General features: G+C 43.1%; 1 gene segment (V, D, J or C); it reads left to right on the top strand.

Annotated features, from left to right (window-relative positions):
• The first annotated feature begins 29,731 nt into the window (after positions 1–29,731).
• LOC138250135 (Ig kappa chain V region Mem5-like) lies at positions 29,732–37,828 on the top strand. The segment is given in 3 exon segments: positions 29,732–29,834; positions 30,000–30,332; positions 37,288–37,828. Coding segments are annotated over 3 exon segments (711 nt in total).
• Positions 37,829–72,089: the final 34,261 nt, after the last annotated feature.

Below are 72,089 nucleotides of genomic sequence, written 5' to 3'. Positions count from 1 at the left end.
CAGGATAATTTGGATTGGGTTGTGACTTAACCTGACTAGGATTGTGGGACCTAATTGGACAATGGTGTATACCTCTGCCAACTAGAGACCCCATTTCTAACAGTATGCAAAAGTTACCTTAGCACAACAAACTGGACAGCACAATATAAAGAAGAATAAGCGGAAAACTGATTGAACTTTATTTTCAAAGAACCCAAATTTTACATGCTATCATTGTGGCAGCGCTACACATTCTGCTAAATTTGACAAATGGCCAGCTAAATCAGCCAAATGTTTAGAGTGCAGTTTGGTAAGTCACTTTGCAAGGATATGCAAACATGTAGAGAAAAAGAAACATAATAGCAAAGTGGACAGTGTGGAGGAGAGTGATAGAGAGGAATCCTCAACTGATGAGAGTGTAAATGATATTAGTGACAAATGTGATTACAAAACTAAATTAGTTCTGAACATTTCTGGTGAAGGGGAAAAATACACTTTTTTGCCTTTCATTTGGTGGTATATCATTATAGGTATCATCTGATTCTGGATCACCATACACAATTATTGCAGAAAGTGTTTGGCAGAAACATTTTGTTGCAGTAATTGGAGACCAATTGGAACCACCAGATGTTAACCCCAAAACCTATATGGGAGAAAAAAATTATGTGGTGGGACTGAGACAACTGATTTTCAGATTTAAGAATGGACATGCACTATGTAAGTTACACTTGTGTAAGTTATACATTGCCAAGGAGGGACCACTGGTGTGTAGGTGGAAGGATCACCGAAAGTTAAACATCATTTTAGATCATAATAGTTTCAAAAAGGTACTAGTGCTTATGAGGGAGAAGACACCAGAAAGTGGGTTTTGGACAAATTCCCATCAGCTTTTAGGGGGAAAATAGGTAAATTGGAGGGTTTTCCCCATCAAATTAGACTAAAAGATAATGCCAGTCCTAAAATTCACAAATCTTGTATTTTAAAGGCAGCACGTTCTGGTTGGCTGAGGCGAGGCCCTACACAGGCAGAACTATCAGGTGTGGATGATTATACTCACTGTATAACCTGCGCTCACCTTTCGGTATGTTGTCAAAGAGCAGTCAGCATATCACAGGGGCAATGTGTAAAGCACTGGCACAGCAATACCACACAACAATTACAATGAGTCTCACAAAAGAGACTTCACACGAGGTGTATGTAAACAACGTTTTCCATCACACAAATTAATTAACACAACATGAACATCATGTAAATCTGGGCATCCATCATATTTAGAAATATAACTAGTAGGACTAGGCCAAACTGTGTTAATGCAACATTAACAATATGTGCATGTTAGAAAAAATATTACTTTACTTCCCAGCACCCTCATGCTCTGCAACCACATTGGCAGCACCAGACCCATCCTAGTGATCACCCCTAGTCAATATCAAACAGTTATATGATGCATACCGGTTCCCAAATATAGCAGCAAGGTGTACATACAGAGAATATCAGCATTTTTAAAATAACTTGGCAGGCTTAGGCCAAACAGGTGAACTTCAATGTCAACTGTAATAGTGAACAACATGTGTGTCAACCCAGCCATGCAGTGTAGTCAATCCCAGGCAAAATCTCGCACACATTTGCTCCGCACCGCTATGTGGCGCCACAGGTATCACAAAGGTATACACACACGCATACACACTTGCTTCCAGCACCTTACTGCAGTGCTCTGACACTGGGACCCCGCGTGGAACCAACTGCCGCACCCAAGAGCAACTGATGTAGTAACCTTTACCCGGATACTTAGGCAGCTCCCAGCCAGTGGTTACACTTCTTCAAGATCCCGAGGCAAAGGTGGGGGAAGAAAGAGAGAATCGCTGATCAGGCAATAGTCGTCAAATGGAGGTTTGGCCACAACCTGGGAAGTGCACTGAGGGGTCTCCACACCGGCCTTCCTGCACGGGCTCCAGTCTGCAAGCCACAGGGTGAGGGTCGCCATGGGACACATGCTGTTCACAGTGGTGACCAGCCAAGCCAGACACTCTAGTCCACAAATAGTTATGAGTTACAAACCTCCTAGGGAAGGAGGCGCAATGTCTAGGGCAATGTCTTGGGCCACCCCAGACATCCCGGTTGCACACAAAGAGTTACGAAATCTACACCTCCCTAAAAGGAAGCACTACATTGGGTGTGCAATGACATGGGCAGACAATTCTGATCACCCATGAAGAGCTACCATTTTCCGTGCCCTCTTGGTATGAGCAAAATGTCTGGTGTGTGATAACCTGAGTTGCATCAGACAATTCCGCTCAGAAATGAAAAGTTTCCAATGCCGCACATTCTTGGAGTGAGGCACAACATCTGGTGTGCTATGACTTGAGTCACACCAGATAATTCTGAACACACAAATAGTTCCAATCCTGTACCTCCCTGGAATGAGGCACAAAGTCTGGTATGTGGTGACTTGAGCTGCACTAGACAAGTCCGGTCACACACACAGAGACACAAGTTCAGTGGTGCCGTATGAGGTAGAATATGGCACTGCTCCGAGTATGCCTCCACCTTCAAGGATCAGAACCAGTGACACAGACACCGCACACACTGAGCATGCAGTCAGGTGTCTCACAAGAGAAATACGGCACGCTCGACAAAAGCAGGCCATATGGGGTCCCGCCACTGGTCAATCTGCTCACTACCAACCAGACGCTTATGCATGTCGTGGCCCCACAATGAAGGGACATACTCCTTGAATGCAGGCAGTACTTTGAAGGCTCTGCTCCAAGCAATGCATAGTTCTACGCTCACTCCGCTGTTACGCAGTGAAATCCAGCAGGCTACATAGATGCGTGGGAGGGCGCCACTCTCTAGATGACACAGGTAGAACGAATAGGTCCCTCTCAGGAGGTCTTTGATATCCTTGAGACCTCCACAAAGAACAAGCCAACATTTCATTGGACAGCACACTCCAGAGTGCCACACTGCAACAAGCAGTTTGCCCAGGCCAGCCACGATGCAGAAAGGGTGCACGGTCCCATCCCAGTAAATACTCCTGTGCACAACAGATTCCTCTGGCAGTGTGCACCATGCAGTTCAGGGTCTCAGTCCTGCATTCCTACAAGTGTATCTCTAGGTTGCTGAAGTGTGATACCCCTAGTTATATTGAATTGTGCCTTTAAATTTTGGGGTGGTTCAAAGGGTTTGCCTTTGAAACACAGACATCTCCCCTAAATTTCAGTCCTGTCTGCCATGGGGCCATGGAACGCAGATCTTAATCTTTAGAGGGGCCATGATCTAGCTCCAAGAGGCCAAGTATCAAAACCTTTCCCTCCAATCTATCCAGCCGATCCCTGACATGGCGGAGATCTGTCGATCCAGTTGTCCAAGTTTTATAGCTGTTGCTGGGGAATGCACAGATGAATTTTGCCCCAGCCACCAGAGGCATGAAGCTGAGTTAAAAAGGCAAACATAAGGAGTTTTAGAACATAGGAATGCCCTCTTTCTAGAAGTGGCATTTCCAATGCATTACTGACATTGTGGGGCTGCTCCACTGCAATCCATTATTTCAGCTTGGATTAATTGTAAACTTTTCCCCATATTAACCTATGGGAAAAGTAGCTCTCAATGGTACTTAAAACACACATGGGTATTCTTCACTTTCTGGGCATATATGCCCTGGCGCATGCACAACTCTACAGTGGCAGGCTGGACAAAGGTGAAAGTGCGCCCATACAGGCCTGCTGTAACATGCTCAGTATACCTATGAAAACATCACTGTACAAGTGTGCACATACTGGCAAGCTATGCCAGGCTCAAAATGTATATATATATATATATATATATATATATATATACTGCACTCACAGTGGGAATGCACTCTGGGCCCTAAGGCCACTCCAAGAGGATCAGCAAAACCTCAGGAAAAAGCCACCCTCCTAGGTAGGAAAACCAGCATGTGGGTTGTCCCCTACCAGGGCATAGGACTTCCTTGTGTACCTGTCCTTCCTTCTGCCTACAACCTGCTCCACCCTCCGAAGGATGCTCTAGAAGTAGCGTAAGGCTTACTCAGGGTTGGCCAAGGTTGGGGAGATGCCACCCTGAGCACAGGCGCACCTGCCCTTCCACAGGCCTGCACTATCAGGCCTATTACATGTTGGTCAGGCTACTCTGATGGGTGGCACACTCAGTGCAACGTCCCACTAGTGGCCAGGGCTGTACCTGCCCTGCACAAGTGGTGTACCTTTTTCCAGGGCACTCCTGTTTACGGCTCCTCAACCAATCATGTAATCATCCATTCCTGGCAATGGTATAAAGGGGGTGTGCAATTCCCCCTGAAGTATTGTGGGAAAGTTCCCAGAGTCCTAAAGCTACGCAAAGAGAATCAGCAAAATACTGAGAGGAAAAAGCAACAAGTTTCAGGGAAATCCCCTAAGAAGGGCCATGTCCAACAATGCAATGTTACATTCATTGTTAGGAGGAGGTGAAATTGGAATTGGATAAACTTAAGGAGGGTCATCTTATTGAGCCGGTGGAGGCATCTGAATGTGTTTCTCCATTGGTAGTGGCTAGACGTGTAAACAGCAAAGTGCAACTGTGTCTTGATTTGAGAGAGCTTCATAACAACTTAATTGTGACTAATTTCCCCTTTCCGTGGAGTGAAAAAATGGTGTCAGTAATAGAAATACTAAATGCTTTTCAACATTAGATCTGTCAACCACACACCACCAAGTAGCATTAGACGCCAAGGCCCTCATTATGAGTCTGTCGGTCCTTGGACCACCAGATTCATGGTGGCGGTCTTACTGCCATCAGGCCGGCACGTTTGTGGCGGAGTAATCCGTCCACCAAACTCTAAATCAGGCCTATAGTCTCTACATACTCCCTTTTGTGGGGCAATTTTATGAGTATTTTCTATAGGGGTTGGCAGAATTGGGGGGCTTTGATGTTGCCGAATTCAGTGGAATTATATTAAAATTCTGCAAGATTACGCTGAGTTCCATGGTGGGATGGAGTGGGCATTTGGCACTATTTTCTTAGTGCAAAATTCACCCTCACGTCCAAAAATGAATGCGAGGATGCATTTTGCGCTAGGAAATAGTACAATGCACTGCAGTACATACCGCTAGCCACCCTAACATACTCTGTAGAAATCACTGCAATAATCTGTAAGTATGTAAGGCCACTAAGGGGTATGCACTGGAGTCCATACCACTCAAGTTAATTCCGTGGTTACTAAACACGGCCAGAAGAGGGAGCCGTACCTCTATGTTTAAACTTTCATCTGCAGTGATTTTTAAACATATAGTGACTGCTCCCCCTTCCAGCCCTGCTTCAAAAGCAAACACTGCAGATTAATTCCGCTTGCAGAGTGGGTCCCAAACTGGTATGGTCTCAACTTCTTATTCAATCTAATTCAATGGCACAACACTTCTGTTCCTGTGGAAGTAACCTCCTGCTAATGATGGCTACTGGTTGGTCTAGGCCTTTCTCATTCAGCTGTACTCTGAAGTGTCCATCTGCACTATGAAGTCCTTGGAGTAATCAGGGGCCATGAGCACAAATGACAAGCCTCTGTCCAGATTATCAACCTGGGCTGCTTCTTAGAAGTCAATCTATTTAATGGGGCCACAATGGTCCCTTAACAAATTGTCGGTAGTACCCAGTCAGGCCTAGGAAGGCTCTCACCTCAGTTTGGGTTTTAGGTGATTGCCAAGCCATAATAGTTTCAATCTTGGCCTTGGGGGGCTGCACCTCACCGCCACCTAACAGGTGTCCCAAATACACCCAGGAACCCTGCACAATCTGGCACTTAATGGCCTTGATTGTCATTCCTGGCTGTTGCAGGACCTGGAGGTGCAGCAGGCGTTCCTCCCAGCTAGCTCTGTAGACGACAATATGGTCTAAGTAGGTGGCACAGAACGGCTCTTTACCAGCCAGGACCCTGTTAACCAACCATTGGAAGGTAGCAGGGGCATTTTTCAAGCCAAAAGGCATCACCTGAAATTGGTAATGTCCCTCAGGGGATCAGACTGCTAACCTCTCTTTGACCTCTCAGTCAAATCAAAGGTACTGAGGAATTCGGCAGCACCTAGCATGTCAATGAGCTCATCAGCTCTGGGGATGGGGTATGCATCAGTTTTGGTGACAAAATTGAGACCTCAATAGTCCACACAGAACCAAATTCTGGTTTTGCGCCCGGTGGCATAGCCTTTGTTAAGAATACCACTGGGCTTGACCAGGTACTGTTAGATGTTTCAATCACCCCTAAAGCTAGCATCTTGGCAACTTCCTCCTTGATATTGGCTTTCACCCTGTCTGACAAACTGTAAATTCTGTTCTTTACAGGGGCAGTGTCTCCAGTGTCAATGTAATGGATGCACAGATGTGTGAGTCCAGGAGTGAGGAAAAAGAGGGTAGAAAACTGTCCCAGTAACTGGTAACAGTTACATAACTGGTCTAGAGTCAGGGAGTCAGAGAGGTTGATACCCTTATCTGTCAGAAGGAACATGCTGACTTCGGATCTCTAAAAGTGGGGCGTTAGTCTGTTTACATGGAGAACCCTTAGGGGTCTGGAGGTCCACTAAGTAAGTGGCCTCCCCCTTATGCTCCTTTATTTCGTATGGGCTAGTGCGGCGATCCTAGAGACCTCTGGGCTTTTCTAGTTCCATGACCCATACATTGCTGCCAGGTTGAAACTCCACCAGAGTGGCCTTCTGGTCATACCAGAATTTCATCCCCTCTTGACTGGCCTCAAAGCTGCTTTTGGCCTTTTTACAGAACCATTGCATCTGGTTGCAGAGGGCCAACATGTAGTGGACCACATCCTGGGGGGCGTTCCTGGGAGCTTTCTCCCTTCCCTACTTGACAATGCTTTAGGGGCCTCCAGACAGGGGAGCCGTAAAGTAGCTCAAAGGGACTGGACCCTACCCCTTTCTGGGGCACCTCTCTGTGAGCAAGGAGAAAGCATGGTTATAGGACATCCCACTTACGCCTCATGGCTTCAGGTAGGTCTGCAATCATGCCCTTCAAGGTCTTGTTTAATCTCTCAACAAGACCATTGGATGGAGTGTGATAAGGTGTGGTGTACTTGTAAGTTACACCACATGGACTTCATCTATCCAGACATGAAGTTAGTGCCTCTGTCAGACACTATCTCCTTGGGGAACCCCACATGGGTAAAGATCCTCATGAAAGTTTTGGTCACCACAGGGCAGGTCACCATCCTCAGGGGAATGCCTTTGGGTAGCATGTAGGATGGTCCACCAAGACCAGGATGAACCTGTTGCCTAGGGGTATCTTGGAGTCCAATGGACCAATGATGTTGATGACCATCCTTTCAAAGGGGGTGCCAATGACAGGAAGTGGAATAAGGGGAGCCTTCAGCTTTTTCCTTGACTTTCCACTGGCCTGGCAAGGGGCAAGGGACCTGCAGATTTGTATCTGAAGGTGCCTTCATTCTGGGCCAATAGAAGTGGCCGACAAGCCTGGCAAAGGTCTTATCTTGCCCTAAATGCCCTCACAGGGGTATGTCATTGTAGGAAAGTACCATCTTGCCTGGCATGTTACCCCCATATTTCACTGTATATATGTTGTTTTAGTGTATGTGTCACTGGGACCCTGCCAGCCAGGGCCCCAGTGCTCATAAGTGTACCCTGTATGTGTTCCCTGTGTGATGACTAACTGTCTCACTGAGGCTCTGCTAACCAGAACCTCAGTGGTTATGCTCTCTCTGCTTTCTAAATTGTCACTAACAGGCTAGTAACCAATTTCACCAATTCACATTGGCATACTGGAACACCCTTATAATTCCCTAGTATATGGTACTGAGGTACCCAGGGTATTGGGGTTCCAGTAGATCCCTATGAGCTGCAGCATTTCTTTTGCCACCCATAGGGAGCTCTGACAATTCTTACACAGGCCTGCCACTGCAACCTGAGTGAAATAACGTCCACATTATTTCACGGACATTTACCACTGCACTTAAGTAACTTATAAGTCACCTATATGTCTAACCTTCACCTGGATACTTAGTGTGTGGGCACCCTGGCACTAGCCAAGGTACCCCCACATCGTTCAGGGCAAAAATCCCAGACTTTGTGAGTGCAGGGACACCATTTCACGCGTGCACTATACATAGGTCACTACCTATGTATAGCGTCACAATGGTAACTCCGAACATGGCCATGTAACATGTCTAAGATCATGGAATTGTCACCCCAATGCCATTCTGGCATTGGGGAGACAATTCCATGATCCCCCGGGTCTCTAGCACAGACCCGGGTACTGCCAAACTACCTTTCCCGGGGTTTCACTGCAGCTTCTGCTGCTGCCAACCCCTCAGACAGGTTTCTGCCCTCCTGGGGTCCAGCCAGGCCTGGCCCAGGAAGGCAGAACAAAGGACTTCCTCAGAGAGAGGGTGTTACACCCTCTCCCTTTGGAAAAAAGTGTCAGGGCTGGGGAGGAGTAGCCTCCCCCAGCCTCTGGAAATGCTTTAATGGGCACAGATGGTGGCCATCTCTGCATAAGCCAGTCTACACCGGTTCAGGGATCCCCCAAACCCTGCTCTGGTGCGAAACTGGACAAAGGAAAGGGGAGTGACCACTCCACTAACCTGCACCTCCCAGGGGAGGTGCCCAGAGCTCCTCCAGTGTGCTCCAGACCTCTGCCATCTTGGAAACAGAGGTGTTGCTGGCACACTGGACTGCTCTGAGTGGCCAGGGCCAGCAGGTGACATCAGAGACTCCTTCTGATAAGCTCTTACCTGTGTCACTAGCCTATCCTCCTTCCTAGGTAGCCAAACCTCCTTTTCTGGCTATTTAGGGTCTCTGCTTTGGGGAATTCTTCAGATACCGAATGCAAGAGCTCACTAGAGTTCCTCTGCATCTCTCTCTTCACCTTCTGCCAAAGGATCGACCGCTGACTGCTCAGGACGCCTGCAAAACCGCAACAAAGTAGCAAAGGCGACTACTGCAACCTTGTATCGGTTCTCCTGCCGCCTTCTTGACTGTTTCCTGGTGGTGCATGCTCTGGGGGTAGCCTGCCTCCTTCTTGCACCAGGAGCTCTGAAGAAATCTCCCGTGGGACGACGGAATCTTCCCCCTGCAACCGCAGGCAACGAAAAGAACTGCATCACCGGTCCTCTGGGTCCCCTCTCAGCATGACGAGCGTGGTCCCTAGAACTCAGCAACTCTGTTCAAGTGACTCCCACAGTCCAGTGACTCTTCAGTCCAAGTTTGGTGGAGGTAAGTCCTTGCCTCCCCACGCTAGACTGCATTGCTGGGTACCGCGTGATTTGCAGCTGCTCCGGCTCCTGTGCACTCTTCCTGGATTTCCTTTGTGCACAGCCAAGCCTGGTTCCCCGACACTCTAACCTGCAGTGCACAACCGTCTGAGTTCCCCTCTGGCGTTGTGGGACTCCCTTTTGTGTCTTCGGGTGGACTCCGGGTCACTCTTCTTCCAAGTGCCTGTTCTGGTACTTCTGGGGGTGCTGCCTGCTTCTGTGAGGGCTCCCTGACTTGCTGGGCGCCCCCTCTGTCTCCTCATCCAAGTGGCGACATCCTGGTCCCTCCTGGGCCACAGCAGCATCCAAAAACCCTAACCGCGACCCTTGCACCTAGCAAGGATTGCTTGCGGACTTTCTGCGTGGGAACACCTCTGCAAGCTTCTTCACGACGTGGGACATCCATCCTCCAAAGGGGAAGTTCCTAGTCCTCTTTGTTCTTGCAGAATCTACAGCTTCTACCATCCGGTGGCAGCTTCTTTGCACCCTCAGCTGGCATTTCCTGGGCATCTGCCCACTCTCGACATTGTCACGACTCTTGGACTTGGTCCCCTTGTTTCACAGGTACTCAGGTCTGGAAATCCACTGTTGTTGCTTTGCTGGTGTTGGTCTTCCTTGCAGAAACCCCCTATCACAACTTCTGTGCTCTCTGGGGGTTATAGGTGCATTTTACACCTACTTTTCAGGGTCTTGGGGTGGGCTATTTTTCTAACCCTCACTGTTTTCTTACAGTCCTAGCGACCCTCTACAAGCTCACATAGGTTTGGGGTCCATTCGTGGTTCACATTCCACTTTTGGAGTATATGGTTGTGTTGCCCCATACCTATGTACTCCTATTGCAATCTACTGTAACTTTACACTGCTTGCATTACTTCCTTTTGCTATTACTGCATATGTTTGGTATTGTGTACATACATCTTGTGTATATTTGGCATCCTCATACTGAGGGTACTCACTGAGATACTTTTGGCATATTGTCATAAAAATAAAGTACCTTTATTTTTAGTATATCTGTGTATTGTGTTTTCTTATGATATTGTGTGTATGACACCAGTGGTATAGTAGGAGCTTTGCATGTCTCCTAGTTCAGCCTAAGCTGCTCTGCTATAGCTACCTTCTATCAGGCTAAGCTGCTAGAAATACCTCTTCTACACTAATAAGGGATAACTGGACCAGGTACAGAGTGTAAGTACCCCTTGGTACCCACTACAAACCAGACCAGCCTCCTACATTGGTTGTGCAGCGGTGTGCTAAGTACTTGCAACTACTTACCACTTTGTCATTGTGTACTTTTCATAAGAGAATAATATACAAAACAAGTTCAGTGTATGTACACCTAACCAAAAAGTTTTGCTTTTCTTCTCTTACATTATCTGCTAAGTGCTGAAAATTACTCCTAAAACTTTCAAAAAGTTTCAAAAAGTTGAAAAAGTTTTTTTTCTTGTTCTTTAAAAAGTCCTGAAAGTTTTTCTATCCTTTATATGTCTCTAAACCTTTTTCTATCATGTCTGGTGTAGGACTCCCTCTTAATTTGGTCAGTACTACTTATGACCACCTTAGCTTTTAGAGCCTAATGAGTCTCTGCATTGATAGAGGTTTAGTGGTAGGTAAGAACCCTTCTAGAGAGTTACTGTCTAATATGCTTATTGAGAATGATAAGGCCCAGGGTGGCACCTCATCTGAAAAGTTGATAGATAGCTCACACTCTGACTCAGGGGATCCCCTTGAGAGAGTGTTGCAGGGTTCCCTTCTTAATCTGCCCTTTAGCAGACCACCTAGCAATGCTGGTAGTAATAGAAGCTCCCATCACAGTAGGGATGTTTTTTATTCCTGGAGGCCAGGTTGTTAGGGTGCCAACTGTTAGGGACAGGTCTCCCTCTGCTCATTCACATCTTTCTTCTGTGTCAAAACATTCCCAACCCACCCACCTTGATGACAAGATGTTAGAAAGGGAACTCAATAAGTTGAGAGTGGAAGAGTCCAGGCTGAAGCTTAAACAGCAACAGCTGGCTCTAGACAGGGAATCCCTAGACTTAGAAAAAGAGAGACAGAGGTTGGGGTTTGGACCCCATGGCGGCAGCAGCAGTATTCCTGATAGCAATCCTGTGAGAGAGCATGATTCCAGGAATCTGCACAAAATAGTTCCCCCTTACAAGGAGGGGGATGACATTAACAAGCGGTTTGCTGCACTTGAGAGGGCCTGTATGGTACAGGGGGTCCCTCAAAGGCAGTGGGCTGCTATCCTATGGCTATCTTTCAGTGGATAGGGTAGGGATAGGCTCCTTACTGTGAAGGAAAGTGATGCCAATAATTTTACAGTTTTGAAGAATGCACTCTTGGATGGATTTGGCTTAACCACTGAACAATACAGGATTAAGTTCAGAGAAACCAGCAAAGAGTCCTCACAAGACTGGGTAGACTTTGCTGACTATTCAGTGAAGGCCTTGGATGGGTGGTTACATGGCAGTAAAGTTTCTGACTATGAAAGCCTGTACAATCTAATCCTGAGAGAGCATATTCTGAATAACTGTGTGTCTGATTTGTTTCACCAATATCTAGTGGACTCAGATCTGACCTCTCCCCAAGAATTGGGAAAGAAGGCAGACAAATGGGTCAGAACAAGAGTGAACAGAAAAGTTCATACAGGGGGTGACAAGGATGGCAAGAAGAAGGATGGTAAGTCTTCAGACAAGGGTGGGGACAAATCTAAAAATGAGTTTTCATCAGGCCCACAAAAACACTCTGGTGGGGTTGGTGGGTCCAAATCCTCTTCTAATCAAGTAAAGAAGCCATGGTGCTATTTATGTAAAGTAAAAGGCCATTGGACAACTGATGCCAGTTGTCCAAAGAAAAGCACCAAGCCTCCCACTACCACAACCCCTACTGCAACCTCTAGTGCCCCTAGTAATAGCAGTGTTGGTGGGAGCAAACCTACTAATAGCCAATCCAAGAGAGTAGCTGGGCTCACTTTTGGAAATTTAGTTGGGGTTGGTCTTGTTAGGGAGACCACAGAGGCTGTGTTAGTCTCTGAAGGTGCCATTAATTTGGCCACCTTGGTTTCTTGTCCCCTTAATATGGATAAGTACAAGCAACTTCCCCTAATCAATGGTGTTGAGGTTCAGGCCTACAGGGACACAGGTGCCAGTGTTACCATGGTGATAGAGAAACTGGTACACCCTGAACAATACCTACTTGGTCACCAGTACCAAGTGACAGACGCTCATAACAACACTCTTAGCCACCCCATGGCTGTTGTGAATCTCAACTGGGGGGGGGGGTTACTGGTCCAAAGAAAGTTGTGGTTGCCTTAGATTTACCTGCAGACTGTCTACTAGGGAATGATTTAGAGACACCAGCTTGGGCAGAAGTGGAGTTGGAGGCTCATGCAGCAATGCTGGGCATTCCTGGGCATACTTTTGCTTTGACAAGGGCTCAGGCCAAAAAGCAAAAAGGACAGGGTGACTTGGATCCTGGAACAATGGACCAAGTGCTACCTAAAGCTAGGGTTAGTAAAGGTAAATCTCTACCCACTATCCCTCCCTCTACAGATGATTCTACTTCTGAGGAAGAAGAATTTCCCCCCTGTGCAGAACCTTCACCAAAGGAGCTGGCAACAGACACTGCTGAGCTTTTGGGTGGAGGGGGGCCTGCCAGGGAGGAGCTGAGTGTGGCACAGCAAACCTGTCCCACATTAGAGGGTCTAAGACAGCAAGCTGTCAAACAACAAAATGGGGATGTCAGTGACTCACATAGAGTTTACTGGGAGGACAACCTCTTGTACACAGAGGCAAGGGACCCAATACCTGGAGCAGCCAGGAGATTGGTCATTCCCCTGCAGTACAGAGAGTTCCTCCTAACTCTGGCACACAACATTCCCTTGGCTGGACATTTGGGTCAGATTAAAACATGGGAAAGGCTTGTCCCCCTGTTTCACTGGCCTAGTATGTCAGAGGACACAAAGGATTTTTGTAAGTCCTGCGTGACCTGCCAAGCCAGTGGCAAGACTGGTGGCACTCCAAAGGCTCACCTTATTCCACTGCCTGTGGTTGGGGTTCCCTTTGAAAGGGTAGGGGTTGACATAGTTGGCCCTCTTGACCCTCCTACTGCTTCAGGCAATAGGTTTATCTTGGTGGTAGTGGACCATGCCACAAGATATCCTGAAGCAATTCCTCTAAGGACAACTACAGCACCTGCAGTGGCAAAAGCCCTCCTGGGAATCTTTTCCAGGGTGGGTTTCCAAAAAGAGGTTGTATGAGACAGGGGTAGCAACTTTATGTCTGCATACTTGAAGGCCATGTGGAAGGAATGTGGTGTAACATACACATTCACCACACTTTATCATCCACAAACAAATGGACTGGTAGAGAGGTTTAATAAAACTCTCAAAGGAATGATAATGGGACTCCCTGTAAAACTCAGGAGGAGATGGGATGTCCTGTTGCCTTGCCTCCTTTTTGCTTACTGGGAGGTACCCCAGAAAGGAGTGGGCTTCAGCCCCTTTGAACTCCTATTTGGACACCCTGTAAGAGGTCCTCTAACACTTGTGAAGGAGGGTTGGGAACAACCTTTAAAAGCTCCTAAGCAAGACATAGTGGACTATGTACTCGGCCTAAGATCCAGAAAGGCTGAGTACATGAAAAAGGCGAGTAAAAACCTTCAGGCCAGCCAAGAGCTCCAAAAGCAATGGCATGACCAGAAGGCTGTTCTGATTCAGTACCAACCAGGACAGAAGGTGTGGGTATTGGAGCCTGTGGCCCCAAGAGCACTCCGAGACAAATGGAGTGGACCCCACATCATTGTTGAAAAGAAGGGAGAGGTCACCTACTTGGTTGACCTGGGCACTGCCAGGAGTCCCCTTAGGGTACTCCATGTCAATCGCCTAAAATCCTACTATGACAGGGCTGATCTCACCCTGCTCAATGCAACAGATGAAGGACAGGAAGAAGAGAGTGACCCTCTCCCTGATCTCTTCTCTTCCACAGAACAAGATGCTCTAGTGGAAGGTGTAGTTTTGGCAGACTGTCTTACTGCTGAGTAGAAAGACAACTGCATAAATCTCCTAGGTCAATTTTCAGAACTCTTTTCTACTGTGCCAGGCACCACTTCTTGGTGTGAGCACACTATATATACTGGCGACAGCATGCCTGTCAAAAGTAAGATCTATAGGCAGCCTGACCATGTCAGAGACTGCATAAAACAAGAAGTTCAGAAAATGCTTGAATTAGGAGTGGTTGAACATTCTGAAAGCCCATGGGCCTCTCCTGTGGTGCTTGTACCAAAGCCTCACTCCAAAGATGGGAAAAGAGAGATGAGGTTTTGTGTAGATTACAGAGGTCTCAACCAGGTAACACAAACTGATGCTCACCCTATACCCAGGACAGATGAGCTCATAGATACACTGGCATCTGCCAAGTATCTAAGCACCTTTGATTTGACTGCAGGGTATTGGCAGATCAAGTTATCAGAGGATGCTAAAACAAAAACTGCATTTTCAACTATTGGAGGGCACTACCAATTCACAGTAATGCCCTTTGATTTGAAAAATGCACCTGCCACTTCTCAGAGGTTGGTGAATATAGTCCTGCAGAGGTTGGAGGCTTTTAGTGCATCATATCTGGATGATATAGCTGTCTTTAGCTCCACCTGGGATGATCACCTGGTCTACCTGTGAAAAGTTTTAGAGGCCCTGCAGAAGGCGGGCCTCACTATCAAGGCTTCAAAATGCCAGATAGGGCAGGGGAAAGTGGTTTACCTGGGACACCTGGTAGGTGGAGAACAGATTGCACCACTTCAGGGGAAAATCCAAACTATCATGGATTGGGTTCCCCCTACAACTCAGACTCAGGTGAGAGCCTTCTTAGGCCTCACTGGGTATTACAGGAGGTTCATTAAGAACTATGGCTCCATTGCAGCCCCACTTAATGACCTCACTTCCAAGAAAATGCCTAAAAAGGTATTGTGGACAGCTAGCTGTCAGAAAGCTTTTGAGGAGCTGAAACAGGCCATGTGCACTGCACCTGTCCTAAAAGGCCCATGTTACTCCAAGAAATTCATTGTTCAAACTGATGATTCTGAATTAGGGATAGGGGCAGTCTTATCACAACTCAATTCTGAGGGGCAGGATCAACCTGTTGCTTTTATCAGCAGGAGGTTGACCCCTAGAGAAAAGCGTTGGTCTGCCATAGAGAGGGAGGCCTTTGCTGTGGTCTGGGCACTGAAGAAGTTGGGGCCATACCTGTTTGGCACTCACTTCATTGTTCAGACAGACTACAAACCTCTACTTTGGCTAAAACAAATGAAAGGTGAAAACCCTAAATTGTTGAGATGGTCCATATCTCTACAGGGAATGTACTATACAGTGGAACATAGACCTGGGAGTACCCACTCCAATGCAGATGGACTCTCCAGATATTTCCACTTAGACAATGAAGACTCATCAGGTCATGGCTAGTCTTATTGTCCTTCGTTTTGGGGGGGGGGGGTTGTGTAGGAAAGTACCATCTTGCCTGACATATTACCCCCATATTTCACTGTATATATGTTGTTTTAGTGTATGTGTCAGTGGGACCCCGCTAGCCAGGGCCCCAGTGCTCTTAAGTGTGCCCTGTATGTGTTGCCTGTGTGATGACTAACTGTCTCACTGAGGCTCTGCTGACCAGAACCTCAGTGGTTATGCTCTGGTTACACCCTCTCCCTTTGAAAAAAGGTGTCAGGGCTGGGGAGGAGTAGCCTCCCCCAGCCTCTGGAAATGCTTTGATGGGCACAGATGGTGCCCATCTCTGCATAAGCCAGTCTACACCGGTTCAGGGATCCCCCAGCCCTGCTCTGGCGCGTAACTAGACAAAGGAAAGGGGAGTGACCACTCCCCTGACCTGCACCTCCCAGGGGAGGTGCCCAGAGCTCCTCCAGTGTGCTCCAGACCTCTGCCATCTTAGAAACAGAGGTGTTGCTGGCACACTGGACTGCTCTGAGTGGCCAGGGCCAGCAGGTGATGTCGGAGATTCCTTCTGATATGCTCTTACCTGTGCTATTAGCCTATCCTCCTTCCTAGGTAGCCAAACCTCCTTTTCTGGCTATTTAGGGTCTCTGCTTTGGGGAATTCTTCAGATACCGAATGCAAGAGCTCACCAGAGTTCCTCTGCATCTCTCTCTTCACCTTCTGCCAAAGGATCGACCACTGACTGCTCAGGACGCCTGCAAAACCGCAACAAAGTAGCAAAGACGACTACTGCAACCTTGTATCGCTTCTCCTGTCACCTTCTCAACTGTTTCCTGGTGGTGCATGCTCTGGGGGTAGCCTGCCTCCTTCTTGCACCAGGAGCTCTGCAGAAATCACCCGTGGGACGACGGAATCTTCCCCCTGCAACCGCAGGCAACAAAAAGACTGCATCACCGGTCCTCTGGGTCCCCTCTCAGCTCGACGAGCGTGGTCCCTAGAACTCAGCAACTCTGTCCAAGTGACTCCCACAGTCCAGTGACTCTTCAGTCCAAGTTTGGTGGAGGTAAGTCCTTGCCTCCCCACGCTAGACTGCATTGCTGGGTACCGCGTGATTTGCAGCTGCTCCGGCTCTTGTGCACTCTTCCAGGATTTCCTTTGTGCACAGCCAAGCCTGGGTCCCTGACACTCTAACCTGCAGTGCACAACCTTCTGAGTTCCCCTCCGGCGTCGTGGGACTCCCTTTTGTGTCTTCGGGTGGACTCTAGTTCACTCCTCTTCTAAGTGCCTGTTCCAGTACTTCTGCGGGTGCTGCCTGCTTCTGTGAGGGCTCCCTGACTTGCTGGGTGCCCCCTCTGTCTCCTCATCCAAGTGGTGACATCCTGGTCCCTCCTGGGCCACAGCAGCATCCAAAAATCCTAACCGCGACCCTTGCAGCTAGCAAGGCTTGTTTGTGGTCTTTCTGCGTAGGAACACCTCTGCAAGTTTCTTCACGACGTGGGACATCCATCCCCCAAAGGGGAAGTTCCTAGTCCTCTTCGTTCTTGCAGAATCCACAGCTTCTACCATCCAGTGGCAGCTTCTTTGCACCCTCAGCTGGCATTTTCTGGGCATCTGCCCACTCTCGACATTGTCGCGTCTCTTGGACTTGGTCCCCTTGTTTCACAGGTACTCAGGTCTGGAAATCCACTGTTGTTGTTTTGCTGGTGTTGGTATTCCTTGCAGAAACCCCCTATCACGTCTTCTGTGCTCTCTGGGGGTTATGGGTGCACTTTACACCTACTTTTCAGGGTCTTGGGGTGTGCTATGTTTCTAACCCTCACTGTTTTCTTACAGTCACAGCGACCCTCTACAAGCTCACATAGGTTTGGGGTCCATTCGTGGTTCGCATTCCACTTTTGGAGTATATGGTTTGTGTTGCCCCTATACCTATGTGCTCCTATTGCATTCTACTGTAACTTTACATTGCTTGCATTACTTCCTTTTGCTAATACTGCATATTTTTGGTATTGTGTACATATATCTTGTGTATATTTGGCATCCTCATACTGAGGGTACTCACTGAGATACATTTGGCGTATTGTCATAAAAATAAAGTACCTTTATTTTTAGTATATCTGTGTATTGTGTTTTCTTATGATATTGTGCATATGACACCAGTGGTATAGTAGGAGCTTTGCATGTCTCCTAGTTCAGCCTAAGCTGCTCTGCTATAGCTACCTTCTATCAGCCTAAGCTGCTAGAAACACCTCTTCTACACTAATAAGGGATAACTGGACCTGGTACAGAGTGTAAGTACCCCTTGGTACCCACTTCAAACCAGGCCAGCCTCCTACAGTCATTAGCCAAACCCAGTTGGAATGCACGGTAACACTAGGGGACCACCAGCACATGGGTTGTCCCAGTACCCGGAGCATTAGGTTCACTCTATAGGAGATCATTCTCCCAGTAAGGCTCCCAGAGGCTTCAGCTGTTGCATGGACTGAGGCCTGTCGCCTCATGCCCTCAAGAGTGGAACACTCTCTCTGTGCTGTGCAGAATTCCTCCCTGGTGAGCCCACCCTGAACTTACCATCCAGCAAGCTCAGGTAAATCACCTAGGGTGGCAATGTCCTCCCCAGTTGGCTCTGGGGCCTCGTACTTAGGGACCCCATCAACCTCCACAATGGGAACCTCTAGCACTGGTTTACTGCACCCTTTGCCCCTCTCCTTGGCAACAGCCTGGGCCATTCTTCCAGGCTCCAGACACCCTTGACTTCCCTCCCAGGCAGCCATGGACCATGTGGTCATACAGACCCACTCAGGCCATCCCATCATCTCCAAGTGAGACCTGAGCTCTACCTCCCTCCAGGTAGTGTGCTCTAGGTCATTGCCTAACAGACACTCTACTGGCATGGCAAGACTCACAGCTACTTTCAGAGTACCAGAGACCCGCCCCCCACTCCAAAAGAACCAGAGCCACCAGTGTATGGATCTCACAATTGTCAGTGACTAAGAATTAGAGGAATGTGTTCTGCAGGACCTGCTCTGCTGACACCAGCTGACCCTTGACAGTAGTCATGCTGGCTCCTGTGTCACAACGTTGCCCATTATTGGGAACCCACTGCCTATACTTGGAAGTATTAGCAGGAATGTGGGCTTTTGGTACCATTTCTTTATCCTCCAGAGACACTGGTGTTACCTCTATCTGCTCCGCAAAGCTATCTAGTACTACCTCCTCTCTGAGCGCTACACTAGCCAACCCAGGAGTCTGCCCACCAGTGGGGGCTGTGCCTTGTTTGGACATTTGGATTCGCCCTTAGAGTGACCATACATAGAGAATCTTTGACAATACTTCTCAGGTGTCAGTCCAAATCTTGCAATCAAAATGGTTTTCATAGGAGTATACTTGTTCTGGTACTTAACCTCTAATGTCAGGAGTGTATCCCTCCCAAATGTAGGCATGTGTTTCCACAGACCCACCTCCCAAGTGCTGTTCAGGAACCCTGTGTGCCCTCAGTGCAACTTCATAACCAGAAAACCACTTGTCAATGTAATCTCCCACCACAAAACTGTGTACCAAATCCTTGGGTATACAAACATTCTTGTCTCCAGCAGGTCCTGCATGTATCCTGCATCCATCACTGTTGGATTCAGACTGCCTAGCCTTGAACTCAAGCTCTTTCAGACTCAGGCCATGAGCCAATAGAAGCTTCTTCTCAGCTAAAGCTCTTTCAGCCTCAGAACACCTCTCCTCTGCCTCTATTTTTAATCTTGCGAACTGCTGCTGGAATTGTCTCACCTCTCTCCTTTCCTCTGTGGTCAGGCCATGACTGGAGACACTGCTTCCTGGTCTCACAGAAGGTACAAACCCAGGGGTGTCATCCCCTGCTGCTGTTGGCAGCGCCTCAGAAGAACCCTGCTCAGGCTCCCCCAACTCATCATTCTATTGGATGCAAGACTCTGCCCAGGCCCTCAGCGCCTTTTGAAAATCTCCCTTCTTGTCTGATGTCTGGAGCCTGTGCTGGAGGAGAACCAGCAGAACTCCTAGAACCAGTTGTAACTGGTTGGAACCTCCTCCCACTCTCTTAGTTAAACCCTGTGGAAAACTGAGTATAAGTATAGAGGATTTTCCCCATCAAAAAGGAGACACTTGATACAAGAAACATACCTGGAACTGGACACAGAATCCTGCTGTAGGGGCTCACCAGGAACCACTCTGGACTGTTGCTGCTGTGCTGACCTGTGACCTGTGGGTCACTAGGAGGAACTGTTACTGACTGCATTGCCCTTCTGCCGGACCCTCCCGCTCTATGCCCCTAGTGTCCCCAGAGGCAGAGTGCTGTGGCCCCTGCCCTCCGCAAACTGTAGTGTTTCAGTGCAAAGTAGCACTTTGCCCTGATTGTCTAAAGCGCCTGGTGAGCATTTTTCCTCCTTTCCTAAGTTCCTCAAGATCGCCTTGCTTGTTAAGTGTTTAGCGCCTTGAGAGCGTTTCACCGGTGTTCTCAACATGGGAATGTCACCGCCGCGACACAGGCACTCGTAACTGCCAATCGCTTCAGAAGTGCGATGTGTTGTGTGCCCCCGGGGTACTGGAAGGTGAAGAATGGAGCGAGTGCACTCCTTGCGTTGCCCCGAAGCAGCCAGCACTGAATCCAGTGCCCCCAGGGCACCAGTAGGAGCCCACTCTTGCAGATTCACCACCACAGCCCAGATGCCTCGGAGAACCCAGGATGTGCTCCTCAGAGACGGAAGAGGAGGCGCAACCCGGAGGTGGAGTAGAACCCAAGGAGTGGGCTGACCTGAAAACATGGGAGACCTGGTGGGGCCCCCGCCGAAGTCTCCGGGACTGACTGGGAAGCTGCTCAACCTTGCGGCCAACCCAAGGCCACGGGCAGCAGGTGTGGTTGAACGCAGGGACCCCAAAGGTGAGTTCCGCCACCAAGGAGATAGGCTGGGGGCCCTGTGAAAGGGGGGAAGCTCCCCTCTGTAGAAGGAGATGCGTCCTCTCCCCTAGTACATGGGGCAGGGTGTGCCCTGGAATCCCGCTGGACCCCTGTATTTGGGGGTAGCTAGCAGTCTGGGGTGGTGACCCTCGAAGGAGGTCCCTGGCCTGCTCCAAGTTTACAGCTCCTTGTGGCATGACAGGATATCTAGCCACAGGAGAACGTGAGCTCCTGAATTACTTTCCTGGGGCTAGGATTTTACTGCCCTTTTGTTGTATTGGTAAGAATGCATATACCATGATGCCCTGGCATTTTTTTTGTGATATGTGCACTAGGGCAACTACATCTTTCGTAAAGGTGTTTTATTGGGATAGGCTTGAATGACTTGCCACATATTTTTCTGATGTTCCTTTTATGGGCATTCTGGGAATCTTATGCTAACCTGTTTTTATGACTTGCCATGTATTTCCTGGTATGGGCATTTATGAGGATCTTGTGGCATGTGCATTATTGTAGTAATGTTTTCCCTGACTACTGCTTATGTTTCAGAATAATGAGTAACCTGTGTGTTATATGTGACTACTGCTGGTTTCTGCAGAGTAACAGTACCATTTAATGTTCTGGCAATGCTTGGGTAGAAGAGTATAACCGGCATGTTGTGTTTTGTCTAATGATGTTGTGTACAATACAGTTCATTTTTACATAACTTGGGCCCAGATGTAGGAAACACTTTGCGAGTCGCAAACGGCAAATTTTGCCTTTTGCGACTCGCAAATGCGTGTTTCCTATGCAGAAATGCATTTTGCGAGACGGGACCGACTCGCAAAATGCATTTCCGAATCGCAAATAGGAAGGGGTGTTCCCTTCCTATTTGCGAGTCGCAGTGGTATGCAACTCCATTTGCGACCGCGTACGCGGTCGCAAATGGAGTCGCAATTACCATCCACTTCAAGTGGATGGTAACCCACTCGCAAATTGGAAGGGGTCCCCATGGGACCCCTTCCAGTTTGAGACTGGACCCAGAATATTTTTTCAGGGCAGGGAGTGGTCCAAGGGACCACTCCCTGCCCTGAAAAAACCGAAACAAAAGGTTTGGTTTTTTTTTTAAATGCAGCTCGTTTTCCCTTAGCGAAAACGGGCTACATTTAAAAAAAAAAAACTGCTTTATTGAAAAGCAGGTCGCTAACATGGAGGCCTGCTGACTACAGCAGGCCTCCATGTTAGCGAGTGCCTATACTCCCAATGGGGCCACAATTTGCGACCCACCTCATGAATATTCATGAGGTGGGTCATTGCGACCCCATTGCGAGTCGCAGTCGGTGTCTGAGACACCGTACTGCATAGCAATTTGCGACTTGCAAATTGCGAGTCGCAGGGACTCGCAATATGCAAGTCGCAAATTGCTATCTTCCTACATCTGGCCCTTGGTGTTGTGTTTCCTTTGTGGTGGGATAGTACATCAAGTGTGTTGTGTGTTGTGCAAACGCTTAACACATTGCCTCTGGGATAGGCCTGACTGCTCGTGTCAAGCTACCACTGGGGTCAGCAGGGGTTATTTTGGGTGTGTAACTCCCTCGCCCTGACTAGGTTGTGTGGGTTCTGTCTGGCTTAGGTGTATGCTGTAGCCAAACAGAAACCCCATTTATAACACTAACACAGTGAAAACACCAACCGTACCAGGGATGTGTAAAAAATAACGATGCACAGAGGCCGCAGAGGAGGAGATGCATTGAAAAATAAGGGTCTGCATCGGATTTGCTGGTGTGGCACAGATGATGCGTCATTTCTTTCCACGCTGCAAGGTGATGTGTCGATTTCCAGGAGCACAGTCTTGGATCCTCACTGGGATGAAGGATATTTCGATGCCAGGGATGGTGCAGTAAAATCCTGGATGCACTGGTAGAAAGGAGTAGGTGCTGCTTCAATCCGGTAGGCGTTGCGGTGATTTTTCAGCAGCAAGGCAGGTGCTGCGCTAGATTTCCAGTTGCAAGTCCATCGCTGTGTCGTTCCATTTGGCTGTGTGGCAATTTTCCAGCTGCGATTTCCTGAAGGGGTGAAGTCTTTGTTCACCCTGATACTTCAGAAACAGACGGCAAGTTCAATGCAAGCTGTTGGAGAGCACTTTAGCAGAAAGGCAGAGTCCTTCCAGAAGAGTCAGAAGCACCAGGCAGCAGGGCAACAAGCAGGAAAGCAGTCATTCGGCAAAGCAGTCCAGATGAGTCCTCTAGGCAGCCAGGCAGTCTCTCTGACAGAGTGAAAAGATCCAAGGAGGCTCACCGTGAGTTCATTAAATAAAGATTTATTCGTGCTGAAACCGGGAGGGAGACCCACAACGGCTGCTGTCTTCACCGCCCATCGTATTTTTCTTACAGTTCTGTTCCACGCGCTACGAGCCGCGCACGGTGCACACACAGCGTGTGGAACAGAATTAAAGAAATACAACACATCCCCCTTCCTTCAATTAAAATGAACAACAACACATAGAATGCATCAACATCACTTAAACGAATATATGTGTGATTACTACACAAACTAAACATCATATCATAGAATACATTAATTTGTATAATGCATCGATACAATAACGTGAATGAAAAGCATTTCCTTATGTAGCACAACATATTGTGGATACCAACAACTTTACTTTAAGCCGTGAAAAAGTCGACAAACCTTTTAGGCTTTCTCAACATCGACTTGTCTCTCACCATCACACCAACATGTCCACTCTTAAGCAAGGGTGTTTCACTAGTACTCGTCGAACCCTTACCAACACTGTTTTCCAAACTGTTTTCCACCTCCCACAACTTTTCCTGATTAAACTGTGGAGGAACCTTTATAATTTTTCCTCGGTTCCACACATTTCCATCGCTCAGCAACAGGGTATACTTGTACACTTTTCTTACCTCCAAAGGCTCTGAAAATTTAGATTCCCCTTTAGCAGACCATGCACCCTTCACCACTTGGACCCAATCTCCAACTTTGTAAACATCAGGTATTTTACTCATCTCAAATTGCTTTTTTCCCACACAAACTTACGGAAATGGTTAACACCCCACCAAAATGCCAATGCTTCCTTTTCGATGGTGGATTAATTAATTTCCGATTAACTCAACGGTCTAGAAGCATACGCTATTGTCACTTCCTTTCCAGCTCTTTTTTGCATTAACACTGCGCCCAGTCCCACGGAACTGGCATCAGTATTAATTATGATCTCATTCCTAGTGTCAAATAGCTTAAGAGCTGGAGCTGAAGCAATTTGTTTCTTCAACAAACAAAACTCTCTCTCACAATTCTCACACCATACAAATTGTTCCTTCATGCAAAACAACCTCCTCATATTTACTGTTTTGTCTGCAAACTTGGAAATAAATTTAGAATAGTACTCCGCAAGACCTAAAAACGATTTCAATTGATCCTTACAAGCGGGAGAAGGCGCGCCTTCAATTGCCTCCACTAAATTCAATTTAGGCGAAATACCATCTTTGTTAATTGAGTGACCTAAGTATTCCACTTCAGGCACACTCAACTTGCACTTCTCCAATTTGATCGTCAGCCCGCTATCCCTTAAAACACTCAACACCTTTCTCATGGCACAATCATGTTCATTCTGGTCTCCACCAAACACCAAGATATCATCTTGAAAAAAAGTAACGCCAAATATGTCTTTAAGCAAATGATTCATTGCCAGTTGAAATACTGACGATGCTGACGCCAAACCAAAAGGCATGTGCTTAAATGTGTACGCCCTCTCTGGAGTAATAAAAGAGGTTAATGCACGTGACTCTGGGTGTAACTCAATTTGGTGATATGCTGATGACAAATCCAAGGTAGAAAATACACTTGCCCCATTCACTGTGGATAACATTTCACCAATATTGGGCAGAGGATGGCTATCCACCCATATAGCAGCATTAGGATCACGCAAATCCACACACAAACGCATGTCTCCATTAGCCTTTTTAGCAATCACCTCTGGCACCAACCACTCTGATGCCTCGATCTCTTCTATCACATCTTGCTCTGACAACTTACATAATTCACATCGTAATTGTTCCCTCATCACAATAGGCACAGGACGAGGTTTATGCGCCTTTGGTACAGCATCCCGCTTTAAAATAATTCTGTGCACAAACCCCTTTAATTTTCCTAACTTATTGTTAAACACTTGGGGAAATTCTTCTACAAAATTCGCCTTTTGCACCATATGTACGCTGGACTTCGACCCCAACACTTGAACGGGGTGATTAGGATCAAGAATTATGCCAAGGTCCTTTTGCTGTGGCCAACCTAACAAATTGGTACCTTCCTCCACAAAATATACCTTTGACTTGATTACTGTCCCTTGAAACTCTAGAGAAGCATCCATATACCCAACAAGCTCAATAGGTTTGTTACCATACGCTAGTAAACGCACATCTGGAGGTTTAATATCATGCGCAGGAAAGCTAGACATATTTTCTTTCCGATCAAAGTATATCTCGCCCCTGAGTCAGCCATCACGAGTACATCTACTCCATCAATGTTAATCACACAGTGCGGACCATTTGAACTCACACTCCCAACATTGATTGCACCTCTACCCCTCCTTGTGCTCATTACGCTCATTTGTTTCCCTTTGCACACTCTCGCGAAATGTCCTTTGGACTTGCACTTCCTGCACACTTGGCCAGCAGCAGGACAGCAAACATCAGACGCAATGTGCCCCTTGAGGCCACATCTATAGCAAATAGAATCTTTTCTTCCCTCCATCTTCGCTGAAGTTGCTAACAAATCCTCTTTTTTGAACTTATAGTCTCTTCCAACAACCGCATTCACAGCTCCCGGCGCAGAAGATAGTTCCTTTAGGCCATCACTCGTTATCTCAATTCTTTTGATGAAGTCAATGGCTTTTTGTAATGTCAAATCTTCTGTATTTAACAATTTTTCTTGAGTTTTTTTATCATTAACTTTCAAAACCAGTTGGTCTCTCAGCATTTCATCCTGGAAATGACCATAGTTGCAAGTTGCAGCCAAAATCCTTAAACTTGCCACATAACTTTCAACTGATTCTCCATGCAATTGGCTTCTCTTTAAAAATTAAAAACGCTTCACGACAATTTATTTATTTTTTTCCCAAAATTGGAGTTCAACTGTTCCATGGCAATCTCGTACTCATCCTCATTCTGGTCTTCATCCTCATAAGGATATGTTAAATGTTTCAAAATGCGCCTTCCTTCTGCCCCCAAACAGTGTTTCAACATAGCCAGTTTTCTGGATGCCGTGAATATATCATCACCAACAGCCAAGACATACGCTTCGAAACCCTCTTTCCAGTACCCCCAGGATATGACAGGTTCCCCAGGAGTGTTCGAAAAAAAACTTGGCGCTGTAAAACCTTCCATTGTTATTATAGAAGTTTATATATTTTTATTAATTGTCACAAAAGAAAAAAAAAAAAAAAAAAAAAATTAAAGTATTTACCATTGCAAGGCAACTAATACAGGCTTGAAAACTCCAATGTAAGCTTCATACCATTGCTAGGCAACAAGCACACCACTATTTGCTGTTGACAAAGACTTCAAAAGAAACTTGAAACTGTTGCTAAGCAACACTCCCACACGACGATTGTATCAGTCTCTCAACTGGGAAGAAATTGATTTCCAAGTAACCTGAACAAACAGCTGTTCAGAGGCTCCTGTAAATGTTTAAAAAAAAACAAACTGAAACAGACAGCTGAAGAAAGATTACATAGCCGTTGTCTCACTAGATAAACAAAACATGTTTCTCCTTGTCTCTCCTCCCGGTCAGCAGAGCCACACACCTTCGTCGCCAGTGAAAAGATCCAAGGAGGCTCACTGTGAGTTCATTAAATAAAGATTTATTTGTGCTGAAACCAGGAGGGAGACCCACAACGGCCGCTGTCTTCACCGCCCGTCGTATTCTTCTCACAGTTCTGTTCCACGGTGCACACACAGTGCGTGGAACAGAATTAAAGAAATACAACACAGAGTCCAGGTATAGGTCCAGAAGTGTCTGACTTGATGGGGTCAGAGACCCAGTTTATATTCCCAAAAATGCCTTTGAAATGGGGGAGACATCAAAGAGTGGTTTTGAAGGGCACAAGTTCCCCGTTGAGACCAGTCCTGACTGTCAGGATCCCTGTGGGGAGGTTATCAGTCCTTTGTGTGAGGGCAGTCCACTGGCCTCCGAAATGTAAGAGAGAGCCCCTTCACCCTTCCTGCCCAGGGAGACCCATTCAATATGCTGATGAATGCAGATGTGACTGAGTGTCCTGTGTTTATGGCTGTCTTGGTGAAATGCACAAGGGGAGTTGTCAACCAGCACAGACCAGACGTATATCAGAGACAGGCTGTAGGTCACAGATTGCAGTAAGTGCCCACTTTCTAAAGGTAACATTTCTAAAAAAGTGATATTAAATCCAACTTCACTAATAAGCAGGATTTTCTAATACCATTCTGGCTATACTAAACAAGACAGGGCTTATCCTTCCAGATCCAAATCTACCACTAAAAGGTATATGAGGGCAATTCTAATGCTAGTCTATGAGATTAGCAGGCCTCACAGTAGTGGAAAATGAATTTGTGGGTGTTTCACTACCAGAACATGTAAAACACAGACGTACATGTCCTGCCTTTCACTTACATAACACCCTGCCCTATGGGTTACAGAGGGCCTAACTTAGGGCAACTTATAAGAGGAAAAGGAGAGTTTAAGGCTTAGCAAATAGTTTTAAATGCCAAGTCAAAGTGGCATTGAAATTGCACTCACAGGCCTTGCAATGGCAGGTCTGAGACATGTTTAAGTAGATACTTATGTGGGTGGCACAATCAGTGCCGCAGGCCCAGCATTATATTTACGGGCCCTGGGCACATGTAGTGCACTTTACTAGGGACGTATAGGTAAATTAAATATGCCAATTGGGTAGGAAACAATATTACCATGTTTAGGGGAGAGAGCACATGTACTTTAGCAATGTTCAGCAGTGGTAAAGTGTGCAGAGTCCTAAAACCAGCCAAACCAGTGTTAGGAAAATGGAGGGAGGCAGGCAAAAAGTTGGGTGATGAACACCCTAAGGCTGTAAGGTCTAACCTAGGGCCTCTTCGCTTTCCTGCTCCAGGACTTCACATTCTCTAGGTTCTGTTCTGGGAGTAAAGATTTAGGAACACTGAACTCTCAGACACGGTGTCTGAAGTATCACTTGTTCCAAACTCCTTAATAAAGGATGAATTTAACATGTTCATAAATTTAAAAATAAATAATTTTGGGGTGGGGAGAGCTGGAATTCATCTCTTGTTTGTCATTTTGTCTTCGGCTGGTACTGGGCAGGATTTTAATGGTGGAATATATAGTGAAGATGGAGGAATTACTCAGGAGTTTTCCCCCTTAACCTGTGCCATCCACTATCCAGGAAACTCTTAATGTTATTGATATGCGCCCCCACCATTAGTTTCCTCTCATCAGTGAATCTGTCTTCTGAGACTTACCTAAATGGGAATACATTGAGACTCCTATGCCTCTTGTCCCCTGGCATTACCTTTACCCTTGACCTTCCTTTCCATGAACCCCCAAGAGGACTGGTTATTGACCATGTACAATTCATCCCCATTTTATTGTATTTGGTTGGGTATGTGTGATTTTGTCATAAGGGTGGGAGCCCCCTCACCCTATGGATATTGGTGCAAACTTAAAAATTGATAGTCATAGCTCAGTTCAACTCTGTGCTCAAAATGCATCAGTTGCAGTTATCAAATCCATCGCTCCAATGCATACATAAGCTGATAAAGGACTATTTGGGGGAAAACAATGCCCATGTCTAAACATTTCAAAATAGCAAGTGGCAACAGCCCCTGGTGTCTCTAGCCTTCCCATATTAACTTGTACTACACAGCGGATCATCTGGCTCATTCAGCACTTCTTCTTTTCTGTAGAATTACAGAGCCTGGATTGGCTGATTAAAAAGAGTCATTTGAAAGTAGACATCATGATATCAGCATGCATGACACTGAAAAATGTAATTCCTTGGATCCTGAGAATCCCATACTCAAACCGACCATGCTGGGGTGAAAGAACATATATTTCTGCATATGAGTAGTTTCATACATAGGTGAGCATCCATCTTGAATTACACTACTTTTCGTGTTAGAGGACGAATTATATTCTCGAAAGATTGGTCAGCTTTTACGAAATACTGCACGGTTGGCACTAGTCACTGCAAAATCTCAGTGAGGCAAATATGTCCATATATTCAATCTGCTGGCAATGTGGGGGCCTCACCATACATAGCATTTCATAGAAAGTGGTAGCGACAATAAATACTGATGGTGGGGTTTATCTGGGCAGTTCTCCAAAACTGGTTTTATTGCATTATGCGACCGATTTGACCAGACCGACTCACCGCTTGGAGAGGTGGGTAGATGCAAATATAGCAGTGGCAAAAATGTGCCTTTACCGGAGGTGGCAGCGAATTTCTCCATCATCACATGAAAACTGGATCCAGGAAATTCTTGTAATTGCAATTAATGAGGGTATAATCGAGAGGATGATGGACCAGAAACACATCTTTGATGCAATATGTTTCTGATTCTACTATGTGAACTTTGTATGATGTTGTTTGTCACTGACAGTTGTCAGAGAGGTTTCTATCCCTAGCAGTGATATGGGTATCAGCGCTTTGTGGAAATGTACTACACAAACCTATTACTTGGTAAAGATGTTACTTTACCTCTCCCAATTTGCAAAAGACACCCTAAGCATGCCCCTTCCAAACTGCACATCAGTGTGCTTTGCAAACCCATTTTATGATTCACTAAGCACTGAATCAAGACACCGCTCCCAGCTGCCCCCATGTGTTGCATTAAGTACAACACACAGTCCTGCAGTTTTGGTAATAAAGGTATCCATCTTCGGAAAAGGAAAAGAAACCACTTCATTTGATCAGAAATTCACTGAAATATACATTATTACCTTGATCTTCAATAGTAAAATGTGAAACCAATAAAAGATGACTAGTAAGAAGTGCCTGGGCTGCTCCTGCTTCACACCTGTGGCTACATTTACATTCCAGATTGTGGATATTTTGCATATCTCTGTCCAGGCTCCTCCATGATGTCCTGCCTGGTTATAAGTGTGTTGTCTGCACTGAAGGCTTCAGAAACAAGTCTCTGACTGATCAGGAACAATGAAGGTGACGATAACATCTCAGTTCTTCCTGATGCTGCTTCTCTGGATTCATGGTAAGAGCTGTGTCTGTGGGCTGTGCTTTATGGACCAGAGAAATACATCTATTTTAAAAAACAGAATACGTCTGTGATGGACAGTATATTAATTTGTAAAGGATTCAGACTCTGTAAATGTTGTTGGCCGATTAATCGTGACAATACTTACCTTTCTGTGTTCAGAGTCCAGAGGGCAGATTGTGCTGACACAGACTCCAGAAGTCCTCGCTGTGTCCCTGGGAGACACCATCACAATGGGATGTCAGGCCAATTTATCCATCAGCAGTAATTTACACTGGTACCAGCAGAAGCGCGGAGAAGCCCCCAAGCTTCTCACTTATTATGCTACCAGCCGCCAGCCCGGGGTCTCAGACCGCTTCAGCGCCAGTGGATCCGACAATAACTACACTCTCAGCATCAGGATGGTCGAGACTGAAGACGATGGAGATTATTACTGTCAGCAGACTCATAGCCTCCCGTGGACTTTTGGCGAAGGAACCAAGCTTGAAATCAAACGTGAGTACATTTAATTTGATCCTCAAGGTTGAGCAGTGTACAACTTCCTTGGAATGTTTAAATGATTAACTAAATAGCTTTGGTATTTTGATGAATGAGGATGTAAGCAGAGGATTCTTAAAATGTCTAGTGAATATACATTTAGTGAAAACTACCTGTAGCTGAGATGTAAAAAGGTAGAAGAAGCATCATTACCTAACAAAATGGGATTTTGTATAAATTTAGCTAACAATGGAAAGTTTTGCTTTTTGACTTGTACATTATGTGATAGTAAACATCTTTCGCAGATCTCTTTGCCTGTCTCTGGTTATCTTTCAAAGTTATCACTGTCAAAGATGAAAAATTACAATATTCTTAATACAAGCATGTCCCCTGGAAGGTATACATTTTTCTTGTAAACAAAAGCATTAACTGTAAAACGTACTCAATTGAAGATTGCTCATTTCAACCAGTCCTCAGGTGGCATTTTCTGTCTCCTGATGCCTGTACAATACCTTTTCCACACTGCCTGTAGTTTGCATTTCTTTTTAGATGCACTTTTTAAAAGATTATTTCTCTATGCTCAGCACATATGGAGCACATTATCAAAGCACCTTACTTGACCTGTTCTCAAAGACATAGCTTCTGGCGACACATATGTACATCTGTTTTTCAATGTATCACTGCACAATGTTCTAAAATAGGTTTTTAAAAATGGGGGAAGTAAGCATCCATGGTTACGTACTCCTCTGCTACTTTGCAAAGGGTTTTAGTACAGTGCACCAAATACAGTGAATTACTGTGGTGGACTTTTGGCGAAGGAACCAGGGTAGAAATCAAACGTGAGTACATTTAATTTGATCTTCCAAGTTGTTCAGTGTACACCTTCCTTGGAATGTTTAAATGATTAGCTGAATATCTCGGGTATTTTGATAAATGATGATGTTATCAGAAGTTTATTTGCTTTTCTAGTGAATGTACATTTAGTGAAGCCTACCTGTAGGGGCAAGGTAAAAGGAAAAAGAAGCAATGTTACAGAATAAATTGAAGTTTTGCATAACATAAGCAAGCAAAAAAAGAAGGGAAAGTTATGCTTTTTGTCTAGTACAGAATTTGACTGATGGCAAGAATATATTTTTACATTTTCTAGTAAATGTCTTTCTCAGATCTATTTACCTGTCTCTAGTCATGTTTCAAAGTTATCACTAACAAGGATAAAAAATAACATTATGATTTAAAATAAAACACTTTTAAGACAGCATGTCCCCTAGAAGATGGCCCCTGCTGAATTTCCAGCTGACCAGTTGCATATGGTCTCTTTCTACAGTAAACAGTTGTACATAAGGATGTTTAAGGTATACATGTATCCCATCAAAAGGACATGGGAAGCTGTACTGTTTGAAAAAAAACAATTAAAATAAATAAACACCATGAGAAACTGATGCAGGTCAGAACCTGCTAAAATATTTTACATATCAGTTATGATATCTGATAAACTGATAAGCTACTGAGAGGACAAGCACAATTGATTAATAATGCTAATTAGCTGAAATTATCACCACCCAGGCCAGCTCATAAAACTAACTGAAAATCTAAAACATAGATTGGTTTAATGTCAGCACTAAGGGCCATATGCACGAACACTTTTTCCAATAGACACAGAATGGGTAAAATCCTTTGCTACATATGGCCCTAAGATCTGATTGTGCTTAAATGTCTCGTCTAAAATATGCATGTACATTATTTAGATAATAGAAGCCTGCATGACATGCATAGTGGGATACATGTAGGTTTTTGTAAGAGTAGTGTGTCTGCAGCACACACAGTGGTTCACTTTTGGAAAGGGTACCAGAGTTGAGATAAAACGTAAGTAATTGTTTTACTTTTCACAAAAACAAAATATTTCTTAACATCCTGCTTTGAGTAAAATATGAAAGTACTGCAAAATATGAGTGCCTTAGACTTCCTTTTAATCTGAGTGATAACACCATCTTCTAAAGTGTACTTTTAAATGTTACTTGCATGTTCCATGTCTCATGCAGAGAAACATAACTTGTAGATGTTGCATTTTGGACCTTCATCCATGGTCAAACATCTGATTTTATTCTTTAGCAGAGTGTAGGGTATAATTGTGGTTCAATTGTGTAGAAAGAACTATAGCTGAAATAAAATGTAAACAGGATTCTTTATCTTTATGTTCAAACCTTTGTAACATTCGAACTTTTTTATGAGACAAAAATTAATCATTTGATATTTTTTGTATTGATAAAAAAATTATTTTTTCAGAATTCCTTTCTACAATATTTTCGCATCCATACAGTGTTTGATTTCCCATGTTTTAGAATATGGAGTATGCATGTTTTACAGCGAGCTTAGATTCTAGTAAAACACTGTAGTTCACTTTTAGTAAAGGGATCAAAGTTGAGACAAAATGTGAGTACTTTTCTGTTCTAAATTAGTTTTAAGATATAAGCATACAACATAAGTTGTACATTTGGGACTTTTATTTATAATAGAGTTTATTCTTGACAAATCCTTTTAAAATACTAAAACCTTCATATTGACTTTAGGTTTTCATGATACAGAATTAATTCTATGTGAATGTCTCATCCACTTCTAATGTCACACAATACTTTTTGTGGTATATCTGATCTGCTCTACATTATCATTTTGGTTCATCTTCAATAAGGAAACCAAGGATAGTAGAAATAGTAAAAAATAGTATACGTTAACCTTTATTTTTAACAAATGTTCAAAAAGTAATACTTGTAATTGTAAGGATGTACAAATAGAGCAAAATATAGAAATGTAGACTTGTATTGGTCTAGTAATAAAACCCATCTTCACAAGTCCAGTGTTACTCTCCTTAGAATTTGTAGAGAGGATGGGTTGTAGTTAGACACTGTGGTACACCTTTGGTAGAGGAACCAAGGTAGAGATAAAAAGTGAGTACTATTTTATGATTTCACTGCTAACCTTTTGAAAAGTAGGCATTTTATATGATGATGATAAACAACCCAAGCTTTAATCATTAAAAACGTTTAACAGCCTACAGACATTATATTGTATAGAATATGGACTAAGTGAGTTCACTATCTCGAGTTACATTCCTCTGATTAATTGCTGGACATAATTTGTATGGTGGTTGTGTTCCTAGTAAGCGTTATGGTATTCCATTGGTAAAGGAACTAAGTTTAATACAAAATGTAAGTGCATTTCTAGTGCATTCAAGTTGAATATTTTAAGCTGAGAATGCAACAAAACATAGACATTTGAAATAGTTTTGTTTTGAATAATCATGTTTTATTTACAAATTCTCCAAAGTATGTTTGGATTTCTAATGTATTTCCGGAATACTTTCCACATCAACAAAATGTGAAGACTGTTACCTAAAATATTTTAAACAGTAAATGTCAGAGTTTCATTGCCTGTGCCATTTAATCAAAAATTTATTTAGAATAATGCTGGTATGCCCTTTCGAAAAGTCACAAATTGAGGAGTTGAACAGCAGTCTCATAATCTGAAAACTGTTAATTGAAAGCCCCACTGTTCTTTTGTAGTTTTTCATTGCAAAATAAATCATTGAACAGTCCTGCTTGTCCTAGAAGATAAAATGTAGCTGTCTTTAAAGGAAGCAAATTTGACTAGTTCTAGTGTTTCCATCACAAGGAAATGTAAAAAGCAGAAGTAATGGTGAAACTCAATGCTTTATTGCCTGCTTTAAGGTATTAAAAGGGCACTCAGCAGTAATTTTAAACATTTAGTTCAAAAACCATTCATTCATAAGAGTTTGACTGAAAAACACCTAGTTAAAAAAACCTTTAATTGAAAAACAAAATAAACTTAAACGTTCTCCTTTACTACAGTTAACCAATTCTGCGACCTCACACTTATATTGGCTAGGGCTGGAGTTATATTAGTAAATCTGTTCATCTGAAGTAGTGGCATGACATAATAAAGGACATTGTTGAAATTAAGATGTTATTGACATGAAAATACAGCCTTTTAGAAATAGTGTTTAGCTAAAGGTTTTTGAGCTTAATGTTTTCAAATGTAAGGCTGAATATAACATAGTTATCCTTTTTTAGCTAAATTATTTTAGCAAAATGTAGTTCACACTACAACTTTCAAACTACTCACCTGCATTAGGCAAAAAGAGAAACAAATGGTATGTGCATCAATTTTGCTTAGACTACAATGGCACTTAGAAACCTAGTTTGCAAGGGCCAAACGAATGTGGAAACATGCATTTTGTTTCACCAGATCAGCCAGCAAGACTATACATATAGTTAAGGAAGCACAAAGCAAGCATTACAAACCAATAACAAAAACAAATATTTCTGCCAGTAATATTTAAATTATTTTCTTCGGAAACTGAAAGAAGAATGTAAACTAGCTTTCTATGCAGAAAGGCTCCATTTAAGGATATAATTAGTGATCAAATACAATATCGCGTTGGTTTGAGCTCAAAGATAATTTACTAACTCATTAATCTGAGAGGATTCTGACTGGTTAAATGTATCGCAATTTATAAAACAAACAGACCTTTCTTAATGGCACTTAACAGGCTATGCTATCATGGAATGGGGTTTATTTACAGTGGAAGTCACTTTTGCAGAACACGGCACAGATGGGTGATCAAATTAGAGTACAATTATTCCACCTACATAAAACATGGTGATACTGTAGTCACTGGTGAAATGGTAACAAGGTTACTACAAACATTGCCAAAATACGATATTGCAAATAGGTGCAGTTGTTCATCTAATATGAGAACACAGGCTTAAAATGGATTTAGGTTAACATAAAATATTTCCATATTATGATTATGTTAGGGAGCAATGCAGGCAACCATGCATTGGCACATGCAGTACATATATTTAGAATGTTTTATTTTGAAATCAAACAATCCCATTTGGCAACCTGTAGATGTTCTATTGGTAAACCATGGGATGTTAGCTAACCAGCCTTGGTTTTTATGGAACATATAAAAAATTCAATCAAGCTTTATCTTGAGCAGTTTAGGAAGTAACATAAAAATTAGGTAGCGTCTCAGTGTCATGCTCTTTGAAGGATAGTTCTATTTTTCAGAATAAAAAACTAATCTAATATAGCACTACAAACTCCACTTTTTCAACTGGAGGTTATTATTACCCCATATACTGTACTCAGTTTACCAACCTTCTCGAAGAAGAAAGGCTGGTAAGGTTTGTTGGATTTACACTTGGGGCCTGACGAACACCGATTAGTTGCACGGGTGAAAGCTCAAGTCACACAGCTATTCCCTGTGCATGAAGCATCTGGAGAGCCACTTTTGCATTGGTTATATGTGCTACTTTTAAATTTCCAAAGACATGGTGATATATTTCAGAAACCCATGTATTATTTTGGTGCAAATCATCATTCTGGATTATGAAACATGCTCTTTGGCACTTCCGGCACTTTCTTGCCCCACGGGTGTCCCTTTCCATAGGCAGCATTATCAACAAAAATTATATATATATAATTGTAAGTGAAATACATTTTGAAGTAAAACTATATCAGTGGCCAAAATGATACCTGATGTGTCTTTGCCCCCCAAAAACAAGTGATCATGAGTGCTCAAACTCTAAAAGTGGCAACTAATTTCCTAAAAAGAGCACACCCACACCCCTGCTCTGAAGAGAGTCAGCTTCTTTAACTGAGATTTATAGTCTTAATGAGTGGTGCCCAGAGAATACCTCTTACTCAATTCCTGTTCTTGGCTCCTCTGCCTTTGTTTTTCAACCTCATACTCAGCCATCAAGAATCTCACTCTTCATATGAGTCCTCTTATTTCACCATCTTTTTTCCCTTAAAGCTTCCCTCTTTCCATACCCTCCTTCTTTTGTTCCTCTTTCCACCATCTACTCTGCATCCCACTTCCTATCCATCTTCACTTTCAACTCTGTGCTTAAAAGTGCTCTAAATTGACATTTAGGATGTTTGAACAGTCCTTTGTCTTCAGTCCCACCTTCCTACTTTTGCAGCTGTTATTCGCTCATGCGTCCTTCTCTACATATTCTTGCTATTTTCTGTCAGTGCTTCGAAGGATTCCATTGGTGATAAGATTTGGGCTTTCCATAGAAAACCCTCAGGAGAACAACATAGCGGTATCAGTGACAAACCTGAACCTGGGACACAATCTGTGAGCTACAGTCAATAAGTAAGGCAACAGAAAAAATGCACAATGAGGTTCTGTGTTACCTCCTACAAGTCTTTTAGATGTCGCTACCCAATCCACTAGCAGGCGCTGCCCCCGCAACCATTAAACTCTATGTTAAGCTGGCCTTGGAATGTACATTCTAAGACATAGGATGCTTAAAAGAAGAGATCTGAATTAGGAGTGGCTAAAATCACATACACATGTTCCTTAGATGATCATAATGAACTCAGTTCAAAACCTCTCACTCAATTAGCTCACTTATGGGACCCAAACCTTACAAACCATAAAGGAGTTGTGAAGTGTTTTTAGTGTTTTAGTGGTTTTTTTTTTTTCCACTGGGTGCAATCTATTTGTCTTTTTTCATTTATATTACAATTTGTTTTATGTATTTTCAGTTTCTTGATAGTCTACTCCTTTTGAGCTATTTTGGTACTTTATATGAGTTTAAGTAGCATCCCATAAGCATTCATGGTTATAGGAAAGCCACTTATTTTACAGTGCTAATTTTGCTTGACTGTGATGTCACACCAGGAGCAGTTTTGCCTACTGTGACAGCACAAAGTGTTGGCCAATGATCACTGATGGCATAGTGAAACTATCAAGATATGGAAAAGCCAACCATATGTATGCAAAATTAAATTCAATGCTAAGGTATATTGGAAAATTATTACAAAGATTAAAATCGAAGAAAGCAACACATTGGTAATGAAAAACTGTGAAGACTTCTGAATTTCTAGAGCATTTTTTACTGTGTCATGCCAGTTAAACAAAGGTTTCTGTTTGTGTTAACAGAAAAGGATGCTGCTCCTTCAGTGTCCATCTTTCCACCCTCACAGGAGCAAATCAACGAGGGATCAGTCACCCTAGTGTGCATGATCAACGGCTTCTACCCAGGTGATGTAGAGGTTAGTTGGAAAGCAGATGGCAAGGTCATCACCAAGGACGTGAAAAACAGCCAGAACATGCCAGATACGGACAGCACATTCAGCCGGACCAGTATGGTCACTTTGACGAAGGCAGAGTGGGAGTCCTTTGAAAATTACAGTTGCAAGGTCACGCACAAGGCCTTATCATCGCCTTTCATAAAAACCATCAACAGGAAAGAGCGTTCATAGAAGCAAAATGGACAACAATAGAAGCCATTCCTAGTCTTTAACAGCATATAATGTTATGTGAAGTGCAGTATCAATTCCTTTGCTATAAGTCAATGTTACGTTCTTATATGTGCTTTCTCACATGAATACACCATCTGACCTAAGAATCTCTTCTTGACTAAATTTTCTACTTATATCAAATAATGTATAACCAGTAATAAAAAATATTCTGCTAATAACATTGTGTATTTCAATAATTTGGAATTTCATTTGCTGGGACAATATGTAAAGTGGACAATTTATTGAATTATATTCTGAGTACAAAGCTCCACAAGGTGACTATCATGCAGAAAAAGCTTCAACCCCACACCCACAGATGACATTGAAAAACAAAGATGTGCCAGAGGAGGCCAGTGATCGATGCCTCCTCCCCCACATAAACTAGCACGTAGAAAGACCTCTTAGTTAAGAGTTGCCTATTAAAAGGCCAACATGATAGAAGCCAATCACAACAGAGAGAGTTCCAAATTAATAGTCAATAAACATATGATAGATGCCTACATGGCTCATTAATTTGGCACAGAGATCATTTTTGTCATCTAAGCAGCCATTTGAAAAGTAAACTATTGTTGGTAAGGTTTCAGCTCTGTTAACATCAGTCACCTAACGCTTTTACATGTAATTTTGAACAAATTTCTGGGGAAAACAAGTCTTCATATTCTCCTAGTCAGAATGCTGCGATTCGCTATTTATAGTACTTCGAAATGAAATGTGGACGTGCTCCCGCTGAGCTCCATTGGAAAATGATTCCCACATTAATAGCTAATCCAATGTGTAGGAACCATACCTCGCCCACATCACATCATATGCACCACTCCCCTCACATCCACCGCCCTTAACTTGCATGTCTCCAGGACCATTATCACAGAATCGTCACTAATGTCCTGTACACTGTTGCACATTCAGTGTCACCAAGAAAGACCTATTCTCCTCTGTAAAAACCTCCCCATTAAGAACCAACCGAACACTGATGCTGCGAACCCTTGGTGTAGCCAAGGTTCTCTGGTGGCCCCATCTCTGAAATACACTGACCTACCATGTCAGGAACACCTCCAATCTCCTCTTATTCGGCGAGCTATCAGAGCCCCAGCTTGTCACAGTTGCTTTGGATTCACCACCAACACTATAGCAACCCACATTAACTTCAACAGGTTAGCACTCAAGCCACACCCTCACTTTTACCATGCCTACACTCATTCATTTGCCACTTCTATGGCACAGTGTGTTTTATGCTGAATTCTTGCAGATCCTGATTAAAAACAAAAAATAACTTCAGCTGTGGCACTTTCTTCCTGAGGGTCTTCTCCCTGGTACGAATTTTACTTGACAACTAACAGATACAAAAATCACTCCACTTTATTACTGACTCTGCCCTTTGTAGCTCAGTATATTTGGAAAATGTTCCCTCATTTTGACTTCAAAGAGCAGCAGGTAGCCTTTAACAGCAGGCGCCCTGAAGAACTTACAAATAAAAAAAAAACTTCAACTGCCACTGTGAAAGTGCAGTGACTCTATACGTGTGCTCTGCAGCACAATGCAAAAGGAGGTTATATACATAAAATATACAATGTGTTAATAATTAACACCTGTGCAGTGGGCAGGTGGCTGCATCAAAGGATGCCACCAACAAGTACAGTCAAAGTCCATAGCATAGAGGGGGCATTGAAAGCCATACAGTGCACCCACCCTTGTCGGTTACTTTGCATTCAAAAGAGAAATTGACTTTCACAAGAATTACAAACACACAGTTATGAGGGACATAGAACAAATCATTATGGGAAGTTATGAGACACATTTCAGTAAAGAAAGAGATAAGACAAAATATCAACATAAGAGTCCGATGTACAATGTAATTATGTGGTCGCAAAAGGTGCATAATGGCCTTTCCCAATGTACCATCCCTATTTTGCGAGTCAGCATGCAAATACCAACTCGCAACACAGGGATTGTGACTCGCAATTGGGAAGGCCCTGAGGGTGCCCCCTCCTAGTTTTGGTCGCAAAACTATTGCAGTTACCACCAATTTCAAACTGGTGGTAACTCGTTCTCAAACTGGTGGTGAATGGATGCAAAAATATTTTTTCAGAGCAGGTAGTGGTCCCATGGATCACTACCTCCTCTGAAAAAATGTAACTGAAACGGTTCATTTTTCTTTTTGAAAAGCATCCCTTTTTCCTTTAAGGAAAACGGACTGCATTTAAGAAAAAACTGCTTTATTTAAAAAGCAAACTATCAAAATACAACAATGCCCCCAACGGAGAACCAAAGTTATTTACACATATCATAGCCAACATAAGTAAACATACAAAAATAGCCACTTTTATTCATTTACATATATAAACATTAAAATCTTATTTACAAAGTCATTCAATAAAGACACCCCATCACATAATCAAAAAAAGAGAAAAGGAAGGACAGACCAGTGTAAAGAAAAGTGCTCGTGATTAATAAGCAAAAGAAGAAAGAGGAATAATCACTATCCAAATAATCCAAGAAATTTTTTAAAGACAAAGAACAGCCGGTTAGTTTTTCTTTTACTGCGTCAAATCAATCTCAAATGATATCTAGGAATATATCCCTTGCTTGTGCCCTTCCATAATATCCTATGCAGAAACCAATCTCCAGAAGTGTAAATGGATTCATTTGTTCTGATAAAAAAGAATCTGCAATAGAGGAGAAGGTCAGAAGAATTAATAGGATAGATGAGTCCCATCAGTTAGTCCTGAAGAAGGCCCATTGTGGAGCAGTGATTTGGCTCAGGATATAAGGGGTTGAAACGTCAACGGATACTTTTTAGGCTGGATTGGTTTTGCCTTATACTATATGAGGTTTAGGGATCCTAGGCCCTGACGAATGCCTGAGACCTTCCTTGGCTCACTACAGAGGGCAAATACTTGTTGGCAATTGATTTCTAGATAGGCGACCCAGTGAGTCCTTGTTCTCACATAGGTGTCCCACATTGTTTTCAAATCACACCAGCAGACACCACGATTAAAAGTGTACTATTACACAGGAGACTGTTTAGATGTGTTTTTAAGTATACCCTAGGTAAGCTGGACACCACATCTTTCCAGAACATAAATAAATTCACACACTCCGTCCTGTTTCTTTAACAGTGAGGTAGAGTCTGCCCAGGTGGCACTGTCCTACCTGGGTGGGGCTAGGTGGTCATATGATAAAGCGTGACACTACATTACATTCCGTAAAGGAAACACTCCCCACCATTGACACATGACTCTCTACAGCATTCAACAATCTTCACTCACCTAGTAAGGTCCAAGAGGTGCAGGGGATACTCCCCATGTCACTAGCTCCTTAATAATAAGCAAACCCCGTATTCCTTTGTGTGTTTTTGGTTTCCTTACTCTTACAATGGTCTGAGTAAAGAATAAATTAGCAGCAAAATGATATGTAGTTTATTTCTTCTGTAATTTGCAAAGTGATTTCCTAAATCAAAATGTGTCCCCCTAACCTATGTCTACGATATTCTACAATAAACGGGTCAACTATCATATAAACACAGTCAACATGCTCTAATTTTAGAGATAATTATAGTGCATGGAAAAGGGATTTAGAAAAGAACAGAAGAGACGCCTGGGCAGTTTGTCTCCTATAAAAATCCAAACGTTTGGCTACATTGTCAAATGTTTACATTTATATAATGTATGGTCATTCAGAGTACCAGGCATGGTTTAACTAGTAGAGAGCAGAATGCAGGCATGTCTGAATGTTATCAGTCGTAGTGGTAACAGTGCGCTACAGGCAGGTGTAGGGACCGGCCATACTAAAGTACTCTGTGCCTGGTGGCTGAAAGTCATGTGCAAAAGAGAAAAGCAAGAAGGCAAAAGGTGATACCTGCTAAATCTTGAATGCACTTGATTGATCCAGTAGCAGGGTTTAATATAATGGGTGGATGCGCAGGTAACTTGTCAAATACCCTACATTAAAGTCATGGGTAAAACACAAAAGCAAGTCTAATACCTCATTCCCTACCATGCAAGTTGCACAAATACATCAACTCGCCACACTCACGTATATGCTCCTCAACATTCGTTCACTCGAAACACACCCCCAGAGATATGGGACTGCTGCATGATTGCGTTCCTGGCCTGCTATTCCTTGCAGAAGCATGAATAAACCCAACCAACGGACTAGGCATAGCTACAGCCAACCCTACCGGCTATGGAATTGCCAAAAAAGACTGCCAGGCAAGCCCAGAGATGGAGTTGCCATCATTTATAAAGATACCATGAGCTGCACCTTCTACATTGTCAACCCCACCAACTACATGGAACTTGTCACGTTCAAGCCACAGATCATAGACAACTTCTCACTGGATGGAACACTTGTGTATAAAACACCAGTACTCCGCACCAACTTTGAAGCGACATCACAGACTTCATCACACCACACATCATCGACTCCAACACCTTCATACTCCTCGGAGACGTGAACGTTGACCCACAAGACCGCACTGACAAAACCTCTATGGTCCTCCATGAGAGCATTGGAAAACACAGCCTCACTCAGCATGTGATCAGACAAACCTATGCCATGGTCATTTACTGGTCATGATTTCCTGCTCCATCAACAACCTCACAGTCAACAAGCCAGTACTTTTGACCTGGACAGACCACATCCTCATTAGTTTCAGCATACCCAACCCACAACATCACAGACCTACTAACACTGGTTCCGGATGCAGCAGTTAAAACAAAATCACAGAAGAAGACTGGTCATCTGCCCTCTCCATGCAGCAGCCCAAGCACATGAGGAGCTTGCTGAAAGCCAACGAGAACTTCTGCAGTTGGATCATTAAGGCACCAGTACCCCGGCTCCACTCAAGCACAACACAATAGCAAGATCCCAGCCAGGCTAGCGTATATACAGAGGAACTCAGGCTAATAAAATGCCACTGAAAGCAACTGGAGCATAAGTGGAGAACAAGGTAAGACACTGTGGCCAAAAACATCTTAAAATTTGCCCGGAGATGCTGCAGTTAGTAGATTTGGAACACCAAGTGGTCATCTCTTGCAAACCGAATAAAACCTGAAAGTGAAAGAGACACAAGGGTAGTAAGGGTGACGAAAGCCGCACTTCTAGGTAGTAACACAATAGTTTATAGCATATACATGTGGAAGAGCAATGTCTGGTGCAATCAGGCCGAGTGCCCTACTATACAGCAGGCACCAAAGTGAGTAACTGAATACCCACAACCAAACCTAGAGAAAAGAATTGGCCAGAGCACACAGAATGTAGTGTCCAATAGTGTTGCAGGGATGAGAAACCCTGATGGTATGTTCAAAATAAGCGAAAGCTTGAGGTTGAAGAAAACGTCCAGAGTCTTGTTAGTAGAAAGTGCTTTTATTCGTAGGTGTTGTAGAGCATGATAATCGTCATAGATAAACAGCCAACACGTGTTTCATCACACAAGTGACTTTATCAAGGCTGGGCCGTCCGGCCAGTGAAATCAATGTTGATTAGATCCGTGGGCTGGAATAAGTGATAGAGATCTTAACGTATTGGTGAAATTCAGAGTGGTAAGGCTGCCTGAGCAGCTGCAGGGTGGTTGAGTAATTGAGCGCCCACGGATCTAATCAACATTGATTTCACTGGCCGGACGGCCCAGCCTTGATAAAGTGCATTCACTCATATAAATACATTTATTTTTGGTAACACTGAGTATTGTCTTTACTTGTGTATAAGTACTGTGTAACTATAAGTGGTATTGCATGAACTTTGCATGTCACCTAGTTCAACCTAATCTGCTCTGCTATAGCTACCTCTATCAGCCTAAGCTGCTAAAACACTACTAATCTACTAATAAGGGATAACTGGACCTGGCACAAGGTGTAAGTACCACAAGGTACTCACTATAAGCCAGGCCAGCCTCCTACAACTACCCTATACAAGAAAAGCACATACATGAATTCTCTCCTGCAATACAATAGTAATCACCCCAGGGCCCTGATGGATAATCTTCCATGTGGGCAGTTCCTTCAGATCCACAGATGTTGGACCCATAAAGAAGATTACTTTCAGGAAGTAGAATTGTTAATACAGAAACTGCTTGACAAAGGGTACCCTAAAAAATAGTCACCAGAGCAATTAAGAGGGCATGGTTCTGCACACGTTAGGAATTGCTAACCCCAAGAATTAAAAAGGAACAAAAGAGGGTACTTATGGTCAATACCTTTTCTCCTGTAAGTTATGAGGTCAGGAGAATAATTTTGTAAAATGTGTCTATGTTGAATGGCACATACACAGAAGCCCCACTTTTTGCCTTCAAATAGGAATACCAAGGACTATGTGGTCAAGGCATACAGGAAAGCCCCTAGAAATGTTGGCACTCTGTGGTGTGTTGTGGCAACCATAGGGCATCTTAGATGTGCAGTCTGTTCGGTACATGAGTTTACTGGTGACACTAAATAATGGAGAACTAATGAGAAAGTGTTTGTATTGAAGTCATTTTTTAATTGGAATACACGTTATGTAATCTATGTAATTCAATGTCCATGTATGTTAGTATATGCTGCACAAAAGGATGATGGATGGAGTGCTGAAACTTTTCAAACACTCACCCCCAGTCACAGATATGGGTTTAATCCATTGTTCTTTTGCTCACCATGCCACCCCAGTTTGGACCCAGCCATATGCTAATCAGTCATGACCCTGTTTCTTATGGGAACAGTCCAGCCAAAACTGCCACACCAGGTCCTCTCTGGACAGGAAACAAGCATCCTGGACCTATTTCAGAGTATCACCCTTCATCAGCCAGGCTAGCTTGAAAAATGTGGCACAGTGTCCATAGGACCCACGCCTGAGCAAACCCTTCCCAATTAGGGCAACTCTAGCAACACAAAAGGATGATGTATGGAGTCCTGAAACTTTTCAAACACTCACCCTCACTCACAGATCTTGGTTTAATCCATTGTTCTTTTGCTCCTATGCCACCCCAGTTTGGACCCAGCCATGTGCAAATCAGTCTTGTCCCTGTTCTCCATGGGAACAGTCCAGCCTGAATTTCCAGGCCAGGTCCTCTCTGGACAGGAAACAAGCATCCTGGGATCCAGTTTCATCCAGGCTACCTTGAATCCAGTGGTACAGTGAGCAGGGGATCACAGTAAATGCTGGCCACACCACACAGATGTTTAGGCAAAGGATTGCGCAGAACAGGAGTCATATAAGATGTGGAGTAGGAAGAGCACCTCTGGTGAAACACTTCAACAAACTGGGCCACACTGTGGATAACATTTATTGGCAGGTGTTGAAAGTGATCATGGTACAGAAGTGGGAGGAGATATGGGCAATTTATTGAACAACAAGCAATGTAAATGGATTGACTCTCTGGACAGCATTGTTAAAGGACTCAATGATGCAAATGATGTGAGACGATTGGCTGTAACACCCTTATGATACCTTGATTTCATATGATAGGCTTTGTCTTTGATAGCTACCATGTCCCTACAGTGGATACTTAGAATGGGTGGGATGAAGGATGGATATGGGTTTGCCTTTACATTGAATGACCCCTGCCAATAGGTCAGATTTGTAACTGTTGTTCAGTGTATGATATAATGAAGCATTTGTTCGACCCATGTTCTGTGATACATACAGGTGGTGCATGGCCATGACCCTATGTGAGCTTGTTGAGCGGATCGAGCAAGAGTATTTGATTATTTTCTGTTTCCCTTCTATATCCTCATGGGTGATCACAGAGGTATCTCCACACGGACATAGTTTGTGCACCCTTATTTAAGGTATTCTTTTAAACCATGCTATGAAGACACATTAGGCCCGGCATCCCTACTTAACTCTATGGCCATGAGGGGAGTGCATTTGCACTCTAGTTATGGTGATGCTTTGAAGAGGCAGATACATTATCGTAAGATGGCGACCACTGGTTGATGGTCTAGTTGATTCGTGTTGAGCAGACAAATAATGGGTGAGGGCCTGCAAAGAGTGAGCAGGACAGAGGAGTATCATGGACTCCTAGAGGTTAGTTTGCATGCTCTAGGTCAGACCACTAACCTTGCAGGCAATTTTTTCTTAAGATATACCCGCTTATTTACTTGCTTTACTATCCCTTGACAGTTTACATGGTATGAGTTCTTTGCCGGTCCGAGATTAGTCGATTGTTTGTTCCGAAGATAGGTATATGTGACATGTGGCACCCTTGCAGGATTTAATCTTTACTACATAGTTATTGCTATTGGTGTCCTAATACATGCCAAAGACTCCTAAGTTGTGTTGTGCTTATAATGGCATGGATTCTGAGCATGTGCACACATGGTTTGTGACTACCCTAGAGCACCGCACAGTGCTGAGAATGTTGGCTAGTGACCCGAGGGCAGGGCATGTGAAACGCAGCACCCTGTCTGGGTTTTATGCTGACTACATCACCATTGCCCATTCTATTGGTGACTTCATGAATGTCAATGGACTCAGAAATTGTCATTTACACACAGCGGCATGGTTTTTGAGCATGTACACACACGGTTTGATGCTACTTTCGAACACCGCACAATGTGAGAATTTTCAGCTAGTGTCCCTACTAAAGAAACCTGGCTTGAATGCGGCAGACCCTAAAAGCGACTGTCTACTCTCACGTCTCCCTCTCCCTGCCATGATTGTTGAGAAGGAGATGAACTCTCAGCTCTCATAATTTATTCTGGACAATCAGTTGCTGGACATTTCACAATTTGGATTTAGATCTGGGCATAGCACTGAAATTATTCTGATCAAAGCAAACTGGGAAATTAGGGCAGCTCTAGACAGGGGTGGGGCCGTGACCCTTATTTTCCTGGACCTATTGGCGGCATTTGATACGGTCGACCATAAGCTTTTTGCTGTCTGGCTAATAAAGTTAAGCATTAGGGACAAGGCATTAGCTCACATCATTTCACTGACGTAGAAAGAACACTGTGACATTGAGCAACTTTGAGTCCCTCAGGGGTCTACACTCAGCCCCACACTATTCAATGTCTAAGTGACTGAATTAGCCTATCTGGTTAAGTCATTCAACTTTATGTTAACATCCTATGCTGATGATATCCAGATAGTTGTCTCAGCCTTTAACCATGATCCGGCAGTTGCCTCTCAATTCCACGATTGTATGTTCTCCATTAGGTTGTGGATGAGCAAACACTAGCTGAAGCTAAATTACAAAACCAAGGTTATCATATTTGGTAACCTCTTAACAAATTGGAGCTTCTCAGTTGGCCTGACGATTTAGTTTCCTTGCTCATCCCTATTCCAAAGGCTTAGAACCTTGGAGTTCAAATTGACAACAGACTGAATTTTGCCAGTAAGGTTAACTTGGCTGTCTCCTACTCTTTCTACCCCCTTAAAATGATCAGGAAAATGTGCCCTTCACCCCTTTATCCTCTACTAAAGCAGTTATCACTGCCCTGGTCTTATCTAAGCTGCACTATTGCAATGGACTCTATATAGGCCTCGAGGAACAACATCATAATACGCTTCATATGGTCCAGAATTCAGAAAGTAGGCTTCTACTTGGAATTCCCAAATTTCACTCTGTTTTTCATTTTATCCAGAAGCTAGATTGGTTGCCAGTAAGGAATCAGATTAAATTCAAGGCTTTATGTATCGCTCATAAAGCCTTGCACAGTACAGGCCAAGATTTTCCTAAACATATTTTCTCTTGGTATGAGCCCAGCAGACTTATTCTGGAAGAATGCAGTCGTCCCAAGGTACGGAAAGGAGATATAGGTAGGAAGAGGCTTTATTACTAGAACCACTAGACTCTGAAACAGCTCTTCCCCCACTCAATAGAAGCCTTGCCTCTATTGATTAGATTCAGAAAGGAGCTGAAAACCTTGCTGTTTTTCAACTAACCATGGGGGCTGGCCCTATCTGTCTCAGGTGTACTTTGCTTTTAGCTACAAAACACCTTAGGGTATTTACGTGCTTTACAAATCATATTACCATAACATAACATGACATGCAGCAACCCTATTAAATTTAAACTTGACTACAGAGTCAATGCCCATGTGATTGATGTTCTTATGTATGTCAAAAAACGTGTAAGTTGTTCGTATTAAACACACTGGTATGGTCTTTGAGCATGTACATGCATGAATTGTGGTTACCCCGGAACACTGCACAGTGGTAAAATGGTGGGCTAATGGGAATCCATAGGCTATATGCACCACGTATGTAGCCTCTGTTAATGTATTGTAGGGTTAGCTTCCCATGCCCTTTCCATGTTTGGATTATGGACTAAGATGTTGTCTTCACACTGTATAAGATAAGCATGGTGAATATGGTGATGGAACTAATAACTTAGGAAAGATTAGTTCTGGTAGCATTGCCACATTGATGGATTGTTTCCAGTTTTTTTGGTCTCTTAGGTGACCCTTTAAAGTGTGTGGGTTAGAAACATCAACTAAATTCTTCCATATAGATGTGGACTGACATTAAGGGATAGGGATTAGCCTAGAGCTCCCGGCTACCCTACCTACCCACTACATTGGATTTAACCATTGGGGAATATCCAGTGTGTTCTTTTGTTTATTTGTATATAACGTCCTGTGTGCATCTTGTCTTTTATGCATGCACTGTGTTGTCTGCACTATGAATTCACTCGCTTACACTTATCTAATTTTTATCATGCTTGTTTGATTTATGTATATTGAAATTAGGAAAATATTACATACAGTTACACAAAATGAGCTATTCAGCATTTTTGTCTGAGTTATTCAAAACTTTGAATGTATGTCATGTATTTAGACATGGTTATTACTTATTGTTTAGAACAGAATTAAATAGAGACTGAAAATTGGAATCAAGTAAATCTACAGAGCTTATAGATCAGGTGGCCATGAGCTCTGACTAAATGAATCCAACTTGCCATGATATATTTATTCTATTTACCCCCATCCCACAGGCATATTGGGTGGTCCATGTTGATTGTACAAGCTTTGCACTTTTTGGCACTAGTCACCCCTAAAACTTTGAAAAATCCCATTCCTGTTATCCTACATTTGATTTTTGTTGTTTTGGTGTCCATTTGCTCATTATAATTTTCTTTATCTGTATTAATTGACATGGCATTTTAATAGTGTTCTATAGTCTACTTTATAATGGTTTGGGTACTTATAAATGCTTTATATTTTTTTTCTAACTTAAGCCTGTCTGCTCTGGGTTACAGATACCTGCGGTTGAGCTAAGTTTAAATTATTGAGACCTAATGGACCCAGTAAGGAATACTGCCGTTATTACTTGAAGAGCGAACCGATCCACATCAACTAATAATCCACTTTCTCACACCTAACTTTCGTTCTAGGATGATGTGGTTCTGTTCTAGTTTGGTGTGGAATGTTGTGAGGCATGTGTAATGTCGTCATCACTGAACTATCCTTGTCAATAGAACTTTCTGTCTATAGCTGGGGGTTGATCTGGTTACATCTTAGCTCATGGTGGGGTTCCCTTTCTTGTAAATTGTTCCTTAATAAACTACCTGTTCCTGTACCTACCTCCCTCCTGGGCCTTCCTACCAGTGTGCATCTTTGAAATGCAACAAATGCTCTTTTCAATATCAGGAGAACCATGTGTAACAATAAAACAATTTAAAAACATATTTAACAAATAATTGGCAATGATAGAGGGAAAATGTTTTCAGCCTTTGAGACACCAGTGGAAGTCTTGGACACACTTAAAATGCCAACTATGTGGATTATTTTCAAGGGTGAAAGTTGCAACCTATTGGGTTGGGTTGACAACAAGTTCTAGATAGAGAAACAAATGGAAAGTCAGCTGCACACACTTTTTACTGTCGGACCTCAGCAGTACCCTTGTGACATTGACCTTAAAGCCTACATAACTTTCCATTCCAGGAAACAACTACAAGACCATGTTGACACCATAATGTTGATTTTCAAAAACTGTCTAAAAAGAACTGAGAAAGAGGAGAAGTAAAACAACAAAGAGAGCACAGGGAGTCCAAAGAGGGGCAATGCCAGTTTCCATAGTACAGCAGACATTACAAGAGCCTACATTGACAATAGGGATGACAGCCCCATAATCAACATCACTACTAGAGTCAGTTTGCAAAGTTCTCTGGCAATTCTTTAAAGTGGCCATGGACTGGAAAATATGTCCTTTTTCAATTTCTGTATTCATGAAGATAAGCTCTCTTTGGCTCGTTCATTGTCTCTTTCTCAGGTGCCTCTGCCCTCCCATGTGGGGTACTGTGGGGCATACATGAAGTGTTTTCAGGCTGCATGGGAGTCCTAGCCACACAGCCGGGACAGCTTCCCTGCTACCCAGCACACTGTTAGGTGCTGAGGGAGCATCCACCTCCAACTCTTTTTATTCTTCCCTCCTTGCTGCAGTGCATGAGGGCTGCACTCAATGTCTCTCACCCTCTTGGCAGAGGAGCAGGGAGTGATAGCATCTGAGAAATTGGGACCTCAGTTATTGGTTCTAGCACAGGGTCTATGCCCTCACTAGTGGACAAGCATGGTGTACTCAGATTAATAATACGCTCAGGGAGCTGGCCATTCTCAGGTGTGAAAAAGCAACAACAAAGGGGGAGGCAATACATGCTCCCCCTCACAGTATAATCACCCACAGGATAGGCCCTCAATTTAGGAGCCAATATTGAAATCGCTGGCAGAATAAAGATTTCTGAGGTGCTGGCACTGGGACTACATAAGCAGGCAAGGCTACTGCTGTTTTCTTCTGACCCACTATGCCAGTTTCCAAGTACTTTGTGGTGACATGACCCAGCCACCTGGAGGGTTATTTGCAGTCATACTAGCACCTATAATGTTGCATTGTTTCTGGAGAAAATGTTCAACTGCATTTCCTATGATGAGGGAGAGCTCAGGGACCTGCTCATCTGTTTGGGCTCCTTTGTCCAGGCCTTTCTTCAGCAGCACTGCATGATCCCCAAGGCAAAGTAAACTGCCTGCTTGCACTTTCCATGGCTGCTGGCATTCAGGACACTTGCAAGGCAGGGGCACAGTAGATCCTCTATCAGAAGTACCCACACAGGACCAGTACTCAGAAGTTCTATAGGAAGCTTCTTCTCCACATTTCTCAGCAAGTTCACCCTCTACTGTTCCCGATCCACTGGGGACAAGAGTTCAATGAATCACTTAGAAGTACAAGCATGTAGTCCTCTCTAGCAAACTGATCTGTCACCCTTCCTATGTAGTTCCTCTCATACTTCTTTCTTTGTAAAGTGGTTTAAAGGTGGAGTTGGAGAGTTCTCGACTGTGAGCATTTCTCTACAATCCAAAGATGCCTCATCATCCTTCCACTCCTTATTCATTCCCCTGCAGAGCATCCAGGAAATTTTCAAGGTAACAAATTCAAACTTTGGTAAGTCATAGCTCTTCCATGGCCATTAACTCTGCCCATAACTGACAGAGCAAATTGGCTCCTTTCCACAAAAACCTAAAATACTCTGCCCCAGAAAAAGCAAAATGGATCATTCTCAAACTCTTACTCCTGGTGAGAGTAGTGCCAGTGCCAGAAATATGGATTCCCCCTTTGTCTCTGTGAGAAAGGGCAAATACAGGCTTGTTAAGTGTGAGTACACCATAGTCCACACACGTGTATATATGCACAGCTCAGAGCCTCTTACTCAGCTGTGCAGCAGCAGATCTTATTTTAAAAGGCAAGAACTGGCAGTTATCACTCAAGTAATTTTACAGAATCTTAGAATGAGTGGACTTAAGTTTCTGAGTCCCACTCACAGCGTTTAAAAAATCAGGTAGTCCCTAAATCAAAAAATCTGGGAGAGTCTACGCGGGCCAGAGCCAACTTCCCACGTGATATTTTGTAATTTGATGCAAGAAACAAACAGGCATAACTAGGCTTAAAAACAGCTTGATCTTGACATGAAATGGGTGTCCGTGCCGTAATTTTAATTACAGCGTTACCATGGTGGTGTTATTTTTTAAAGAATTAATTATTCATTCATTGCTAAATACATAAATGTGACTTTTTTCTTCAGATGAAGACACAGAGGAGCCTAATTACATTTCATGCAAAGCAGGGCAGAAAGCCACAGTTCTGCAGTGTGTTGCGTGAAGGGTAAACTACAGAAATGTGCCATATTTAGTAAGGCATGGTGCATTTCTGCTGTCTCCTATTGCTGGTCATTGTTTGCTTCCTAGTGCCAATGCATGCCCCCTTGCACCATGGTGCAAAGGGCCTGTGTTTCAGGCAGGATTGTTTTTGTGCAGGAAGGTAACCTTAAAGGCAGTTCCTTCTTTCTATGCATGCTGCAGAATGCCTAGCTCAGGGAAGCATAGCTTTGTGACACATTCCCAGGTTTACAAGCCTTTGTAAATCTGGGAATGCGGCAAAACCCCATGAGAATGAGAAACGTCCCACACAAAGCCATGCAAATCTGATTTGTGTGGCTTTGTAAATCAGAAATAACATTTTGCGTGGTTGCTGTGCTGGTGATCCATCATGCCAAATTTGAGTAAATCTGCACCTTATTCTCGGTTGAACTGGTTCAACTCATAGTATTTTGCAAGACATCACTAAAGCAGGATTCTTGTCTGTACGTGCCTGAAGCATACCTATGACAGCTAGGAATATCCACTAATGCAGTTAGATCAGTGACAGTTAGTGCTGTTCTCGATGGCGTGTGCTTCTCAGGAATACCAAAGTGAAGAATGAGTGGATTACGTTATATAATACATGCAATCCTTGTGTAAACGGCAGTCACTAATTTCTTTTATCGGATACTTGTGGCACACCAACGTGCTGATTATAAGTAAAGATGCCAGAGTTCGACCATTTTAAGGTTATTAAAGTCGGGTTCTGATGTCACAATGCCTGCTGCCAGAGCCAGCAGCTGAGGTGAAAGGTAGGTCAGGTCACGGAGCATAATTAAAGCAGCTGTTCAAAGCAGCATAGAGAAACTGCTTTTCTATCTTCCATTTTATTTTATTAGCTTAGAATGACAAGCAGAGATAATATGTTTATTTTTTGTACTCCTTAGAAAGAGAAAAGCTAGAATGTTTCTGCATGTTTCTACACATTCCGTGCTATGCAGTTTTTCTTAAAAAACTGTCCTGTATTGAACTGTATCTAATATTTGTTTGCAACAAATATCGAACAGTTGTTTGTTGTGTTTAATTTTGCCACAGAGTTTTTATTTTTATCCTTCATGTTTGCAAACAGGATCGCTCTTTCATATGAAGGAGTGACGCGCCACGGTTTTAAGTGGTCCGTGGGAAAAATTATGGTGTGACCATGTATTATAAGAGATAAAGAACCTCCGGCTAAGAGATAAAGAACCCCCGGAGTACATGATAAGGATATTGCAAGTCACCTTGGAGTTGTATATCCTTTTAAAGGAACTTGGCCTTCGGCCTCATCCCCCTATATGGTTATGGACCTCCTCTGTGACTTGCAATATCATTATAATGTTGGGCAGGAAGTACTTTATGCCTTAGACAGGTGTACTTGCTACAATTGGCATTTGGGTTAATGTTTTCCTGTGGTTGATAACTAGAGTTGAATGCGTGCTGTTACCAAGCTCCCTGATGAATATTAGAGCAATGTCAGTGCTTCATTTTATATTGTAGAAAGGCAGGTTACATGCAAGAAACACTCTTTTCTCCATATTCCTAGGTATCACACGTTCTCCACCCACATTCATGCATAATATTTCAAGTAAGGCATGCCATTAATGACTTTTTAGCTCATACAAAACTTTTTTTTCTCTTGAATATTAAAAAAATAATTAACCCTATTAGAGGCCTTATACTGAGCACAAGTGTAATGTGGATTGAGATTGTACATTTGCCACCGGGGTAATGGTAACACCGAGGGAGGGGGGGAGGGGGGAATTACTAGTTGATCACAAGCAAGTACAATCCTTACGATCCCATAAGAAACTGAGGATTGAGTCCTTAACTAATTTCTCACTACACCCTACCATTATACTCTGTTTTTTAATTTAAAAAAATGTTTACTTATTTGGAGAAGGCGAACTCCGATGGAGAAAAAAACATGGGGGTGCAGTACACCAAGGACCTTGTAATCCTTTTATCTCCCACTTCGAATCTGGGCGACATTTAATTAGTTCCTTGAAGATGCAGATTCACAAAAGTTTGCAAAGACGTTATGATCATGCAGATTAATTTCACGATGCATGAAGGAGTCACAAAACATGAGATGAGGTAATGTAAACATAGCAATGCACAGTAAATATATGTGTCAATAGGCGAACCTGTTTGTGACACTTCACTTGGAAACGCATCGTGCAAATCACAAATTAAATTTGAAGGACTCACACTTTGGGAACATTCATGTAAGCATTGATCAAAACCATCACCTGGTCACCATCTCAGAGCAGGAGCAGTATGTTGCAAAACACGATAAGCACAGCAGAATACAGCACATTCACACATAGTAGATGGTTATCTGTGGTGTTGAGACACATTTGGCTTCAGAATGATAATAGGAGCAGAAGAATGGACAGGATATTTTGGTAAAGGATGAAACTATTAGTATGGTTTGAGAAGGATTTACAAGAAGTACAACTTTACTGGGGAGCTGGTACATGCCCTCATTCAGGATGTTTGCCCAAGAACTAGCTATGGCATTGCTAGAACTCAGGCTATACCAGCATATCTGCAGTCCTTGACTGCAATGCATCCCTTGGCCTATAGGTTCTATATGTCCACAGTAATCCTGGTAGGTGGCATTTCCCAGAGTGCAGGCTCACAAACTCACAGCCCGGTCCCCAAAGATCAAAATGAACCTTAATGTCCCTGATGCTGCTGCAGAGCTACTGTGTCTGCAAGACTCCTTGTACTGCACTGCACAATTCCCAAATGTCACTGGTGCAACAGATGCCACATCCCTTCCCCCTCTTCTCACCTTTTAGCAGACCACACATATAGCTAAAGAAAATGGGGCTGCACTCATGTACAGGCAGTGTGTGACAGTGATAGCGTGTCCAGTCTTTATAAATTACTTGTACTTGGACATGGTGGAGGTCGGTGAACCTTTTAACTGAGTTGGGTTCTCCTCATCCAAAAATAGTCGGATCTCTCAGATCAATAATCAAGAAACATTATAATTAATACCCAATACTCAATTAATAGATCAAACAACACATTAAGAATCAATAACAATTGGTATTTCGACGCACCGTGCCCTTTCAGTCATGAATAACCACACCAGTTTATTAGAAGTTAATTAATTTATTTCCCTATATTAACAAAGCTAGCATGATATAAGTGAGTCTTAAAATCAAATGGTATACATATACGAACATTACTATCTGTCCATAGAGGCGGAAGAAACGCAATCTACGCAAAATCTGGATTATAATGCACTCGGTTATAGCAATACAAATCACTAGTATAAGCAACTGAATTTGACTAATTGCACACATTGGTCAGCATAACAAGATTTCAATTTAGCATGGTGCATCAAGTGAATACCTCAACTAACCTCTAATTAACATTGGCATGTGGGGCTTCATGCAAAACGAATTTAGTTAACAAAAAATTAACCTAGGAAGGAAAACACAATGCATAATACAATTATCCTTTCATATTTACCAAATACAATCAGCATTCAAGAAAAGTCTTCGTCCTTCAGGTATCAGTTCGATCAGCATGGGGCAGATTTCAAAGGGGCAAAGTTAAAGCAAGTTTCCTTGCTGCAGCAAAGAGAATCGGGCAAAAGTCACTACATGGACAGGACGGGGCAAAGTTAAAGTTAAAGTCTCTAGGGTGAGAATTCTTTAAAGTCTCTTTCTCTGCGACAGAGAAAGGGCATAAGGGGCTTGTCCCAAAATGGCGTCTTGGATCAGACTTCAAAATGGCATCGTTGAAAATGGCTGGCTTCTCTTTGTCTGGTGGGTTTAAGTAAGAAACATTCCAAATTCTTCAGAGTCCTCCATTGGAGGGTTCATAGGGTGGCTTCCTTTTGACCAATGAATTGTGTCTTTCTCCTAGTACTCATTTATGCATAAGGCGTCCTTGGAGCCTTGGAACACAAGTTGCAACACAGTTTGCCAATTATTTCGGTATCAGTGCTTTTATTGTCTGCACCTGCAGAAACTGACCTTGCTTTAAAAGGGATGAAACTAGCCTAGCACGAAACCTTGAGATAAGTGTATTAGTCATCTCTACTGGAAAAACACAACCTTAAAGTAAAATAATGTCTTTGTTAATACAAGTGAAAAACACGCAGTTAAATTTAAAACCAGGCAACTAGGCCAAAGCCTCTTTTTTAAATTTAAGCTAAGCATAAACCAGTTTTGACAAGAAAATCATAGAATACATTTGCAATTATGACGGATTACTACATGTTCAATTCTTCATGATTAATTAAGCTTGTTTATAATAATGGCAAACTACCCCGTGGGCACAATTTCCCACGTACATTATTTTTCTTTGCTAAAATCACACTACCTTATATGATTTGATTACATGATATATGAATATTTGTTAGTCCTTCTTTTTCTGCGTCATCAACAGTACCATCTCGTCACTGGCAAAGAAACATTGTACCCACATAGCACTCGTAAAGGGTACAGCACAGTATATCAAAGCCTAGCAAATAGTGAGCTGGGTGAGAGAGGCCCTATGTGTAAACACCAATATGCAATGGATTTTAGTTAATTGACTGTTTTCGTATACCACTGAGGTAATTCACGGGCCATTTTAAAATGCTTTAAATGTGGTGTTACCGAAAGCAGAACAAAGGGTCGCCAGCTATAACAAAGTCAAAAGGATATAGCGAGATAGAGGCTGAAGGTCAAGTGATGAAGATGCCTTTGGGAAGAAGTAGGGCTTCGGTAATGTTACAGATTTGAGAATATGGTTGTCAGCTCTGAGAGAGAAAAGAAGCAAGATCGAGAGAGAGGCGCTTGAGAATGGAATGGTCTGCCACCAAAGCATTTATATTGTGCTGGGTGAACATTGAGGACAGTTTGAGGCATCCAACTTCAGGTGCCTGCTCGGTTGGTGAAGTAGCAGAAGCATTGTGAGGTATGAGGGTGTTACGCACAAGGGGGCAGTGACTCACCAAGAGTGCAGGGGTGATATGATTAGCACATTCAACATCAAGGACAAGGCAAGCAGGTTAATCATGTGCTTTCTGCAGTTTAGTTTTATTAGTGAGTCCTGCATAGACACCATTAAAGGAGTCTAATATGGAGATCAGTACTGCCAAGACAAAGACTCTGCCCTGGGGCAAGGGAAGTAGAGACAAAAGCATTCATGAGAAGTGTAGGGCTCGTGGATATAGTCCAATTTGCAGAAGAGCTTGGTTCAGCAAAAGTATTCAAATCACAAACATATCTATAGTTCATTTAGTAAGAGACGCACTAATTGTGTTTATATGTGTTGTGTAAAATGGATATACCGTCTCATGGGCCTCCCAGGCAAAAGTATATAGATTTTTTTTTTTTTTTTAGGAGAATACTCGTGGAGAAGGATATAGACTCGGCGCACAAAGAATGTGCTTATGCTGCTGTATCCACTAACATTGCAAAACAAATCAATCAACATTTCCATCAGAAATTGATGGACAATGATATTTGTAATTGTATAAGATGATTGCTTTCTTAGTTGGCTGTTACAGCATTTCTTCTATTCTATATCATGAAGCACTTGGCTTCCTTTTTACTGTTTGTTATCTATCTGATAAACCATCAAGACTGAATCTAAGGCCCTTAATATGATTGGTCCAGCTGCTAGTGATATAAGTTCTGTCATCTCAATCATGGGTTTTGTGATATGTATACACAGGTCAAACCTGACAATATTTACCAGGGGAAACATGCATGGGAATATACAGGTTTGGGGACATGGAGCACCAGAATCTGCATACCATTCTTTAAAAACTCGTAATTTGGTGGAATTTATCGCACCTGTCTCAGTTGAGTCTATTTTCATCAGGTGCAATAAATATTACAGCAATTACTGGGTCACTCTTAATGAGGCTCTAATGCCCTTATTCTGATATCCGGGCTGATCAGAGATTTCTCACTTCTCCGTAATCCCCTTATTGTGCAGAGGTTGGTATTCTGAGTGTGATAGTATTTACCACACGGGGTAATTACTGGATGTGTTAAAACCTCACCCTTTGTTAATTGTTGCACATCAATCCTGCTGGAATTTAACAGGGAAAAAAGTGAATGGAATACTATTGATCATACCTGCCAAGATGGGTGCTATGCCAATAAATGACCTCATCATATCATTATTTATCTGGCACAAAAACTAGCATGTATTCCTCCAACAAATGCAGATTCAGTGCCTAAGTCTTAAAAATATGACTGCAATGAAAATAAAATGAGAAAAAAACTTCCTACAATCAAGTATCTAAGAATTATTTTTCTATGTCAAATAACTTGTTTATTGATTTTGTATCTGGGATTTTGTTTAACTGTAGTCGCTATCAAGATAGTTTAAAATGTATTTGAACGTAAAATTAAAATTGAAATTATTAATTGAACTATTGATTGAAATTATTTGGCATTATTTTTTTGAATATGTATTGTTGCTGTGGTGTTTCCTTATATTTATATATTTGATTACATTTTGCACTAGAGGGTGAAGAGTGCAATAGGAGCACACGTACATTAGCTCCAGACCACATTTAATCCAATTACCCATTCAGCGATAATATCTATATATGTTTTTCAACATTGCTATGTCCACAAGCAGTCACGAAAACATAAGGAGTAATGGTGATAAAGAAGAAGATGATAATGGTTATCTGGGCACAATGAAGATGATGACAGCTCAAGTAAGTACATGACAGGCAAAATGAAGCGCCACAAAACTAAATCTAGGGTCAGCGGACTCAATGCTCACAACCTGTAGTGAGCATGTTTGAATGCTGTGCTGCCGTGTATTCTTCTCTAGAGGACAAGCATCTATACGATTCTCCATGTTCAAGAATATCCTTCACATGCATTAGATGCACAATACCACTTTTAAAAAAACCTTATTTTACATTCACAGCAGAAATTTAGTTAACTTTCATTCATTACAAAAAAAATCTATCTGATGAACCAGAGGGCATATGTACTTTCTTAGTAGTATATCCAACTCAATGGCACAAAATCTGGACCACTGTGGATACAAAAATGATGGGTTATCTAGGTTTCCTCATGTGAAACTCAAATAGGATCAGTGCTTTTCTCTTTCTGGATGCAAAGGATCTGGTGGCTCGACTCTTGACAGCCACAGCTGGATTGGTGAGAGTCCGTTAGGGGAGAACGCTATTCTAAGGTGATCTAAACCTTCTCATCATCTGCTTGAGTTGTAAGTGAAAGGTGGCTGGGAATGAGAGATAAAACTGGAATTAATCTCTTTTAGGATATATTTCCTGCATCTCCCTGTGAATGCCAAAGGATAATCATTGAATATTCTTGTAGCATGTAACTTTCAATTGTTTTCCTTCTACTCTTTAAGGTTACAATTTGCCCCCCTTATGCTTAGTGCAAAGTCTTGGTGGTGACGACCAGATTCTCTCTACTTTGATTTGTTTGAGAATCATAGCATGCGTTAGGGATTAGTAGCATATTGCAGCACATGTTATCAGAAAGCCTTTCACAAACTGAGCTTCGACATTTTTAGGTAGGCCTACAGGAGAATGTTATTGTGCCTATTTTCTTGGCCTGTGGTGCTCAGTCTCCAACAGACGTGTTCATTGTTGTAGTAGAGATGCATTTCTCTGTCCTTGCTCTGTATTCACTGTGTTTTTACTTTCAGGAGTATGATGAGTTATGCAACTGTTTCTGATGTTTCCGTCCATTCATGTTCTTGTCTCAAAAAGTATTTGTTGATGCCTGATCCCACACAAATAATGGTATAACCAATGAAACATCCATTGTGGCATTCTGTTCGAAGAGGTGGGTTGCATTTTGAAGCCACACATACATTTTGAGGAACAAATTCATTTGTCACTTCACATCAGCATGAAGGCCATCCTCTGGCATGTGTTGACCTTTTATACCTATAATATAACAACACAGTTTCTTTGAACAGACAGGGCTTGCAGGTAGAGTCTCCAGGAGTGATACATTACTAGGTAAGTGCCACTTATTCCTTAGTAGTTGTGGGTTCAGACAATTTCGTTTTAAAAAAGTCCATCCCATAGAATTGAGCGAGAAATGTTTCTTGCTTTTTTATGAGTTGGCCTAGTAGGAGGTCACTCATCCCAAGGTCTGCAACTCATTCTAGAAGATATCACACTCAGAATGAAGCAGAGTACTGTCTTTTGTTAAGAGTTTAGGAAGTTGCTCCTATCAGTGTGTATCATATCTGGGAAACTGAGAAATGTAGGCAGCTTTCCAAAAGTTTATATTGGCTCACATAAGTAACCAGAGTAGATGTCTTACAGTTGGATCAATGGGACCTGTACGGCTGCGACCCATGATGAGCAGGTTTTGGTCAAATAGCGAAAGGTGTTTTTTTATCGAAGCACTAAGGTGGTGCCAAAAAAAATTAACAGCGATATGACCCTAGCAGTTCTATTTTTGTGCCACACAACTAGAATCCATATCAACTCCTCGAGATAACAACAGTCTTCTCCAAAGTTGCAATCCATCTAAAATCTTCCAATGTAGGGTCACATTTTTGTGCCATCAGAGTATGATTCAAAGGTGACACATATATACATTTAGAGAAGATGGCAGAGGTGGCATTCCTTAGGGACTTTACATGTCTTTCTCTTTTTTACCTTCTATTATATTCTTCTATTTTTAAAACTTTCTTTTCTTATATTTATCCATTACTATGGTGCTCATGTGCCCTCATTTGTATTAATCTATATAATAATTATTCCTATTTATTGCCCCCTGTTTTAATTTGTATTCTCAATAGAAATATTTGACTAAAATAAAACAGCCAAAAAGGTTGCCACTAGAGTGATTATGGATTCAGGAAATTACAGTAGGGTAGCTGTCCAATAATGATTACTGCTGCTTCCTGCCATCTCATCTCCTACCAGAGATTCTTGCACATATCCATATGGTCAGTAATAGGGCCTTGGAACAAAGTATTATTTCCGTAAAGGAATGTTGATTTCTGAATAATATTCATCCATGTACCCCAGTCCTTTATGTCCCGCCCAAAATAAACAAAGCAGGATCAGGTATAAAGTTGAAAATACCCTAATGGTATCTCATTTCACCTCTTTGACTCATACTGAACAGGTCAGCAAATACCAGATAATTTACAAACTATAATTTATGACATGATCTTATGAAAATAATAATGTGTTTACAAGATATTCATGCATTATAATTCATTAACATTTTTCCTTACACTGTCATTCTTTCTTAACTTTCACCTGTTTGCTTTTGCCGTTTATTGTTTTTTCACAAGCACAATGTGTTCACCTTGTTCATTACACACATTTTAAACAATGTTGATGCTGACATTTAAATTGTATCTCTACTTCTCTAAAAAATCTAATTGCTCAAAAATATTTCATGTCAGACGCTGCTAATAATATTCTTTCTGCTTTCCTAATAATTAAGTTATTTTTGAAGTATTATCATTTTTTCTATTGCTATTTTTTGAGACAGCTGAACAGAGGCAGGCCCTAAGCACAGAAATCCTTGAGGTGATTGATGGCCTACCATTTGGCAAAGCTCCGGGAATGGATGGAAATCCATCCTAATACTAGAAAATACACAAGGACTTTCTAGCTCCTTTGCTTAACAAGGTGTATAACGAAGACACACCACCACATAGTACCCTCACCAAAGGCAACAGGGACTCTATTACGCTTATTATTCCTACCCACTGAAATGTGCTAGCTACTGTCCAATATCTTTTCTGAATGTTGACAAGAAAGTGCTACATAAACTTCAAGCAAAAAGACTTAAACAAGCCATCCCGTCTATTATACATATTCAAAGACCAAGTCAGATCTGTCCCCCACCGCATCCTGTCTGCATCCTGCCTCCATACTCTGACGCACATCCTTTGGAGTGTCCATGATGATAAAGATGAAAAGCTGACTGTATGTCTTGATACGTAAAAACGATTCAACAGGATTAAATGAAACTAATCGGTTCAAGTCCTGTAACAGAGCGGGATGGGTCTGATATTCTTTATCCAGATTCAGAGGTTGTACTTCTATCCAACAGCCGTAGTCACCTGTAGTGGACATACTTCAACCCTGGAACCTCTGGCAGTATCAATCTGCAACTCCCCAGCATTTCCATTCTATGTAGAGAACACAAACTCTTACTTTATGCGGATGAAATCCTAGTCACCCTCACATGACCAGCTACCTCACTGAGAGCCCTCATAAAGCTGATCTTGCACTTTTAATTCCTGTCTGTGTATAACGTAAATTGGGATAAAAGCGAGGCCCTACCCCTCCTGGATCACACATTACCAACCACGATTGCATGCCTGGTATTAGACATATGGTGGAAGGCAACCTTCACCTGCTACATATAAACATTAAGGCAGACATTAATCGTTGGTCACAACTCAACCTCTCACTATGTGAGAACACTCAAATACTCAAATTAAAATTCAAAATAAGCTTTATTTAATTTCATTATAAAAAATCATAAAAATGTACACATGCATAAAAGCATACATTGAAAATATTTAAAAACATTGTGGCATGGTACGTTTTATAAACAACGTGTATATCAAAGAGAAAAGCAGGGACTTTACGGCATATTATGTTTTATATTACCAAAGACGTTCTACGTTTATGCACAGCCCATAAAAAACTTGACATGATGTAACAAATGTAAACAGTAGGTAGGGACTGCAGAAAAATGCAGGTCGATCTTGGCTAAAGCAAAGCAACCTCAACAATGGTAAAATCCAACACTTTCTCTTATCACTATAAAATTTACAACATGAAACAATATCCAATGTGCTCTGTATTGACACATCATAGCAGAGACACTTTACTAATTTTCATTGGCAGTCGTTCATCATAGTAAAACTAGTCAATCAATCAAATGTACCCAGCCTGTGACAAGTTAAGACAAACCTGTCTTGAGCATTACAGACAATTTTTAACCCTTTCCCCGCCATGGACGTAATGGTTACGTCCTGTGGCGCGGCGCTGAGGTGCTACGGACGTAACCATTACGTCCTGGTATAGGCCCTTGGGGGAAGCGCTGGTGCTCTCCCTGAGGGCCAACACCCCCACCCCCCCAGGCCAGTAAAGTCTGATGACGTCAGAGCACCAACGCGCGCTGACCTCATCAGAGGTCAACTGCCGTCCCTCTGGCAACCCGAGGAGAAACTGATTAGTTTCTTCTCGGTACGGGGTGCAGGAAAGGCAGAGAGGCATGAAAAGGGAAGGAAAAGCTTTTCCTTCCCTTTTCATGTCTCTCTGTGCGTTCCAGCAGCACAAACGCATAGCGATCGTGCTGCAGGAATGCCCACTAGACACCAGGGACTTTGTTTACTTTAGGTAAACAAAGTGGGGGAGTGGCCCCTTGGGCAAGGGTCGCTCACCAATGGGGGCAATTTATTATAGGGCCATTTCTTCCTCTGGGTGGCCAGAAGCCATTAGGCACCAGGAATGTTTTTTTTTCTATATTGATAAGGGGAGCAACAGCTTAGGCAAGGGCCGCTCCCAGGGGGGCAATTTTTTTATTAGGCCTTTGACCAGGGATTTTTTTATTTTTTTATTTATATTGATAAGGGGAGCGACCCCTTAGGCAAGGGTCGCTCCCCGGGGGGGCAATTTTTTATTAGGCCTTTCTGCCCCCGGGGTGCCAGAAGCCACTAGGCAAAAGGGATTTTTTTAAAATGTATATTGATAAGGGGGGTGACCCCTAAGGCAAGGGACGCTACCCTGGGGGGGGGGGCAATTTTTTATTAGGCCTTTTCTGCCCCCCTTGGGGGCAGATCGGCCTATATTAATTAGGCTGACCTGTCCCCAGTGGGGGCAGAAGCCACTAGGCAAAAGGGATTTTTTTATTTATTTATATTGATTAGGGGGGGCGACCCCTTAGGCAAGGGTTGCTACCCGGGGGCAATTTTTTTATTAGGCCTTTTCTGCCACCCCTGGGGGCAAATCGGCCTAAATTAATTAGGTTGATCTGCCCCCGGGGGGCAGAAGCCACTAGGCACCAGGGATTTTTTTTCTTAATTTAAATTGATAAGGGGAGCGACCCCTTAGGCAAGGGTTGCTACCCTGGGGGGGGGGCAATTTTTTTATCAGACCTTTTCTGCCGCCCCTGGGGGCAGATCGGCCTAAATTAAATAGGTTGATCTGCCCCTGGGGGTGCAGAAGCCACTAGGCACAAGGGATTTTTTTTCTAAATTTATATTGATAAGGGGGCAGCGACCTCTTAGGCAAGGGTCACTGCCCAGGGGGCAATTTTTTTATTAGGCCTTTTCTGCACCCCCTGGGGGCAGATTGGCCTGTATTAATTAGGCCGATCTGCCCCGGGGGGGGGGCAGAAGCCACTAGACACCAGGGATTTTTTATTTTTTATTTATTTTGATAAAGAGAGCAACCCCTTAGGGAATGCCCGCTCCCGGAGGGGGGTTGTTTTTAGGCCATTTTTGCCCCCCTTGGTGGCAGAACAGCTTATTTCTATTAGGCCAATCTGAGACACTTGGGCGCCAGGGATTGGTGGATGTGTATGTGTGTGTTTTGTTCCATGGGGCAGCCCCTGGCCAAGGGTCACTCCCCTGGGGGCACATTACTGTTGGCCATATCTGCCCCCAATTGGCCTATTTTTGGAAGGCCCATCTACCCCTATGGGGGGCAGAAAGCCCACCAAAGACCAGGGAAGATTTATTTTTTCAAAATAAGAGGGTGGGGGTATGGCCATAACCCCACCCCAAATAAATGGGGCCAAAGTTGTTCTGCCCACCAGTGGGCAGATGAGGCAATTACCCCTGATCCACACCCGGGGGGGGGGGGGGGCAGAAAGTCAAATAGTTTGGTGGTGGTTACCAACCAGTATGGGCATGGTTATTCCCCCACCCCAACTGAAGGAGGTAACAGTCTTTCAGCTCTCCACCCGCACACTAAAACATCTTATCCCACAGCAAGCAGGACATTTGAAGATTTTGGATTTTGGTTTTACATTTGGGCCATGAGAGCTTGGCTAACTCTCAAAATCGTCCCACTTTCAATGGTGAGGGCTGCACTTTTTGGACTTTGGGACGCTGCCATGTAGAAAAATCCATAAGACATAGACACATCTGAAAACTAAACATCTGGGTGAGTCCAGGGTGTTGTGCTTCACATGCACCCGCAACATTTTCTTACCCACAATGCCCTGCAAACCTCCAACTTTGCTAGAAATCAAAAACAAATTCACATTTTTGTGATAAACCTTCTGGAATCTGCAGGAATCCACAAAATTCCTTCCACCCAGCATTGTCTCATCTATACCAATAATAATTCTGCCCCAATTAACAGCCTAAAAATGTTTTTTTTCAAACTGCCCTTCTGGACCCGTTTTGGTTCCCCCTCAATTTCAACATGTTTTTGGCTCTTCCCTATCATAGGCACTTGGCCCACCAACACAAGTGAGATATCATTTTTACCGGGAGACTGAGGGGGACGTTGGGTGGTAGGAAATTCGTCCTGGTTCAGTGATCCCACACAGAAATGTGGGAAAAATGTGATTTTTTTTAGCTAAATTTGAGGTTTGCTGAGGATTCTGGGTAAGAAAACTTTGGAGGATCCACGCAAGTCACACTGCACTGGATTCCCTCGGTGTCTAGTTTTCAGAAATGTTTAAGTTTGGTAGGTTTGCCTATATGGCTGCTGAGCTCAGGACCAAAAACGTAGGTCCCCCCGCAAAAACGGGTAGTTTAGTATTTGATCATTTTGATGTGTTCACATAGTGTTTTGGGGCATTTCCTTTCGGGGGCACTAGGCCTACTCACACAAGTGAGGTACCATTTTTATCGGGAGACTTGGGGGAACGCTGGGTAGAGGGAAACTTGTGGCTCCTCTCAGATTCCAGAACTTTCTGTCACCAAAATGTGAGGAAAAAGTGATTTTTTTAGCCAGATTTTGAGGTGTGCAAAGGATTCTGGATAACAGAACCTGGAGAGAGCCCCACAAGTCACCCAATCCTAGATTTCCCTAAGTGTCTATTTTTAATAAATGCACAGGTTTAGTTGGTTTCCCTAGGCGCCGGCTGAGCTAGAGGCCAAAATCTACAACTAGGCACTTTGCAAAAAACACATCAGATTTCAATGTGAAAATGTGATGGGTCTATGTTGCGTTTCATGTCGCGAGCATTAGGCCGACCCACGCAAGTGAGGTACCATTTTTATCAGGAGACTTGGGGGGGGACAGAATAGCAAAACAAGTGTTATTGTCCCTTGTCTTTCTCTACATGTTGTCCTTCCAAATGTAAGACAGTGTGTAAAAAGACGTCCATTTGAGAAATGCCCTGTAATTCCCATGCTAGTATGGCTACCCTGGAATTCAGAGATGTGCAAATAACCACTTCTTCTCCACACCTTATCTTGTGCCCATTTTGTAAATACAAAGGTTTTCTTGATACCTATTTTTCACTCTTTATATTTAAGCAAATGAATTGCTGTATACCCGGTATAGAATGAAAACCCATTGCAAGGTGCAGCTCATTTATTGGCTCTGGATTCCTATGGTTCTTGATGAACCTAGAAGCCCTATATATTCCCTCAACCAGAAGCGTCCAGCAGACATAATGGTATATTGCTTCAAAAATCTGACATGCAGGAAAAAGTTACAGAGTAAAACTTTGAGAAAAATTGCAGTTTTTTTACCTCAATTTCATTTTTTTTTTTTATTTCAGCTGTCATTTTCTGTAGGTAAACCTTGTAGGATCTACACAAATTACCCCTTGCTAAATTCTGAATTTTGCCTACGTTTCAAGAATGTTTCACTTTCTGGGATCCAGCATTGGTTTCACACCCATTTCTGTCACTAACTGGAAGGAGACTGAAAGCACAAAAAATAGTAAAAATGGGGTATGTCCCAGTAAAATGAAAATATTTTGTTGAAAAATTGGGTTTTCTGATTCACGTCTGCCTGTTCCTGAAGGCTGGGAAGATAGTGATTGTAGCATTGCAAACCCTTTGTTGATGCCATTTTCAGGGGAAAAAACACAAGCCTTCTTCTGCAGCCCTTTTTCCCATTTTATTTTCAAACAAAATTTTAGCTGTATTTTGGTTAATTTCTTGGTCTCCTTCAGGGGAACCACAAAGTCTGGGTACCTCTAGAATCCCTAGGATGTTGGAAAAAAGGATGAAAATTTGGCATGGGTAGCTTATGTGGACAAAAGGTTATGAGGGCCTAAGTGGGAACTGCCCCAAATAACCAAAAAAAATGGCTTGGCACCTGAGGGGGAAAAGGCCTGGCAGCGAATGGGTTAAATATATTTTCATTTCGTATGTAACAAGCGTCATTTGATTGTTACGAATGTTGGTCTTCAGCAATTCAGAGGACAGTCTTAATTCCTCAAGTAATGACAGACAATCAGCTTTAAGTTTCTTCGTGATAATGCCTTATAAAGTTTCAGGCTGGTCAAAAAATTCAGGATGCCCCAAATCACCCATGAATTTGTTTATGTATTTCAGCCACGGTATTTGAATGGCAGAGTGAGATTTAAGGCAGTTCCTAATGATCTCACAATCACAAATAGTTGCTCAGTGGGCAGGAACTTGTGCCACAGTAACAATGGCTGGATTTTGATTAAAGCAGTTAAGAAAGATAGCCCTAGGTTACCATGATATACGTATCGGTCTGTGAGTGGCTGCGTGAGGGTTTCAGTGGGTCTGTGAGTGGGTGTCTGAGAGTCTGAGTGGGCCTGTGAGTGGGTGCGTGAGGGTCTGAGTGTGGCTCTGAGTGGGTGAGTTAGGATGTGAGTAGGTCTGTGAGTAGGTGTATCACTGTCTGATTGGCTCTGTGAGTGGCTTCAATAGTGTCTAAGTGGGTCTGTGAGTGGGTGTATTAGTGTCTCAGTGGGTCTGCGAGTGGCTGCATCAGTGTCTGCTCTATGAGTGGGTTCAGTAGTGTTTCTGTGGGTCTGTAAGTGTGTGCATCAGTGTCTGAGTGGATCAGTAAGTGGGTGCGTCAGTGTCTGAGTGTGTCTATGACTGGGTGTGTGAGTGCCTCTGTGGTGGTCTGTGAGCGGGGTGTCAGTCTCACATGGTCTGTGAGTGGCTGCATAAGTGCTTGACTGGGTCTGTGAGTGAGTACATGAGGCTTTGAGTGGGTCTGTGAGTAGTTGCCCGTAGTTAACATCTGTATTTTTTTGGGGGGTGAGGGCCATGTGGCCCTCCTTTCGGACCGATCTTCATCCCAGGAACCTGTCCCCTGGGGCCCAGGCTTCTAAAAAATGTTTTGGATGGGCACACAGCCCTCTTCCCGGCCCAAGGGACCACATCCTCTGTGGCCCGGCCTAAACATTTTATTTTTATTGTTTGGGGAGGAGAGCCACACAGCGCCTTTGCCCAGGGTGATATTGCCCCGGGAACCCCATCCCCCCATGCCCGCCATGTCACCTGGGTGCCCCACTACTGTTGGGGACTGCAGGGGAGCCTGAATGCCACCGCGGTCTCAGACAGCTCCCCGCCGCCTGCTGGAGCCAGCATTGCTGTAACAGAGAGGGAACTGCTAAACCTACAACTCCCTGTCTGGGAGAGCAATAGTTTCCTCTGTTTCCTTTCCATCATCTCTGTAGGTAGGGAAACAGAGGAAACCTCCACTTCCAGCACGTGAGAGCTATTTGACAGCTCTCACTTGCTGGAACCAGAGTGTTTGCTCTGATTTGGCGTGAGCTGTCAAAGCTCACGCCAAGTCAGAGCAACCTGCTATGTCCAGTGGTGGGCACCCCAGAACATAGCAGGAGCCAACCCTGGAGGTGGCAGTTCCCAGGGACATTATTAGCTCTACAAGGGGAGCTGCGCAGCCCGCCCTTCAACAATAAGAAGCCCTGGGGAGGTGGCAGTCCAGGGATCCAAAACGGACCCCGTCTTATTTACATTTAGATTCGAGGAAGTGGCAGTCCCCAGGGCTGCTGGGGTATTGGGCAGCCCCCCACATTTCATTAGAATATGAGCCCCAGGGAGGTTGCGGTCCCCGGAGCTGTCGGGGGCAGGTGACCACCCTTCAATTCATTACAATATTGGCCCTGGGGAACACGACTAGAGCCCGAACAACTGGACGTTATGACACCAAATTTAGCAGAAAGGTAGTCGAGAAAGCGCCCTTTTTGTTATTTGGTGTAAATTCGCTGAGTAATTTTTGAATATTAAAGAAAAAACAAGTTTGTAAATATAGGGACGCTCATTTTAGTGTGAATGATTAGTTAAAATGTGCATTGTTGGCTGTATTTTATTTTTTTCTTCTTTGATTGTGCTGCTCAATTTGCTACATTTTAAGCTAATTTCATGTTAATTCCAGGCTGTGGAGCCACAGACTACCAGAACCTGATCTTATTTTAGTTTCAGAGTGTTTGTCTCCATCCACTTGGTGACCAATGATAAGTAGGTCTAACAATGGATTGACAAGCTACCAGACAGGGTTTCCTGGTGTTGTCTAACTGTAATGTGAAACTGGAAGCCAAATGAGCCTAAAAAGACTTCCACTGGACACCATAAATATTAGAAAGTGTGGCCCAGATTCTAAAAGGTGACTCGCAATGCAGCACAGCAGCCAAAATTGGTGCGCTGTGCTTTGTGACAAGGAGATAGCAGGAGAGCACTATATTCACATAGATATGGCACTCTCCTTCACTCTCCCTACCGCCGGCACTGATTTCAGCTGTTGTGCACCACACACACACCTTATAACATAGTGATAGGGTGTGTGCTTGAGTCTGGTATAGGTTTTGTACAGGAGGGTGTCCTTCCTGAACAAAATACTATGCCTAGACCAGTGAAAAAGCTTTTTCTACTTTGTATGCATGTTGTACAGTGCAGCATACATGCAAAGTTGGAAAAGCATGAAGAAATGAAAACCTTTCTCCATTTAACACCTGCTTTTCAGCGGCATTCATTTTTGGCTATAAACCATTTCTACTGATGATTGAGAATAGCGTTTTGCACCAAAAAGCATGGGTGGTAGCACAGGTACATCAATATATCACCCATGTAATACCCCCTTGATGCAAAGTAATGCAAAGCAGCGTTTTGTGCTGCTTTGTATTACTTTTCCATACAAACCAATGCAAATTCCAATTTGTGTTGGTGTGTAAATCCCCAAAAAAGGCTTAGCTTCGTTTTAGCCTCACAAAAGTAACACAATCCTGACGCTAAACCTTTGAGAATCTGGGCATGTGAGTTTAATGAAGTCCTCAGTGGTACTCCACAATGCAGTAACCTGTATTCAGATTAAGAAGTTTGAAGAGAAGCAGCCATTTATCTTCAAATAAGGAATACATTATGACATGTGAAATCAGATGTGGTGATGCTGAAGTGGTTGATGTGAGTGAAAAGCCTTAGGAGCTACAGTGTCAAATGCCACAGAAGAATATAATAAAGTAGGTGCTTAGCCACTGGCTCTATTTATCACTAACCTAGCATCATCTAATGTGGCCACCATGGACGTTTCTGTGCCACAATGTGAGTAGAAACCAGGTTATGCAGGATTAAGAACAGAGGAGATGTCAATAAGCATAGAAAGTTGGAAGTTTTTAGGCTTTTCTTTGATGAAGGGAGCAGGGAGGTCAGATTCCAATTGTTTTAATCCTTCGATGTTGACATTGCCCTCTTTTAGCAGAGGACATACAACAGACTCTATAAAGGATAATGAAACAATACTGGACACTAATGAGGTATTCAGCATTTGATTCAAGACAAGGGCAAACAATGGCAGCCACTTTCATAAGGCCAAAGATGAGGGTCATTGCAAATCCTGTTTTGATCATCTATAGACTCTATTAGAGACATTAGAATAGACTGGGACAGAGATGTGCCTGGTGGTCCTTTTTACTCCTTAATATACGTTTCAAAGTTTGGCTGAATTTCAAGCATTGGTATCCTGATATCTGTTTCTCTTGAAAGAAGGTTGAGAGCAGGTTGTCAATAGTCTCCAAGGGAATTAAATTCTTTTTACAAATGGGTTCATTCAAATTTGCCTTTCAGTAGTTAGTGGCTGCACTAATGCACTGTTGCCACTGTTGCCTACGTGCTGAGAAAATTTATTTTTTGCACTCCTGTAATGCAGCAATCTAGTTGGCATTCTCTGATGGATCCTAATTTCTCGAGCAGAGAAATTCCATATTCTTGCAGTATGTTTTGAGCATAAAAAGCTCCATGGAAAACCATAGTTCGAAAGATGTGTCCACTCAAATATGAATTTAGAGGCTGGGTCCATATATAGTGAAACATGTTCCCATAGACACAGAAAGGGTAATACCCTTTGATACATCTACCCCAAAGTGGTAACTTTTCTTCAGCTTTCTTTAGGTAGAAAACTTGGGTTGAGAAGTAGTTAGGCAATTTTGAAACATAGGGGTCGATAGTAAGGAACAGGGGAAAGAGTGTGGGCCAGTGATCAAGGAGGAAATAATCAGGATGGGAAAAGTAATAACAATGTGATCCAACCAAGAAATGGGGGAACTGATGACTTAACCTGTGATCATAAGAAGATATGGTTTCATATTATGTCCTGCTTTGTGTATGCTTGACCACCTTTAGTTATTCTCAAAGAATTTTGGAGTCCAGATGATCAGGCATATCTGACCAGATCAGAAAGTCGTCTAGAAGGTGAATGTGTGGCAGTAGCTATATGGGGGAGGGGAGGAGTTCTATCAGGTGTTGCATAATTCAGTTGTGCAGATCAGGGGAGTGATTGAGAATAATGAAAAAATTGAAGCTCTTCAGATTATGATACATTGTAGAAAGAAGAACTGTGAAATTAAAGTTAGGAATAAATAAGATTGACTTTGATTGAGTCATACATAATCAGTGCCACTGAACCTCCTATTCCTGATGGGAGCTTTATGTGTCTGATTTATTAGCTGTTTGGCAATGTCATAGTCAAGTTTCTGTAATGGCTACAAGGTCCATTTATCCATTATATTGTGAGGTCAGAAATGCATGTTGCATGTTTAGGGTGCCCTATTATGTGTAATGACATTCCCTTAATTGACAAGTGCCTTGTATTGTTTTACACAGTAGTGGTACCTGGATCCCATGATGACGTGTGCAGTCAGCAGTTCTGGAGTCTCTGGAGTTGAGTAGTGTGGCTTCAGATAAGGTTGTCCTGAAAGCCCTGTGGGATGGGGAACATGACTATAGCCTTTGGTCCACACGGATTCAGGACGACTGGGTGCAAACAAACTAGCCTTCATCACAGTGTTGGCAATAGGCTGCACATCCATGAGGCAATGCTAAATGAGCCCAGAAGCATATGTGAAGTGAGGTGTGAGTCAAAGCACATAATACAAAGGAGACTGAAATTAAACGAATAGCCCTCAAGTACACTCCTTTACAAATCCAGACACTTTCTACT

The sequence above is a fragment of the Pleurodeles waltl genome, chromosome 1_2 (genome assembly GCF_031143425.1).
Source record: "Pleurodeles waltl isolate 20211129_DDA chromosome 1_2, aPleWal1.hap1.20221129, whole genome shotgun sequence".
In the NCBI taxonomy this organism is placed as follows: Eukaryota; Metazoa; Chordata; class Amphibia; order Caudata; family Salamandridae; genus Pleurodeles; species Pleurodeles waltl.
Note: the sequence above shows the minus strand (reverse complement) of the source record. Positions and strands in the feature narration are given on the sequence as shown.